Consider the following 72,089-nt stretch of genomic DNA (forward strand, 5'->3'; position numbering starts at 1 on the left):
TTGTCTAAACTCAGGAAACCAAGGGTAAGCCTTATCTAGACCTACGGGAAGAGTAGAAAAAACAGAGAGGGGTTCCCAAGGACAAACAGAACATTTGACATGGAAGTCCCTTTCATAATTTGCCAATGCAGCATAGCAAACCCTGAGAGGCAGTGCTAATTCCTTTTTCTTCATATAATTTTGAATACTTCACTAACACTGTAGAGTTACGTAGTCCTTCTTGCCAAGTACATTTAGTACAATGAAAAAGTGTCTTTTTTTTTTTTTTTTTCACAGAACAAGATAAGTCATTTAGGAATGTGGGCAAAATTATAAAATTGGAAACATTGGCTTTGGTTTCAATAATCTAGTCATATAGTTTCCTTGCTCCATCAAAGCTCCAGGACTTTCATGATAGTCCTCTTTCCTCATGCCATTGACTTCTATGACTATTTAAAAGATGATATGGCCCAGCCTAGTAATTTTCTTTCCCAAGCCAGTTTTTGGTTAGTAGAGATGATAATTTAAACTTACAAATCCTCACTCTATTGTATAAGTAGGTCATCAAGGCCTAATGAGGTCACCATGAGTCAGAATTAACTCGACGGCACCTAAAAACAACAATGCCTTTGCCTTAAATTTCAGAAAGCCAGGTAAGAAAGATAATGTTCAAATTTGGGAAAGTAAGGAGAAAAACATTATCATGAATAGGGCCCACTAAACCAGGACCTTTGTGGCAGTTATCAAATATTTATGGTTTTCTCTCTGGGCAATTGTACAATTTTATCTCCCTGCCCCTTATGGTTAGGTGGAAACCCTGGTGGCGACGTGCTTAAAAGCTACAAATGCTAACCAAAAGGTCAGCAGTTGAAATCCACCTTGGAAACTCTATGGGACAGTTCTACTCTGTCTTATGGGGTTGCTATGAGTCGGAATTGACTCGATGGCCATGGGTTTGGTTTTTGTGTATGTGTGTGTGTGGTTAGGTAAAGCCATGGGATTTTCTTTGGCCAGTGGTATGTGCCATTTCTCGGAGAACATTTCAAGATCCAGTGTATTATTCATAATGCTATTTCTCCCTGCCATAGGGCTGAGCAATGTTCCAGATAGTGGCTTTTCTGACAGCCCAAATCATTGAGTGAGTATAAATTGATAGGTATATGTCATCAGCAAGAAAATAAAATCTCAGCTGTTTTTGGATTCTGACATTTGGTGTTATTTGTTACCAAGGCATAACAGAACCTGTCCTGACTGGTACAATTCTAGGGAACTAACTTATACCACAAATATCTTGTTTCTATGCAGTGACACTGTGTTTTCCTCAAAACCTTGATTTGTCTTCTTTCTTTCTTTATTTTTTAAAGAGAAAGAATATACCAATGAGCTCATGCATTTTGTGGGTTGATGTATTTGGGAAATAGAGTTCAAGAAATTTTTGGGATATTAAATATACACACATATGTGAAAGGAGCCCTGGTGGCACAATGGTTAAAGTACTCAGCTGCTAACCAAAAGATCAGTGGTTTGAATCCACCAGCCACGGTGTAGGAGAAAGATGTCAAAATTGGCTTCCATAATGATTTATAGCCTTGGAAACCCTGTAGGGCAGTTCTACTCCGTCCTATAGGACTGCTGTGAATTGGAATTGACTCAAAGGCAATGAGGTTAGTTTGGTTTTGGGATATATAAGTGATAACTTTGTGTTTCATAAATCACAGCAGTTGGTATAAATCATACATAAAAGTGCATGTGAATAGTGTAGTTATACGAAGTTGCTGGTGCACTTTCAATGGAACACTCAAGTGACATTTCTAAGGTGTGCTTCTAGAAAAATGTCGTATAGCTCCTTTGAGGAATGTGGAAATACCCCCCTTCTGGAAAAGCAACCCCCTGAATTATGGGGCCAGAAGTTTACCTCTGATTTGCCCATACTGTTGGTTTCATGAATTCTATTTTTTTTTTTGGGGGGGGAGCTTTCTAAACCTTCTGAAGCATTTAAAGTTGAAGTTATGCCTTTTAGAAATACCATAAGGAAGAAAACAAGGAAATAAAAACCCTGAAAACAAAAGTAATTTACCTTTGGATATAATAACTAAAGAGACTTACATATCCCACAGAATGCTTTTCTGTTTCAGCCATGACTGCGCTATGGGGTGAGAGAAAAAACTAGGGATCCTATTAAAACAAACTTAATTGGCTGAAACCTACTGCATATGCCTCAATGATTAACAAGAATATTTTATTTCTATCAGTTGTGCAAATGAGAACAAGGCAGTTTAAGGTTTTCCCAGTTCACATATTAATTCAGAATGTATGAAACAATTTGAATGAAAATGACCTAGAGGCATACCTCAAAAAGCCTTGGATACATGCACAGCATTGTAAACTCACTGGCCTCTTTGTGGTGCATTAGCCCCTTCTCCCCATCAGGAAGTTTACATATTAAATTAACTTTCATTTAAATAAAGAAGTCCTTTGTTTAAATATATATATATATAAAACATCTACCACTTTGCTAATCTTGATGACATTTAGCTCACAGTTCGCTATCGATGTTCTTAAACTTCAGTGAATATCAGAATTACCTTGGGCAATTATTGAAAATGGGGATTATTGGGGACATGACTATAGAGAGTTTGCTTCAGAGTAGGAGGTCAAACCTCCTATGTTATTTCTGGTGCAGTTGGTCTAGGTACTGCCCATTGAGGGACACTGCCCAAGACAGGCACCTGACCATCTTAGAAGGGCACTGGCCATTGATTTTCTCCTTTTCCATCATGCACTTACAGTTAACCATGATTTTCATAAACATCCACTTCTCAACAACAAAGGAGAAAAGAACATATCTTATTGATTTGCTTTTCTTGATGAAGCGTAAACTGTTCTTCCGTTATTATTCAAGTCATTTGAGATTTAATGCAAGCAAGTAACTCTCAACAATTCTCTGTGGTTGTGAAATTAGACTGTTGAACCTTATTAGGAGTCTCCCACTGGCGCAAATGTTTAAGCTCTATACTACCAATTGACGGTTTGACAGTCAAACCACCCAGAGTCTTCCTCTGAAGACAGGCCTGGTGACCTGCTTCTGAAAGGTTACAGACTCAAAAACCCTATGGAGCAGTTCAACTTCACATACGTGGGGTTGCCACGAGTCACAACTGATTCCAGGGCAAGTAACAACAACATGATTTGTTGTATTGAAGATTGTGTTGATTGTTTCAGGCTTCTTTGAACTCAGACACCCCTAATTTCACCTGCTGCTTTCTACTGAGAATGCTCCTCAAACTTTACATCATTAGACTGTTAAGATTTTGTTACAAAATTTTTCTGTCACTGGCAATACATCGTAAGTGTATCTTTTTCTGTTTCTATTTGATTTGTTTGGATTATATAGGCTATCTCCTTTTCCCTGAATTCTCGGAGGGAGCTCCTGGACTTCCTCAGTAAAACGAAAATCTTGTTCAGCTTTACAGACTTTAAAAATAAATGGGTCCTACTAGTTTCTATTTTGTTAACTTAATTCACATTTCTCTATTTATTCTTAAAACCCCAAAAAACCAAATCCATTGCCATCGAGTCAATTTCGACTCATAGGGACACTATAGCGACCTATATTTTTAAAGGACGTAAATAAATAGCAAAATAATTAGGAAGTGATTGGTAAAAAAAGAAAATAAATGAATGAGTAAATGAATTATTTACTTCAGGACTTTTTATCCTAAGAACACATACACTTTTTTAAGGTAAAAAATTGACTAATGCTGTACACCTGTTTTTAATGTGCTTTTCCACCCTGTTTACCTATTTATTCACTATGACAGATCGAATTGTGTCCCCCCAAAAGATACGTTGATGATGTTCTAATGTCCAAACCCACGCATGTGACCTTGTTGGGAAATAGGTTTTTCTTCTGTATCAGTTAAATTAAATGAGGTAGGTTGGGCCTAATCCTAAGCCCTTCTGAGCTGCGTTCTATAAAAGGAGAGAATAGATACAGAAACAGAGTCTCAAAAACAGGGAGAAGACATTACATGACGACAGAGGCATAGGCATCTGTAAGCAGCAAGAGAATGCCAAGGATTGCTGGCTGCCACCAGAAACTAGGAGAGAGGCAGGGAACAGTTCCACTCTCAAACCCCTCAAAATAAATCAACAAGGCCAACACCCTTTGGACTTCTGGCCTCCAGAACTGTGAGAAAATATATTCTGTTATCTACAGCCTCCCACCTCGTAGTATTTTGCTATGGCAGCCACAGGAATCTAAGACACCACTTAATTCTTTGTTATGCTCCTTGTTTTTAAGGGCAAAGTAACAAATGTTTCGATTGGAAGTCTTCACATTCTTTCTGTTCTTTTAACATGTATTCCCTGCAAAGCAGCTAAGACATTATATTCGGGAGAGCCAGATTCTTCTGCTGGGTATTTAGGCCCGTCTGCATTTCTTTACAGTCTTGAGCACTCACTATCAGTGCTTATGTGCATGCCTGTGTCATGTATATATGTATATGTATTATATACATACATACATACATATATATGTGTGTGTGTGTGTATATATATATATATATACACCAAACCCATTGCCATCAAGTCGATTCCAACTCACAGTGACCCTATAGGACAGAGTAGAACTGCCCCATAGTTTCCAAGGAGCACCTGGTGGATTCAAACTGCTGTACTTTCGGTTAGCACTTAACTGCTACGCCACCAAGGTTTCTAAATATATATATACAGTGGTGTAATTTCTCTCTCCTTGCTTGCTGAAAGTGAAGAGGACTTGAAGTATTCACTGATGAAGATCAAAGACTACAGCCTTCAGTATGGATTACACCTTAACATAAAGAAAACAAAAATCCTCACAAATGAACCAATAAGCAACATCAGGATAAACAGAGACAAGATAGAAGTTGTCAAGGATCTCATTTTACTTGAATCCACAATCAACATGCATAGGAGCAGCAGTCAAGAAATCAAATGACATACTGCATCGGGCAAATTTGTTGCAAAAGACCTCTTTACAGTATTAGAAAGCAAAGACTTCACTTTGAGGACTAAGGTGCACCTGACTCAAGCCATAGTATTTTCTATCACCTCATATGCATACAAAAGCTGGACAATGAATAAGGTAGACTGAAGAATTCATGCCTTTGAATTATGGTGTTAACAAAGAGTATTGAATAGACCAAGGACTGCCAGAATAATGAACAAATCTGTCTTGGAAGAAGTACAGCCAGAATGCCCCTTAAAAGAGAAGATGGCAAGACTTCCTTTCACATACTTTGAACATGTTATCAGAAAGAACACATCATGCTTTGTAAAGTAGAGGGTCATGAAAAACAGGAAGACCCTCAATGGATGGATTGACACAGTGGCTGCAACAATGGGCTCAAACACAGCAACAACTGTGAGGATGGCGCAGGACTGAGTAGTGTTTCGTTCTTTTGTACCTAGGGTCACTATGAGTTGGAACTGACTTGATGGCATTTAACAACAACAGCCAAGGCTCCAGAGTTAGTAAATCATGGGGTCTTAGAGTTCTTAACCACTCCACCATGATAATGTTATCAATGATAATATTTGTTCTTAAAATGCTTCTTCTTAGCCTTTACTTTCAGAATTTATATTTAGTTCTTGATTCACTGGTGTCTGAGCACCTTGTAAATAAGGATGGGAGGCTTCTGTTCTAAACAATTTATTTCTTCTCCCTTGATGGTTGGTGTGTTCACCCGCTGCCCACCAGGGCTGAAGACACATAGTCCCTGCACCTCATCCTGACCGTACTGAGGATTGCAATTAGAGCCACAGAGCTGGCTCATCCTTCACAGATCCAGCAAAATCTGGCATAGCCTTGATTTGCTTCTGTTGGAAAAGAAACTGGACAAATAACTGTATGCATAGTGACGGGCTTGTGAAGGAGACAAAGCTATGCCATCATAGTTTTTTCTATTGCCATAGTTTTGTCTATACACGTTTAAAACCACTATACATATTATATTACTCCCTTTGTTTCATCCCAATAAATTGTGCAGTGTCCAGGGGCAATTACATATAAAAATATAACATGTTGCACAGGAAACAGTAGTCAGAGGTGTAGAAGGAACTTGAAATTATAGATTTTATAAGCAAATCCTAAAACTAACAAACAAAAACAAAGATATCCAAAACAACATTTTTAATTCTAATTCTTCCTAGAAGCAATGTCACCTCTTGGTGGTAATATTTTTTTTTTTAGAAGAAATTCTGTGGCTGTAATTCCTTTTGTGGCTTATTTCAACCCAGAAGGGAAAACACTATCATTTATGATCAGTACTACTTCATATTTCTGAGAATATTTGCATTCTACTTGATCTCAGATGTAATTAATTCTCCCAATCTATACAATGATTAGATACTGATTTGAGGAGACACAGCACAATTTTAGTATTATTAAATAAGACAGAGTGAGTTAGAACATTATACAGAAAACATATGATTTTATGATTTGGGCAATCAGTTTTTCTTTCATCCAAGGATCCCAGGGAATGTTTATGTTTCATTTTACATTGAGTAACCTCATTATGGTTATTATTGTTAGCACCAGGTTATAGGAAGAAATGAAAATGAAAGATACCCATATTTTGCACTTTCTCTAAAAAGTCCCCACAGCCAGTTCTGAATGATGAAACCTGGATCTGCTCCACGGTCCATTTTGCATTGCACATGTCTCTCCACTAGGTTGTCACACATGTCCAAGCACATACAGTTTATATTAGAGAATTTTAAAAACTCAAACGCTTGACCACTTTCAGCCGGGTTACAGAGGATCCTAATGTTAAGAGCACAAATTGTGAACAATTTCCAAATGCCTAACACTTACTAACTGTCCTTGGGCAACTATGGAATTAACATTCACCCAGTTGGACAAGGCTTGGCTTTTTGCTTTTTCTTACCAGCTCATTCAATCAATTGCTAAGTCATGCCAATTCTATTTCTTAAACTTCTCTTGACTTCATTCATTTGTCTCTATCCCTCATGTCATTAACTGCTCCAAGGCACTGTTATCTTTTTTCTTGACCCCTGTAAAAGCCTCCTAACTGGTATTCCCTCAACACTTGTGCTGTTCTTCAATCCATTCCCAACAGAGCAGCTAGAATGATCTTTTTACAGTGAAAATCTGATTATGTTTCACTCCAAATTAAAACAAACAGAATACAATCAAACAAATAAGTCTTCAGTCTTCCCTATCCCCTTTAGGCTAAAGTCTAAAATTAATAGGTGGCCTGTAGGGAAGGCCATGCATGATCTGAAGCCTCCCTTGTATGTGCCTTCTCACTGCCTGCGCTACAGTCACACTAGCTGCCTTTTTTTTTTTTTTTTTAAAGTTCCAGGTTCTTTCCTCATCTTTGTCCCTTGTACATGCTCCTTTCTGCCTGAAATTCTCCTCTACCCTCCTCATCCCATCCTACCTTCCCTGGTTGTCTAACTCTTATTCTTCAGGGTTCAGGTTAAATATCACTAACTCTGGTAAACCTTCCCTAACCCCCCAGACTAGATCAGGTTTATCTGTGATATTCTTACATCACTCTGGATTTCTCTGTAGGACTTTTCACAGTTGTAACCAACTGATCTGTCCTCTAACTAATTGCTTAGAATTTCTGTAATGAGATGATGAAAATTCTATCTCCCACTGAAACATAAATTATCTTCTACTATTTTGAAAGTATTAATAGGATCTCCTGTATCAGTACTGATGAACATCTAAATGCCTAGGTAACACTGGAACATGATATAAATTGCCAATAAATGTAAACTGGTTTACAACATAGAGCTTTCAGTTATTTGATTGAGTAGGAACTCACCTTTTTTTATTGTGATGGACTGTGCAACACAAAGGAAAAGTCAAACAGAGTTTATGTTAATTATAATAATTCACTGAAATGTCTCTCATGACATCTTTGTGGACAAGCTGAAGTATTATGGTCACGTTGGGAGATTTGTAATGTGCAGATCTCAACTTATGTCCATCAGAAGAGAATTCTCTATTCTTGACCCTGTCCTGTTAATTTTTACCTATGAATTGCTTAAAGACAGAAAAGCTATGCTTCTTCAATAAGCATATTATTCAAAGCTGGTAACAACGGCAATGGAGTGTGGAAAGAGGGGACAGCTAATCTATTTACTGGCAGAATTGATTAAGATGCTAAAAATATCTTGAAAGGGTAGAATAAAGCATATAAACTTAAAATGGTGTTAAAATGCTGCACGGGTTTGAAAATTGTACAAATATAAAACAGGGAATAACTGAATGAGTTAATAGAAGTTGGTATATAAAAAATCTGGACTTCAGTTCACTGATTTTTTTTTTTTTGTTATTAATGGCATGACCAGTAGTAAAAGGCAAATTATAGCAGTCTCATCAAATCATTAAAAATCTTCTAAAATGAAATTCTAGATTTCATTAACAGACAGGTAGAATCAGAAAGCATTTTGCCTGTTACATAAATTTCAAGTCTTACATTTCAGAGTCTTATTGATAAGCTAAAATGCATGAGGATGAGGACATCCATTAAAATATTACCTAATAACTACATGCATAAACCTACATGCTAAGGCAAATTCCAAGAAGAGAAAGACACACTTCTTGACCCCAAGGAACATACAGTTTCCAAAAAGGAATGATTCAATTGCAGATAACTATAGTAGAAATTAGAAAAGAGAAAAGGCCAAAAAGAAGATAACACTGAAGCATAGTGGAAATCAAAAAGAAAGAGAGTTACTTTCTTCTGATCATGAAGGACAGGGAGGAGTTCTGGGTGCAGGTGTCATTTAAGGTAGGCCTTGAGTGACTGGTAGGATTAGATATTTGAAGGAATGATCAGAACAGATAAAACAGTCTGAGAAAGATATAGCCACAACAATTCCTAGCATGAGTTTGGGAATCGTGAGTTGTCCAAACCAAACCCATTGCCATCGAAGTTGATTCCTACTAAAAACAGCCCTGTACGACAGAGTAGAACTGTCCCATAGGGTTTCAAAAGAGTGACTGGTGGACTAAAAATGCTGACCTTTTGGTTAGCAGCGGGACTTTTAAGCACTGCGCAACCAAGGCTCCCAGTGCGTTGTCCAGTTAGACTAAAGTGTAAGGTAAATCAAGGAAAGCGTTAAAAAAACAAAGGAAAAGTAGTATTGTTAAGTTAGGACCAGACAATGAAGAACGATAAATGGCATGGCAAGGGTCCAGGTTTTATTTCATGGGCACTGATAACGCACTATGTGTTTCTGAAAAACCAAAGCCTTGCTAAGAACTACATTTTTGAATTACAAGAGTGCGAGAAAAGAGGCCAGTTAGGATATGTTTAAAAAGCAGATCTGAAGTGTTGTGCTCATATCTTGTGCTTTAATTAATAGTTTCCATCTATATGGTTGGAGTCCCTGGATGGCGCAAATAGTTAACACACTCTGCTGCTAAGGTTGGAAATTTGAGTCTATCTAGAGGCACCTCAGACGAAAGGTCTGATGAAAAATCAGCAATTGAAAATCCTGTGTAGCAGAATTCTACTCTGACACACATGGTCACTGTGAGCCAGAGCCAACTCGATAGTAGCTGGTAGTGGTTACCTACAGACTGTCTAATCTAGTTTTTTAACCAATTCTGAGACTGACGCTATAGAAGTAATCTTAGTGACACCATCCAACGGTCATAAAATTAGGCCAAACTATCCACCAGTTTCTGCTTCAATCTTATAAAGTTAACTGTGGCTGAATCTCATTCTATTATCTTCTTGCCCTTGTGTCGAAGGAAGTAAAGAGGTAGAACCGTTTTTTATTTTTAGACACACAGGGAATACCATTCCACATTACATGCTCCCTATTGGTTACGCTTATCTTCTGGATTGTATCTCCTCATTTGCAGGACTGTCTGAAACATATATGAACTTGTTATACCCTTTAGACATTGTTTCTTGGACTTTTAACCATTCTCTCCTGCAGTGTTCCTGAAATGTGATCTGCGAACCACCTGTAACAGGTTGACCTAGGATGTTCCTTAAAATCAGATTCCTAAGTCCCACCCAACACCTATTGATCTGAATCTCTGGAATTGGGCCCCATATATCTGCAATATAACAGTTGCTTATATTCATTAATGTTTGAGTATCACTGCTTTATAGCATGTTGCCTCTTTCATGAATCATGATAGCTTTAAGGAAAATAAAAGGAAGTGGACAATGTTCAGTTGGAAAGAAGAATATTTGGAGTGGGTTTGGGGAAAGGCATGATTCTTGTTCTTAAACAGGTAGAGTGGTATAATTAACTTAGAAGTTAAATTAGATCACTATTCATTTTTGGAGCCTTGGTGGCACAGCGGTTAAGAGCTCAGCTGCTAATCAAAAGGTCAGCACTTAGAATTCACCAGCCACTCACTGGAAACCCTATTAAAAAAAAAAAAAATAGAGTAGTTCTATTCTGTCTTATTGGGTCACTATGAGTTAGAATTGACCCAACAGCTGTGGGCTTACAGGTTGATTCAAAGGATAATAATATTTAAGCACTGCATATTTAAGCACTGAAATCTGATAAGTTACATACTTATAAAATTGAACTAACCCAAGAGCATTATGTTTTTACTATCATCAATTCATGTATTAGGTGGATACAGCACAGTGTTCTTGACTATAGATTGGAATGATACTATAAAAATCACAACTTCTGCAATTCTATGAATGTGTTCATTAACTCTGCTGGAAGGTATTCCAGATATTTTTATTTTATATATTTTTGCTTACAAAAGAAAATTTTAAACCATACCAAAAATGAGTGATTAATATTTGTATTTAAATGGTCCACTCTATGAATTGATTTTATCACTTAATTCAGGTGAATAACATGAATGGGCTTGAGTCCTTTCCTTTGTGTTGAATAGAAACAGTCTTATAAAATTTTCATGCGTTGAATAAGGCATCGGCGAAGTGGATTAACAGGGAGCAACTCTATCCTCAAAGTAAAAGTAGAGGTAAAGTTTTGAACGGGGCTTGTGTCAAATTGCTTAATAAAAATACAGTTCCATATACTTAACTTGTAAGGGTCAGTTAGTTCCAAGTTTTCAGTGCTCCCGTGTTTCATAAAAATGTTACCTGGAAATGGAGTTTCAGTGATCTACTTACAATGTTACTTATGAATGCTGCTGATAAAATCATTTTCTCTCAAGATTGTAAAATGGTAAATCAAGGAAGAAAATAATCATATGATAAAGGGAAAAAACAGAGGAAGAGAAATGGTGGGATGCTTAACTGACCTCTCAGGGTATGGTCTAATACCAGGAAAATACTATTTAAAAGGAGGTGGGAAAGCATGTGCATACAAACCATTTTGTCAATTCTTCAGTAAAATAACGGGTTAAATTAAGTAAAACTAATTGTTCTTGTTGCTATTAGGTGCCTTCAATCAGTTCCGACTGACAGGGACCCTATGCACAACAGAATGAAACATTGCCCTGTCTTGGCACATCCTCATAATGGTTGCTATGTCTGAGCCCATTGTTGTAGCCACTCTGTCAATCCATCTCATTGAGGGTCATCCTCTTTTTGCCGACCCTTAACTTTAGCAAGCATCATGTCCTTCTTCAGGGACTGGTCCCTCCTAATAATATGTCCAAAGTGTGTAAAATGAAGTCTCCCCATCCTTCCTTCTAAGGCGCATTCTGGCTGTACTTCTTCCGAAAGAGATTTGATCATTCTCTGGCAGTCCATAATATGTTCAATATTCTTCACCAGCATCATAATTCAAATACATCAATTCTTCTTTGGTCTTTCTTATTCATTGTCTAATATTCACATGCATTTGAAGCAAATGAAAACACCCTGGCTTGGGTCATACGCACGTTAGTCCTCAAAGTGACGTCTTCACTTTTGAAGTCTTAAAAGAGGTCTTTGCAGCAGATTTGCCCAATCTAATACATTGTTTGATTTCTTGACTGCTACTTCCATGGGCATTGATTGTGGACCTAAGTAAAATGAAATCCTTGATGACTTCAATATTTTCTGTGTATCATGTTATTGCTTATTGGTCCAGTTGTGAGGATTTTTGTTTATTTTTTTTGTGCAATACATACTGAAGTCTGTAGTCTTTGATCTTCATCAGTGTTTCAAGTCCTCTTCACTTTCAGCAAGCAAGGTTGTGTCATCTGCATAATTCAGATTGTTAGTGAGCCTTCCTCCAATCCTGATACCATGTTCTTCACATAGTCCAGCTTCTCTGATTATTTGCTCAGCATACAGATTGAATAAGTGTGGTGAAAAGATACAACCCTGATGTACACCTTTCCTGAATTTAAGCCACAAAGTTTCTCTTTTCTCTGCTCGAATGACTGCCTCTTGGTCTATGTACAGGTTCCACATGAGCATAACTAAGTGTTCCGGAATTCCTAGGCTTCAAAAAATTATCCATTATTTGTTATCTTCCACACAGTTGAATGAATGTCTTTGCATAATCAATAAAACACAGGTAAACATATTTCTGGTATTCTCTGCTTTCAGTCAAGATCTATTTGACATAAGCAATGATATCCCTTGGTCCATATCCTCTTCTGAATCCAGTTTGAATTTCTGAAAGTTCCTTGTTGAAGTATTGCTGCAACTGCTTTTGAATGATCTTCAGCAAAATTTTACTTATATGTGATATTAACAATGTTGTTCAATAATTTCCACATTCTGTTGGATCACCTTTCTTTGGAATGGGCATAAATATAAATCTCTTCCAGTCTGTTGGCAGGTAGCTATCTTGCAAATTTCTTGGCATAGATGAGTGAGCATTTCCAGCATTGCACCTGTTTGCTGAAACATCTCAATTGGTATTCCACGAGTTCTTGAAGCCTTGTTTTTGCCAGTGCCTTCTGTGCAGTTTGGACTTCTTCCTTCAATACCATCAGTACTTGATTATATGCTGCCTCCTGAAATGGCTGAACATTGACTAATTCTTTTTGGTAAAGTGATTGTATATTCCTTTCATCTTGTTTTGATGCTTCCTGTGTCGTTTAATATTTTCCCCATAGAATCCTTCAATTTTACAGCTAGAAAGCTTGAATTTTTTCTTCAGTTCTTTCACCTTGAGAAATGCTCAGTGTGTTTTTCTGTTTTGGTTTTCTAACTCCCACTCTTTGCACATTTCATTAAATACTTTGTCTTCTCGAGCCACCCTTTAAAATCTTCTATTCAGCTCTTTTACTTTGTCATTTTTCAGTTCTCTTTAGCTACTCTACGTTCAAGAGCAAATTTCAGGGTCTCTTCTGACATATATTTTGGTCTTCTTTTTAATGATCTTTTATTTTCTTCATTTAAGATGCCCTTGATATCATCCCACTGCTCATCTGGTCTTCAGTCATAAGTGTTCAATGCATCAAGTCTATACTTGAGATAGTCCCTAATTTCAGGTGTGATATACTCAGGGTTGTATTTTGGCTCTTGTGTACATGTTTTAATTTTCTTCAGCTTCAACTCGAACTTGTATATGAGCAATTGATGGTCTGTTCTAAAGTCGGCCCCTGGCTTTGTTCTGACTGATGATATTGAACTTCTTCATTGTCTCTTTCCACAGATGTAGTCGATTTGATTCCTCTGCATTTCATTTGGTGATATCCATGTATGTAGTCACAATTTATGTTGTTGAAAAAAAGTATTTCCAATGAATAGGTCATTGGTCTTGCAAAATTCTGTCATGCGATCGCCGGCATCATTTCTGTCACCAAGGCCATATTTTCCATTACTCATCCTTCTTCTTTGTTTGGAACTTTCACATTCCAATCACCAGTCATTATCATGCATCTTGATTGCATGTTTGATTAGTTTGAGACCGTAGAAGTTGGCAATAATCTATGATTTCTTCATCTTTGGTTGTAGTGGTTGGGTATAAATTTGAATAATAATCATATTAACTGGTCTTCCTTATAGACATAGGGATATTATCCTGTCACTGACAGCCTTGTACTTCAGGATAGAAGTTACGGTGTTCTTTTTGACAATGAATGTGACGCTATTTCTCTTCAATTTGTCATTCCCAGCATAGCAGACCATATGATTGTCTGATTCAAAATGGCCAATAACAGTCCATTTCAGCTCACTAATGCCTCGAATATCTATCTTCCAGCATTTCATTTTTGACAACTTCCAATTTTCCTGGATTCATACTTTGTACATTCCACATTCCAATTATTGATGGATATTTGCAGTTGTTTCTACTCATTTTGAGTCACGGCACATCAGTGAATGAAAGTCCCGAAAACTTTACTCTGTCCATGTCATTAAGGTCAATTCTACTTTGAAGAGGTAGCCCTTTCCCAGTCATATTTTGAGTGCCTTCCAAACTGAGGGGCTCATCTTCTGGCACTATGAGACAATGTTCCAGTGCTATTCATAAGGTTTTCACTGGCCAATTTTTTTTTAGAAGTGATTTTCAGGTCCTTCTTCCTAGTCTTTATTAGTCTGGAAGTTCTGCTTAAAACTGTTCACCATGGGTGACCCTGCTGATATTTGAAATACCAGTGGCATAGCTTCCAGCATCATAGCAACAAGCAAGCCATCACAGTATGACAAACTGACAGAGGAGTGTTGGAAATCTAATTATTCTTCACAAAATATGCAAACTAATTTTGTTTTTATTAACATCATTACCTTGCTTCCAATCAATTTGGCAGTGAATAGAAATGGTCTTAGGGTTTTTTTTTTTTTAACCGATTATTCATTAAAATTTAGATAAGAACATACATTTATCAGAAATACAGAAAATCTACTCAGAGTGGAAGAGAACTGAATATAAATCTAAGTATGCTTGTGTGTTGGTAGTAGTTTGCTGCTAATCTGTATGAAAAATTGGTTGTTCTATCTTATAGTCTCCAGACATTTCTGTTACAGTGCAAATCCAGATACACTGATTTAACTTTAAAATGTTTTAAATACAGATTTTACTAAGGCTGAAATAATTTAGCCCTCTTATAAAACCCCCACTGAAATGTCCAAAATAATGACCAATACTAGATAATGATTACATTTTAAAAATCATAAAATTTCAGTGTATATTGCTCTACAGTTTTTCAATGATAAAATGTACTGCAATAGTTAAATTTAGCAAAAGAATAAAACTCTTAAACCTTAAAGGGTACAGACTACTTAAAAAATGAGTTTTCATTTATTTACATGTTTTACTTAATTACTAATTAATCCAATGTTCATATGAAAACTTCAAACTCAATCACAACAGATAAGACAGATGAAAAAGCTAACTTTTGTCTTATCTTTATATTGAAATATTATTTGGAATGTTTCTTTTTGTAAACTAAGTCTATTTTCAATCAATTATTCACATTTTACTTAACAAATATTACAAAATGATATATAAGGCACAGAACCTGATCTCAAGGAGCCCACAACCTCTAAAAAAAAATAATCATAAGAAGTAAAATAACAGAAGTGAGTTCTCACAAACTATGTAGAATGCTTATGTACCATGGAATGTTAAATGTGTGAGAAATTGGTTCCATATTTGGAAAACATGGTATATTACATAGTCTACTCTTAGAGAGTAACAATGAACATAAGAACTGAAGAGGTTATGACTATTCCTGGATTAAATTCACCTATTTAATTATATTCAATACAGAACGCCTTCAATTTTTTTGCCCCCCGTAGAACATTACCCACCCGTTTCCCCCTCTGCCTAATACATACTAGTACCCTCTGAACTAGTTTCCCTGGAACAAATTTTGGGGAGAATCTCAATAGAAGCATAAATTTTGCAAAGTTGTTGCATACAATGGGAAGTGGTTAAATCTGGGGGTCAAGGAAGCTTTCATAAACATGGGAATGCCTAGGGTGGGCCTTGAAAAATGAGTAGGGATTTGCTAGATCTGAGATATCCAAGCAGGAAAATCTAGGCAAAAGATAAGAACATGTGTAAACGATTAGAGGTCTTGAACAAAATGGAATGGGATGAGAGGAGGGACAGTTCTGGGAGTTGAAATTGGATGTGTAAGCATAAGACAAATAATCATAGTTCTTGCGGGTCTTGTTTTAGGAGTTTGGACTTTTGAATCTTATTGTGCAAAACTTGGAAAGATAGATATATAGAGAGAGCTATACAGCTATAGAGATATACCAAATTGATACAATCAGGGACAGTTTTGGATTTGCACTTAAAAATCAATGACTCTGATGGAAATATAGGGAATGGATTTGGGGGGTAGTACTGGAATAAGAAGTCAAAGACAATATATAACGTGCCATAAACTTTTACAAATGGTTGTTTTTAACAAATGTTTTTATGTATTCAACATTTTCTCAGTATCTTCTATGTTCCAAGCATCTAACACTCTGTACTGTATAATGGATATTCAATTAATATTTTTTTGAATGCATGAAATGGATGAATGAGTGCATGTTGGAGGCAATGGCGTGAGTTACTAAAATATAGAGGACAACAGTCATGCACCTTTTTGGCCTATTGGTTCTAAAAAAAAATTTGGTTCTGCTTGGTAGTAAATTCTTTAATATGATCTTTTAAATTGTGAAGTGAATGAAATATTCAGGTATTTTTTTTAGATAAGGCTAAAAGACTTCATAAAAATTTAATGATTGGGGTTGTGTCTCTGCATTATACCCACAGATATCTTGGGTGCTTATGGCCTCATACTGCCCATAGAGATATTTAAGTAGAAAAGTTTGAAAATCACTGCAGAGATGATAATAAATCTCTGAAAAATTTTTTTAAAAAGAGGAGTGAAATGGACTGATTCACATTTTTAGAAAATCATGCCAGATTGCTTACACTAGAATATATTTGTCCAAATGTCTGTTGAGCCCTTTATATCATTTATATAATCTCCTGTTGCTCCAGATATTTTGGAACTCCTCATTAGCAACCCCTTCCAGAGCCCATGGGACATTATTTAAAAAGCTTCCAAATTGTGTGCCAAGTGCCCGTCCCATTACAGTTGTTTTTTTTTTTTTTTTTGCTTGTTTGTTTGATTAGTGCCATCTTCTAATTTTTCAGATGGCTCTTCTAAACCATGTAGAAATTGAATATTGACTGGCAACTTTAATCTTTGCTATAACTGTCCTTGCAGCCTGTCTGAATTCACATTTGGATTGGTCAAATCAGAGCACTGACAATATGGAAATGGACGAGAACCCTTGGAAATGATTTCTTAAAGCAGTATGCCAAAATTGGTCTTGAGTAATGAGTGTCGCTGGAAGTAATGTACAACCTCCCCAAAAAGGATACTTAGAAGAGCAGTCATGATTGGAGGCAAGCACTCCTGTTAAGACATTAGCCTTATTGTTTTATTAACTCTTAGATTCAAAAACAACAAATCGTAGTGTATGTATATAAAAAAATCACTCTCCTTTTCCTTATATCTGACAGCTTCCTTTTGTAATGCTTTGTTAAAATTGTTTCTAACTTTAGCACTTAGTTTTAAACAGCATTTCTTGTAATCCCTCCACCACCCTCCACAAAAAGCATACAAACACACAGATACATACACATACACACTCACATATAAATACCACCTTCAAACAGTAAACTCAAATTTTCACAAGAATTAATATAACCCCTTCAGAATAATGGATTTAAAAGATTAGTAAGCAGGCAATGAGATAGACATGAGAGGACCAAGTAGAGATGAGGAGGTCTACAACAAAAGTAGGTGCTCAAATGTGGAATTTTTAACAGATTTTTATATTCAGATTTTTACATGCACACATACACACACATATACATGTGTACAAACACACATATAAGTTTGTATAGATTTTGATCACAAAACTGCAAGTTAAGGATACTTGAAATGAATGAAATAAAATGAAAGTGTGGGAAGCAGTATTGCAAAAGGAACCAATTCAAAGCAGTGAATTATCACAGCTAATTCTTTTAAACAGGTTTTTGCACTTGACAGAAATCACAGAAAATGGATTTTTTCCCCAAAGTAAAGGATCACAAACATTTCTGACACTTCTCTTTTCCTTTGGGACAATTTTAATATAGATGAAAAAGCTTTATACGAATGAGTTAATAATACCACAAAAAAACACTACTTAACCATCTGCTAAAATATAACGTGAAACATTTTCCATACCTCTCAGCTTCCTTAGTTGAATTTCAGAATGCAACCATTAGTATTAAATACAAGTACTAAGGATTTCCCCAAGTCATTTTGTTCTTCTTGATGTTTCTAATATACTTTCAGATACCTTCAATAACTTTCTCTATTGCTTTTCTATTTCTTGAAGCTTAAAATTAAATTTCCTTTCTGTCTGGTTCATAGGAAATCTTCATGCCTGCCACATAGAGATAAAGCAAGTTATAGGAGCAGAATCTTTTGTCTCTAACCCAATGTCTCCCACCATTTCATTTGAAGTGTTACTGAGTTTACAATCTTTTCCAGAATACTAGTATCACATGTCTACTAATTGTATCTTAAATTATTAAAGTAGTTGTATCTTTTTCCTACCTGATAAACACTATTGGTAAAAGTGAATACATCTTAAAATATAAATCCAGTGTATTTCGTAAGAGAGATTTGATTTACAAAGCAATCTGAGCTTTAGTATGATTTCCTATCTAAATGCTCCTGTGATCATAATCAAGACAAATTTACCCTTCTTCTAATGTGTTCCTAGGAAAATTACACTCATTTAATAAGCAACCAAAACATGTTTGTTCTTAAAGGGCAGACAACCAAGACAGAATCAAAACCAATGCATAAGTACAGGATGCAATTAAAGTCAGGAGCAGATAAGGGCAAAAGACGGGTGTAAATACCAAAGTTGATACAGAAGAATAGCACAAATACAGGTGATTTGAGAAAAGACTACACAAGAATAATGTATTTATTATATAGATCTTTGCTCTCCTGAAAATCTGGGAGAACTGACTATATCATTCTCTTGTTTACAACCCTTCAACGGCATTCTACTATCTATCCAAAACCCAAAACCACTGACTCTGAGTTTATTCTGATTCATGGCGACCCTATAGGATAGAGTAGAACTGCCCCATAGGTTTCCAAGGCTGCAAATCTCTATGGAAGCAGACTGCCACATCTTTTCCCTGCGGAGCAGCTAGTGGGTTCGAACAACAGACCTTTTGGTTAGCAGCTGAGTGCTTTAACCATTATACCACCTGGGCTCTTTCTGCTGTCCACAGGGACAGATAAAACTATTTACATAAAATATTACAGGCTCCATGAGACGGCTTCTACCTAGTTCTGAGATTATATCTCCCACCTCCTTCTGCCTAGCAGAGCACAGTCCTACACTAACCATGCAGTAGTTGTCTACTTAAACCACGGTATTTTTTTACTCATGTGCTATTCTCTCTGCTCATACTGCCCCATCTATCTGTAAGTCTCTGTATACTTATCTGCCAGACAGAGGCAGTCATCATTAAAGACTCAGCTCAGCATATCAACAATTCCACATTCCACTTACTCCCTACGTTTTCTTCCCTCTTGTTTTTGTCCTCAGGCTTTATTGTTTGTTTCTCCAATAATAACTACCATTTGCTAATCTATTTCATTTTTCTGATAAAAGCTACTAATTTTTGAGTGTTGATTTTATGCTAGGTGCAATGTTAAATGTTTTACAAACATTATCCTATCTAATCACCACCTCAATTTCATTAAGAACTTTTATTATTGCCATTTTATGGACCAGCAATCTGAAATAAGTTGTTTAATTCACACGCTAATAAAAATTTAGATCAAGCAAGAGCCAAAACAAACAGGATTTCAGAGGCTGACCTGACTCCTCACCCTGTTCAGACGCTTGTACCTCTAAATCAAGAGTGGTTTCTATACTGGGTTGCCTCACTTATAGCCTCATTAGACTTTCCTGGGAGTCTCCATTTTCTCCATGTCTTCGACCCTGGAGGCTTAATAGGACATTTCTTCCAAGTACATAAAGAATTTCAAAAGGACGAAGAGGAATACATTTTTTTTTTTTTTTAAATGTGGAAAGAGTACCAAAAGATTAATTTGGGGTTGCTAAAGTCTCGACAGCACTGGGGTGGGTAAAGTTCCTTTGGAAACCCTGGTGGCATAGTGGTTAAGAGCTACAGGCAGCTAACCAAAATATCAGCAGTCCAAATCCACCAGGTGCACCTTGGAAACTCTATGGGGCAGTTCTACTCTGTCCTATAGGGTCTCTATGAGTCGGAATTGACTCGACAGCAACGGGTTTTTTCTAAGTCTCTATATTTCAGAGATTTGCTCCCTTGTGACTGCTGACTTTCTAAAGCACAGACAAGTGATTATTTTTAAAAGTTCCATGATAAAATGCCCAGGGGTATACACATTGGAACCAGTGCCATCTTTCTCTCCCCATCACAAATTATGACAACGGAGGTTCCTTGAAGATTCTTTTGCTGACATGTCTGACACAAACTGGACATTTAAACATATGAAATGTTTGTTAATCTAAGACTTTGAATTTAATAAATGCCTGTATAAATATAAGACATGATTTGGAATAAAGAACTATTTTTTTTTTTTTTTGGCGGGAGGCATTTCTTCCATAATAAAGGATCACTGGACTTATCACACAGCTACGCTATCTAACTGAAAGGTCAGCGGGGTTCAAAACCACCAGCGCATCCGCAGGAGAAAGATGTGGCAGTCTGCTTTCGTAGAGATTTGGAAACCCTGTGGGGTCACTATGAGTCAAAATCATCTCGATGGCAGTGGGGTGTGTTTATACCTCTTAGGCATTTATTCAAAATAATGCTTGACTCTTTCTACTCTAAATGTTATCTTTTCCTCACCTTTTCGTCAGCTTTGGAGCTTCTAGGAAAATGGAAGGAAGAACTATTTTCAACAACCTCTGAGGAGAAAGCACTTCCCTGAAATTGCTGAGGTGCTGTTAAATAACCACTTAAATCACAAGTACATATGATATATTGTAGAACAAATTCCAGAAGCAACATGGCCAAGTAGGGCATTATGGAAACATGTAAAGCTAGGGCAATGATGGAGAAACCCTGACCTGTCACAAGGGTTAAAAAATATGCTCATAGGCTCTGTGTATGACTGTCTTCTTCTATGTGTAAAAATTAAACACTGCTTTATCTAGCAGAGGACTAATTACATATCTTAGCACATAGCAAAATAAAAGGAAGGCTTTACAAGAGGTCTGAAATGCTGTCAAAGTACACACTCAAACATTAAGGTATATTCATGAGATTAATTATACTCCAGAATGTTAAATCCCTAATATTATCACCAAGTCTCAAGGAAAGTTTTAATGTACATACTGGTTCCAGAAATATAAAACTACCTTTCCCACCAGGGACAAAACAGCAACCCTATACATGGATTTCATATTTATGGTTTCCTTTTCTCTTGTGTCATTAGTACTTTCTTTGTCCCTCATAGAAAAAGCTGTTGGTAGGCATAAATTTTGATTAACCACATAACTCAGCCAAAGCAGTCACATTGAAAAGAGTTAGCAACTCAGGCAGGGTACCACAACGTGAATTTCAATGAGAATATTTTACAAGGCAAATTACAAAGGAGACTATAATTATCAATTTCTCTCAATGCTGTTCAGATTTATGGTATGTAAGGAAAAAATTGTTGAGGAAATTTACTTGATGTGAATTTATGAATTGGTAGGACTACTTTTAAGAGAAGACCAAATGATAGCTAGACTTAGTTTCCAACATGTACTATATGTTATATGTCTCAGGAGTACACAAATAATTTGTCACAAATAGCTCTCTGAAGATTTTTTAAAAATTTATTTCACAATAATAAAAATTATATTTCTGCAATGGGATTATAAATTTTCTGAAGGTAAATTAATGTTCTTTTACATTGTTTTATTTCTGTGTGCCTAACATAGTGTTCAGAGCTTAAAAACTACTTGCTGATTAACTGGATTTTCTACTGTTTTCATTTCAGTCTTCTTAGTTGTCCTATGACAATTTTCACCTCTGTTCACCTAAACAGATCCTTGTTTTACTCACCATGACAAATGACATGCATATCAGCTATGTTAACTGGTAATATAGCTGGGTCTCTTTTTTCATACCTAGAAATATTGTGAAGAATTCAAGAGGTCTTGGAACTAAAGGTCTGTCTTCCTCCCACTGATCTCTTTGGAACTTGAAGTTGCCTCTTCAAAACCCATTTCCCATTGGGTGGGTTCTTGTTACCTGATGCCAGACCCTCTCAGTACCTGTCTGATGCCCAAGGTAAGCCCACTTAACTTTTCATTGATAAACCTTCATATTCTCCTCCAGATTACTCCTGAACATCCTGGATCAATTCCCCACTCCTTATGGTCTTCCCTGGCTACATAACATTGCATACCTTGAACTCTGCCCCCAAAATTAGATACTCTAAAAACTGATAAGGATAGTACACGGTTTAAAATCAGGAAAGGTGTGTCAGGGTTCTATCATTTCACCACACTTATTCAATCTGTATGCTAAGCAAATAATCTGAACAGCTGGACTATGTGAAGAAGAACGTGGCATCAGGAAGACTGGAGGAATGGAGTGGCATCAGGAAGAATGGAGGAAGACTCATTAGCAACCTGCAGTATGCAGATTACATAACGTTGCTTACGGAAAGCCAAGAGGACTTGAAGGACTTTTAGATGAAGACCAAAGCCTACAGTATGGATTACACATCAACATAAGGAAAACAAAAATCCTCACAGCTGGACCAATAAGCAACATCTTGACAAATGGAGAAAACGTTGAAGTTGTCAAGGATTTCATTTTACTTGGATCCACAATCAATGCTCATGAAAGGAGCAGTCAAGAAATCAAATGATATATTGCATTGGGAAAATCTGCAAAAGACCTGTTTAAAGTGTTCAGAAGCAGGTATCACTTTGAGGACTAAGGTGCGCCTGACCCAAGCCATGGTATTTTCAATTCTCTTATATTCATGTGAAGGCCGGACAATGAATAAGGAAGACAAAAGAAGAACTGATGCATTTGAATTATGGTGTTGGTAAAGAATATTGAATATACCATGGACTGCCAGAAGAACGAACAAATCTGTCTTGGAAGAAGTACAGCCAGAATGCGCCTTAGAAGGGAGATTCACCTCATGCACTTTGGATGTTATCAGGATCGAGCAGTTTCCTGGTTAAGAACATCATGCTTGCTAAAGTAGAGGGTCAGCAAAAAAGAGAAAGACCCTATGAGATGGACTGACACAGTGGCTACAACAATGGGCTTAAACATAACAACAATTGTGAGGATGGTGCAGGATAGGGTAGTGTTTAGTTCTGTTGTATGTAGGGTTGCCATGAGTTGGAACCTGCTCGATGTTGCCCTCACAACAGCATTATTAAGAGCAATGAACGCCAGAGTCATTAGGGTGTTATTCTTCTTTTAGTATAAATAATATAGTTTAAACTTATTATTTATTTAGTATAAATAAAATAATATTTTAGAGATGAATTTTAAAAAGTGTCCTTATTTTCATTCCATAATCAACAAAAGGGATCGCATACTGCACCAATGTCCATTTCGCTCTAACCAAAATATTATACCACATTTTTTAATGGTATCTCACTTTTATCAGAGACCAAGTGACTTTGTGAATGAAAGGTTGTAAAATATGGGGAAACTGGAGTTCCAGGTTTCTGTGAGATTTCTCTTCTACCGTTATTTTAGAGAGCTCTAAAACTTCACATTGATTATATGTAAATTGCTTTTTAAGCTTGTACTATTTTTTACTGGAATCATGAAAGCTCATCGTAACTACTGCTAAAAACTACTGCTAAGACTCAGAATATTAGTGCCAGAAAGATGTTTGGGCAGCCTCCAGTCTAATTACACTCCCTGCTCCACCCTCAATTCTACAGATGAGGGAATAGAAGCTCAGTGAAGTGATCTGGATTCACAATGGCAGTGCATTTTTTCCAAGAAACCACATATTCTGTGCTAAAAATTGGAAAATTCCCTATCCTAGGATTTTTTTTGTGTGTGTGTGTGCTTTAAATGGTTTACAGAGCAAATTAGTTTCTCATTAAAAAAAACAATACACATATAGTTTTGTGACATTGGTTTCCAACCCTACAACATGTCAATATTCTCCCCTACTTGACCTTGGGTTGTCCATTTCCATTCATTCAGCTCTCCTGTCCCCTCCTGCCTTATCGTCCTTGCCTCTGGGCTGGTGCACCCATTTAGCCTCATATACATGGTAGAGCTACATGTATTATTGTTTATTTTATGGGTCTGTTTAATCTTTGGCTGAAGGGTGAATCTCAGAAGTGACTTAAATACTGAGTTAAAAGAGTGTCCGGGGGCCATACTCTCGAGGTTTCTCCAGTCTCTGTCAGACCAGTAAGTATGGTCTTTTTCTGTGAGTTAGAATATTCTATGTTTTTCTCCAGTTCTGTCCAGGACCCTCTTTTTTGATCCCTGTCAGAGCAGTCAGTGGTGGTAGCCAGGTACCATCTAATTGTGCTGGACTCAGTCTAGTGGAGGCTGATAGTTGTGGGTTCATTACTTCTTTGGACTAATCTTTCCCCAGTGTCTTTTGTTTTCTTTGTTATTACTTGCTCCAGATGGGGTGGGACCAGTGGAGTTTCTTAGATGGCTGCCCATAAGCTTTTAAGACCCCAGACTCTAGTCACCAAAGTAGGATGTAGAACATATTCTTTATAAGCTACGCTATGCCAATTAAGCTAAATGTCCCTCAAGATCATGGTCCCCAGCATCCAGCCCAGTAATTTGGCCCTTTGGGGAGTTTGGATGTGTCAATGAAGCTTCCATGACCTTGCCTTGGTCAAACTTTGCTGACTTCCCCAGTGTAGTGTACTTGTCTTACTCTTCACCAAAGTTACCATTTATCTATTGTCTAGTTAGTGTTTTTCTCTCCCTACTCCTCCCCTCCCACAAAACCATCAAAGATTATTTTTTTCTGTGTATAAATCTTTTCACCAGTTTTTATAATAGTGGTCTCATACAGTATTTGTCTTTTGGTGATTGACTTATTTCACTCAGCAAAATGCCCTCCAGATTCATCGTGGTGTGAGATTTTTCACAGATTCATCATTGTTCTTTATTGTTGCATAGTATTCCACTGTGTCTATGTACCATAGTTTATCCATTTGCTACAGATTGAATTGTGTCCCCCCAAAACATATATCAACTTGGCGAGGCCATAACTGGCAGTATTGTGTGATTGTCCACCATTTTGTCAACTGATGTGATTTTCTTATGTGTTGCAAAACCCTGGTGGCGTAGTGGTTAAGAGCTCAGCTGCTAACCAAAAGATCACAGTTTAAAACCATCAGCCCCTCCTTGGAAACCCAATGAGGCAGTTCTACTTTGTCCTATAGGATCACTGAGTTGGAATCTACTCTATGGCAAGGAGTTTTATGATGTTAATGAGGTGGGATTAGTGGCAGTTATGTTAATGAGGCAGGACACAATCTACAAAATTAGGTTATATCTTGAGTCAGTCTCTTTTGAGATGTAAAAGAGAAGTGAGCAAAGAGACAAGGGATCTCATACCACCAAGAAAAAAGCACCGGTGGCCTTGAACTGAGAGGCTTCTAGACCAGGGGAAGATTGATGTCAAGGACCTTCTGCTAGAGCTGACAAAGAGTGAAAGCCTTGCCCTTGAGCTGGCATCCTGAATTTGGACTTCTAGCCTCCTAAACTGTGAGAGAATAAACTTTTGCTTGTTAAAGCCATCCACTTGTGGTATTTCTGTGATAGCAGCACTAGATGAAACCATTCATCTGTTGACAGGCACTTAGGTTGTTTCCATCCTTTTGCTATTGCGAATAATGCTACAATAAACAGGGGTGTACGTATGCCTATTCATGTGACAGCTATTATTTCTCTAGAATATATTCCTAGGAGTAGAATTGCTGGATCATATGGTACTTCTATTTCTAGCTTTTTAATGAAGCACAATATCATTTTCCAAAATGGTTGTGCCATTTTGCATTCCCACCAGCAGCGCATAAAAGTTCCAATCTCCCTGCAGCCTCTCCAACATTTGTTACATTTTATCTGAGGATTTTTAAACCATCTCAGGGACACATTAAATAGCAGTAACATTAATGTGTTTTGACCTTAAGCTTTGCAAGACAGCCATATACCTTCAAACCGTGTGGAACACACAGAGGGTTAGATACCCTCAACAGAGAAGCCCAGAGCCAAAGGACAGTTGTAATTTACAGTCATCTCCCTGCAATTGCTAACAGGGCCCTTTTCGCTATCAAGAGGTTCTTGATTTGGCCAACAAATTAAATGATCACAAAAATTTTAAAGTAAATATCTACCTCTAGTTTTTCCATCAGTGCCTATAATTTCTTGCTTAGGTATGCAATAAAGGAGAGCATATTCATTGCTTTCAATTTAGTGTGAAGTAATTTATTAAATCACTTTTGTCTGACACTTAAAATGTAACTGATTTATTAAGGGAGCAGGATGGCAGAGCAAGAGGACACTGGATCACAAGGCAAAAAGAACATTGAAAAAAATGAATAAAAGGGTAAAATGGGGAAAAAATTCAACTCTCTTCCAATTTTGCTTACAGGTAGTCTGGATTATGGGTAGATGTGCTTTAATTTCCTTTGAGACAAAAAGCAAGCTACATGAATCAAATAGAAGGAATTCCGCCTTTGATTTTAGGAGACAATGGTCTGTAGAAAGATTATTTGCATTGTGACTGCAAAGAAAAAATCATGGACTTTTACATGGAACTCCAAAGACAAATATATGTGCCTGTGTGTACATATGTATATATTTTCATGGAAAACACTACCTTGAGATGGCTTCTGTGAAGGGGAAGAAGCCAAGATGAGCTATCAGAGAGTTATATTATTCAGTCATTAAAATGAAGCAAAGAAAATACAGAGTGATTTCATATTAGAGTAAGCCTATGGCAGCTGTTTTAATTTAATGCATTTGGTAGGAAAAAAAAAATTCTTCAATGAAACTAATAAATTTATAGTACCTATATTCACTCTTTCCTGTCATAAGAAATTTTTAGGGTTTTTTGGGGTAATAATATGTTATAGGAAACAAGTCTGTTTTCATCTCAATGTACTTCACATTGTTCCTCTTTAAGGAGAAAATTCATCAATGGTATTATATCAGGAATGCTGCTATGAATTCTTGTAATCAATATCATGGAGACAAATCATTTCCCTTACATTTAGAGTTGGGAGGGACATTCCATTCTTCATAGAGAAATGTATTTCTACCTCACAGTCTAGCAGTCTATGCTCTGAACTCATATTTTAAAACACACCATATAGATATTTTCCTCGTAAGTGAAAAAATCTATATGCAACAGAATCTACACTGTAGAGTAACTGACATCAATTGTATTCCAATGTTATAACTACTTCTCTACTTTTATTTTTTTTTAATCAGGAAAATGATAATAATATAATCAGAAATATTTATGCATGTTGAGTTTCTTAAAGAATAAGGATAAACATAGATTAATATAAAATAAAACTAAATTTTATTTTATAGTGGCTTGAATGAATGGGCATTCAAAGCTTCTCTTCTTAATAACTTCTATAACCCCCCCAATGTATTGTTCATTTCCTTTACATAACTGTCATCTCCAGTGATTTTTGCTTCTGAAGCATACGTTAAACATACAGTTCCTTCTATGCAAAACTAAGTACAAGTGTTCCTGTTTTGAAAGCCATGTTTGTGGAAGAAATCTGTGAATGCCATCTGAGGTATAATCTCGGAGAAAATAAACATGCCTTAATAAATGGATCATAATAGGCATAGTTCCTCTCAACTTTTTATTGCTCTCTTGTTAAATAAGTTTTTTTTTTTAGAAATTCTTGGTTAAGACCACTAGTAGCTTTTTATTTTAGGACAAGGGACTTAGCTATAGAGAAATAATTAAGAGATTTTTTTTCACTACCTTAAGGTTTTCAAGAGACCATTCATTTCACTAAAAGTGTTACTGGAATTCCAAGGTTTTTTTTCGTTTGTTTTTGCTTTTTTTTTTTTAATCTAGCAGAAGTAATAGGTAAAATTACTCAACTACCTCTATAACGCACCCAAATTTCCACTATAACATTTTTGCTTATACAGAATAAATCCCAGACTAACTCTGCTAAGATACAGAGAGTAGGTGAACTTCATCTACCAAAGAGAAGAACCTCAAATTAGTTGGCTTTTAACCTCAGCTATTTCCCCCTCTAAATTGTATATTAGAGTAGTAAACAATGTAGTAGGGACAACATTTACATGAGGGCCTTTACTAACCCCATGTTTTTCAATCACTGGAGTTCTACTATGTCAATGCTGAAATCATATATCCAAAAGAAAACACAATTCCTTAAATATCATAATGTTTACTCTCCCGTGCAAAATGCAGTTATAACACTGCTTCCTATATGAACAAAGAATGAACTGATTAAAACTAGAAAAGAAGTCAATAAATTTTAAAAATAGTGCCCAATTCAGTAAGTAATTAGTAAAATACAAAGTATTATTATAATTTTTAATAAGTAGAAGCTAGCTGATGTACTTGAATTACAAAAAAAAAAAAAAAACCTGATTCAACAGAGTGTTTACAGGAATCGTATATTACAAATAAAATCCACATAGTAAATTTGTCTTTTCCTTTGAAATGGCAGTATCAGATTATATTCAAAATAATAACTGATAATATAGCTTCAGAAAAAGCATGTCATTTGACAACATAGCATCAAATTACGTACTTCCAAATTGTCTCAACAATGTATCAGCCAAGCTTTAACACTGTTTGGAAACTAATAGTACTGGAAGAAAATGAACCATCACACAGCCCACCAATGGAACAGCCTGGGAAAGTGATGGAGCTGTCACACTTCCTGCATGGGGGGAGACCTAGGCCCTATGTCAAAATCACATTGCCTTCCTGGATCGCTTTCATGCTATTGCCCATGTGCCATTCCTAGTTTCAAATCACTGGACAAATAATTTGTTTTCCCAACGCAAAAATGGAGTGTGCAATCACTCTTCTGCATCGAACTTTCGTCATCACCATTCAGCTGCAGTTCTATTGTCATAAGATTGGTTGGTACCCAATGAAACAAGGCAAAAATGGACAGATTATAACATGCTAATTGGCTAATAGGAAAGCACAACTTGAACAAAATCGGTAAGTTCAGATTGAAGTTCAAGTTGAATAAGAATGCCAGGCCCCCACACAGTTAATGACATGCATTTTTATATAATTTTACATTTCCCTGTGTAATGGAAAAATTTGGGTTTCTTCAAACTGGGTACTCACTCAGGGGAAATGAATAAAGCTACTACCCTTTTCAAGACCTCTTCTGAATTTCCATGTGCCTTTTCATTTTTTTTTTTTTTTTTCATTTAGGGGTAGCTTAGGGAGTGTTGATCTTGGTAGAAATATTAACCTTCTATCAGTCATCATGGAAATGCTAATTAAAACTGTAATGGGATATCACACCATACCCATCAGAAAGGCTAAAATAAAATTTCTAATAATTACCATGTGTTGGTGAAGAGGTAGGACAACAAGTTCTCTTATGCTCTGCCAGGGGGAATGTAAATTTGCACAACCATTTTAGCAAAGTAGTAGCATCTTCTAAAGGTAAACATATGAACTACATATAAATGACTGTACAGAAATGTGTGTATGAGTGCCGCAAAACGATGCGTAAGATTGTAAGAGCCACAAAACTGGTCATGATGGAATACTACAAAGAATTGTGAAAATTAGCAAACTGTTGCTACATGTAAGAATTTCACATACATAATATTGAAAACAAAAAGCCATTTACAAAATAAGTGCATACTTTATGATTCCATTTATATAAAAATAAAAAATTGGTAAAATATTTCATGGTATTAGAATTCAGGACAGCAGTTACGTTATGGAAGAATGGGACTTACGATTTGGAAAGATCATAAAATACTTTCAATGTTGTTGATTATGCTCTAATTCCTGATTTGAGTGGTTGTTATGTAGGCTTTTGGACTTGTAATAAGTCATTGAACTGTCTTCTTGTGATTTGTGTACTGTTCTTACACATATTTAAATAGATAATGAAAAGTATATACAGTTAATTAATCCATCAGAAAATAGAGAAGAGACTAAGGTAGAACAATAAAAATCACTAATATTCCATGGGTGTACGGACCGCAAGACTCTTTTGTATATGTATGTTCAAATACAGAAAATTGGTCAGCATAACAATTTTTCTATATTAACATCATTTATCAAAATTCAGTGAAAGAAAGCAAGAAAACCTGAATATATCAATAACCATGGAAGCATAGAAGCATTAAGAAAAAAAAAAAAAAACTAGCAAACTGTTACTTCTAAACTTTTTTAGGCTAGATTTAGCGTTGCTGTTATGGAGTTGATTCCGACTCATAGCAACCCTATAGGATAGAATAAAACTGCCCCATAGGGTTTCCTAGGCTGCTAGTGGGTTTGAACCAGCAACCTCTCAGCTAATACCCAAGTGTTTAACTATTGTGCTTTTAAGGAATAGATATTTTTTATGTAATACAGAACATCCAAGACCATAGAAAATAATTTCTAGAGTAATAAAAACCCTTTCCCTTTCTTCTCGAGCAAGATTTTTTCCCTTGTGATTTTTCATCCTTTATCCTTGTCCTCTGTATTCTTCCGGGAGGCAACGCATTGCTCTAAGTCCTTCTTTCTTGCTGCCCTTTTCAGAGGGATCAGGGGAGATAGCCTCCAAATCAATATAGATAAAAAGGTAATGATTGAAGGGAGCTGTCCAGTCCACCTATGACTGCCTACCTTTCTCAAATCTTGGGTCTCTGAGTCAGAGAATAGAAAATTAGTGAGGAGCACAGACTTTCTCCACATTTTCGAATGCCATGGGTTCGCTCTACTTCACACATCTGATTGTGAATCCAATTTAGCAATTTGGAGTCTTTCCAGAAACCAAGAATAGATTGACTAACAGTCTCAGTTTTGAATGTCATGAATTTTCATTTTTTCTGTGCCCTTATAATCATTTTAAGCTGCATTAAGCATTGTCAAACTGGCATAAAAAAAAAAAAAAAACTTATTTCTGACATCTTAAACTATGGTAAAAGTCTATCTATCAGCATCATTTGGAGAAAAAGTCAGTCTTGCTCTAATATTTACTCACAACCAAAAGCTGTTCCTGAACATCTGTGCAATATTACTTCGACACAGATGGTAAAATAGTTACTAATAAAATAGCTCATATAAATATTTGGATCTATTTCAGTAGTACTGAGAAAGCCTCAAAACCACCTTACAAAGTAAATTTTCATTGCTGACTCAACGGCTGTTTTACATTGCACCAAAAGTGCTGCAATTTTCTTTGGTAGTTTTTGAAATAAACAAGTCACATTTATTTTCAGACCCCTTCAATGTGGAAAGTTCATTTTCATTTCATAGTTGGCCAAGAGCCACTTTTATCTCTTAGAATTACACATAGGTCTGTAGACTGCTTGGGAACTGACAAGGCTCAGTCTTCTAAATACAACTTAACTTCCCTTTTCAAAGAATAAACAAAATGAAGAGAAGAGGGGGAAAAAAAAGACATCTTGAGAAATACTTTCAACCAAATATCACATATCAAATTCCTTAGAAGTCCTGATGTCTTATGAATAAATTTAGAAGAAATCATTCCTATAGACTTCCAACTGTGTGTTTTCACTTTTTGCATGTCAATTGTTTTACATGACTCGTTTAGATGTTTTATCACTGTCATTTTCCTTGCACTAATGTCACTTTAACAATTTGGAATTCGATCTTCTTGTCTCTTAGACCAGAAAACAGGTTTCTTGTTGTACGTTGAGGCAGTCTGGAATAATATAAAGAGATCTGGACTAGAATCCGGAAGGCCTGGGATCTAGTGTTTGATTTTCCTCATACCAGCTCTATCATAGCTATGTGGTTACCACCTCCTGGTCTGCAGGCCAGTGTCAGTCTACAAATGGTTACTGGTCTGCACTATGAGGAATACAGAAATTGAGAGAAAGCATTTAGAAAATTTTGTAGCAACTTAGTAGAGTATGTCTAGAATAACAAATAATAATAAAAATATAGTTGAGTATTTTGTGTCTTTTTTACTCAGTTTTTCCAAAAAATTGATTTTATAACAATTTTATAAAAATTTCAACCTGCAATATATTAAAAAACAAAACAAAACTGACCCTTCACCACAGAGCATCTGAAAAACACTGAGCTATAAGATGTCCCATGAGCCAATTACTCTTTAAAGACCTCAGTTTCCCCATCTGTAAAAATACAAGTAATAATCCTTACCTTGTCTTCATTACAGAATATATAAATATTAATAAAGTTATGTTTTTTTTTTTTATGTATAGAAGACTCTAAAGTCTCATATAAATGTAGATTTATTTTCTAAGCAAATAATCATTCACAAAGTAGCACGGCATCTTGGTGAAGAGAAGCTTGACATATATTAGAGAACCAATCAATGTTGACTTTATGAATAAATGAAAGAACAGAAACTCTGGCATCAGACAGAACTGTGCTGAAAAACCTGTCTAAGGGAGTGGTGTGTTAAATCACATAATGTGTCCGTAGCACAGTTTCTTCAGCAATGAAACCAAACCAAACCCGTTGGCCTCAAGTCAATTCCAACTTTTAGTGACCCTACAGGGCAGAGTAGAACTACCCCATAGGGTTTTCAAGGAGCGGCTGGTGATTCAAACTGCCGACCTTTTGGTTAGCAGGTCAGCTCTTAACCACTGCCTCACCAGGGCTCCCCATCAATAAAAGGAGGGTAATATCAGTTTCTAAATTTTAGGGTTGTTGCAAAAATTAAATAAAATAATACAGCAAAATGTTTAGTATTTAGTACTTGGCACATTGGAAGTATTTAATAGATTATTAATCATGTCTTTAAGGAGCCCTGGTGGCACAACAGTTAAAGTTAACCCAAAGGTCAGCAGTTTGAAACCACCAGCAGCTACATGGGGGAAAGATATGGCAGCTGATTCCACAGAGATTTACAGCCTTGGAAACTCTCTGGGTCACTGTTGGCTCTATGGCAGTGGGTTTGGTTTTGGTTTTTAGTGGTATCTTTAAGGTTCTTATGCCAAGGAATTGACTAGATTCTCCATATGTAATTTCTTACTTAATTCTTAGGAAAACCTAACAAGATAACTATGATAATCTCCATTTTTCCAATAAGAAAACAAAGACTAAAGTAATTAAACAATTTCACAAAAGGCATATAGCTACTTTAAATCTGTGTCTATCTATAATAAAGTCGGTGACTTTCTCTACAGAATATCACCTAAGGTCTTTTATGAGTCAGAATCGACTTGAAGGCAATAGGGTTTTTTTTTTTTTTCTTTTTTTTTGGTAAGGTCTTCCAGGAGCCCTGGTGGTGGTGCAGTGGTTAAGAACTCAGCTGCTAATGGTCAGCAGTTTGAATCCAGCCACTCCTTGGAAACCCTATGGGGCAGATCTACTTTGTCCTATAGGGTCACTATGAGTCAGAATAGGCTCAAAGGCAATGGGTAAGGTCTGCTGAATGAGCCCTGGTGGCCCAGTAGTTAAGAGCTTGGCTACCAATCAAAAGGCCAGTAGTTTGAACCCATCAGCTACTCTGTGAGAGAAAGATGTGGCAGTCTGCTTCCATAAAGATTTATATCCTTGTAAATCCTATAGGGCAGCTCTACTCTGTCTTATAGGGTCACTGTGAGTTGGAATCACTGAACAGCAATGGGTTTGGTTTCTTTTGGTGAGGTCTTCTAATAGAGCCCTGGTGGAGCAGTGGCTAAGCCTTTGGCTGCCACTCGAAAGGTTGGCTGTTCGAACCCACCATCTCCTTCAAGGGAGAAAGATATGGCAGTCTGCTTCTGTAAAGATTATAGCCTTAGAAGCTCTATAGGGCAGTTCTACTCTGTTGTATTAAGTCACTATGAGTTGGAATCAGCTCAACAGCAATGGAAGGTCTTCTAAGAGTCTTTCTGATTGTAATATCCTATGATGGTTGCTCTCTACTTGCCTAAATCAAGGTGCTGAATAAGTAATGGTGAGAGGTAATGTTGGCTGAGAGTTATTAATGTTGCCCGGGATGTTATACCATGCCACTCCATGATTTATTCAAAAGGTTATTCTAATTCATTTTACTGTTCCAGGCAATATGCTTTATGGGTACTTTACAGAAATTTGTTATTTCTATTTTTATAAATAAAGTAAGTGTGAGGGTACATCTGCTTAAAAAAATTATTGTAACCATAACCTATGGTATAGAACATGGTTCTTAACTTTTTTAAACCATATCCTCCTTTGAGAAAAATAAAAATTTCCTTCTCTCCTTTTTTATCATGGACTACATTCAAAGAAGTTGAATATTATGACCAAATTTCTGTGAAAAATAGTTACATCAAATATTATTTCCCTAACTATATATATTACTCTTTCCTGTGCCCCTCTCCCCATGATAATAAACGCACAAAAAGAATGTAATAACCATTGCAGGTTAGAAAGCATAACCCTCAGGGAATGCCAAACTCTGAGATCTGATTGATTTTTTATTTGGACAGTAGACAAAATTCCATCTCAAGTTTTCTCTCGACCCTACTGAAGGTGATTCCTCAGTCCCCATCTATGTGGAGGTTGAGTGGCCATCTATTCAGACTATTCAATGTTCATGAAAGTGTGACAGTGCAACCCCAGCATAACTGACTGTTACAACATGAGAGGCCCTGTAGAATGGCTGAAGTTTAAGAATATTTTTAAACAACAGCATTACATATATTTATCCCAAGTTCATTTACCAGAAACAATGTGTATGAAGCATTGCCTGAAGCATATGAAGTTCATCTGTTCTTGCGAATAAGTTAAAATACAAATGCAGATATATTCATAACCACAGAATTTTGTCTACTTGGAACATACTATTTCAATGCCTCTGCAGAATGGCTTTTAGTAATTATACATTGCTAATAATCCCCTTTGACCACATTGAAATATTAGAATGTGACTGAGGACATTGACCAACATATTACATGGAGTCAGTCTTATTACGGAAGCCACAAGAGGAAACTCACTATGATTTTGGAATGAGGAATGAAATCTCACATTACTGACTAATAGTCCCTTTGTACATTGGGTGCTGGAGCCCTGGTGGCACAGTGGTTAAGAGCTCAGCTGCTAATGAAAATGTCAGTGGTTCAAGTCCACCAGCCACTTCTTGGAAACCCTATGTGGCAGTTGGGCAAGACAGCAACTGGTTTGGTTTTTGGTTTCCACTGGGTGCCACAAATCCCTGAAATAAATTTTGGTCCAACCTTAGAAACAGTACAGGGCCTCTTGGTATAATTCTGTGAACTACTTTTTGTATTATCTTTTCCCTTTGCTGTCATCATACTCCTATTTTTCTCTTTATTTTGCATTGCCTCAAAAAGGAGCCCTGGTGGTGCAGTGGGTAAGCACTCGGCTAATACGAAAAGGTTGGCAGTTTGAACCCATCAGCTGGTCTGCAGGAGAAAGATGTAGCAATCTGCTTCTGTAAAGACTAAACCCATTGCTGTCGAGTTGATTCTGACTTATAGCAACCCTATAAACCATTGGGTTTATAGCCTTGGAAACTCTATGAAGGGCTGTTCTACTCTGTCCCATAGGTTCACTATGACTTGTTGGCAATGGGGTTCATTGCCTTGATTTATGTAGCTTCTTGAGCCAATTCACTTTCCTTTTAAAGCAGCAAAATAAATATACATATAAAAATGAGCTTATGAAATAAACTGAAGTATGCTTCTTCACAAATGACTTGAACATATATTTATAATACATGGAGATAAATGTCACATGAATACTCTGTAATGTTATGGACAATCATATAGTTTGTACTTGTTTCCCTTTTTTCTTCCTTTTTTTTGGATAACACTCTTTTTATCAGATACTATACTAAAAGAAGTAAACTCAACTTACGTCTATGAGCTCTGATAACTTTTTTTTTTTAATTGAAGAGGAGTTAGAAATCAATGGCCAGGGATTAATTGTTGGCATTACCTTAAATATTCCCTTCTTTTATATCATTTAACATTCCTATTTGATGCCTGGTTTTACATGTGGCCTTCTACAGGAGGGAGTCATTAAAACTAGCAGGAATCATGTTGGATTGTAGGGGATACAAAAAAAAAATAAACCAAACCCAGTGCTGTCGAGTCGATTCTGACTCATAGCGACCCTACAGGACAGAGCAGAACTGCCCCATAGAGTTTCCAAGGAGCGCCTGGCAGATTCATACTGCCGTCCCTTTGGTTAGCAGCCATAGCACTTAACCACTACGTCACCAGGGTTTCCACAGGGGATACACCAGAAGGAAAACCTGCTGTTAACAAATTATGTGACTATAAGTAAAGGGAACAAATTGCATAGGTTACATTTTAAGAGCATTCTCATTTTTCTTTATAAACACTGAAGATTTTTTGCATAAGAAACAGGATCAACAGATTTAATGATACGTAGAAAAGGAGACTTTTTCCACTTACCAGTTTGAATTGCTGGGCTCCTCATGCTGGTGATGGCCACTTTCACTGTCCCGCTCTGAGCCTCTTCTTGTAACTTTTCAAGGTTGCCAAATGAAAATAAAATAAAAACAATGACACTTGCAACATGAAGGAAAAGCTCCAGATATTATATGATCTGAATAGTAATATTCCATATTTAGATAGCACCTGTTTTATGAAGCTTTTAAATAAGCACAGTAGGGATTAATCTACTTCACATGTTTGGGGTTTTGTGGTGCAAAAGCAAGTATATTGTCTTAGTTATTTTGGAACTTTCAAAACATGATAAAGTAGCTATCGCCTAGCCATCCATCAAATTATTTCCTTTTTTATTAACTAAGGGAATGAATGACTCATGTTCAAATCCATCTATATCTTTCAAGATCTATGTATTTCAACTACAGAAGGTAAGATGATATTTTGTTATAATGTAGTTTTGCAGAGAAGAAAACAGGCCTGGAGGAGAAGGTCCTTTTACTATGTCAATAAACCCGCCATTTCAAACGTTAAAAATTTGACAATAATGCCAGCATGCAAGTCACAACTTATCCCTTGAGACTTCAGTTTTTGATAATTACTGGATGAATCTGAAAATCTATTATAAAAAATAGCAATCATTTATTTACGGAAGAAAGTTGCAACAGCATAAAAGCTGGAATATACTTTTGGAGTAGTTGCAGAATTGGAAAAGGAAATTACATGTTCTTTTTCTTCCTCTTTTCCATCACCCTGATCACTATTTTCCTTCTTACCCTGCTTCCCAACTCCCCCCCAATTCTCACCTCCAGTCTACAAAAAGAATGAAAGGTAAAAGAGAGTAAGATAAATTCATGGAAAATGTTGTTGTTGTTGTTAGGTGCCGTAGAGTTGGTTCCGACTCATAGCGGCCCTATGCACAACAGAACGAAACACTGCCCGGTCCTGTGCCATTCTCACAATTGTTGTTATGTTTGAGCTCATTGTTGCAGCCACTGTGTCAATCCACCTCGTTGAGGGTCTTCCACTTTTCTGCTGACCCTGTACTCTGCCAAGCATGATGTCCTTCTCCATGAACTGATCCCTCCTGACAACATGTCCAAAGTATGTAAGACACAGTCTCGCCATCCTTGCCTCTAAGGAGCATTCTGGCTGCACTTTTTCCAAGAGAGACTTGTTCGTTCTTCTGGCAGTCCATGGTATATTCAATATTCTTCGCCAACACCACAATTCAAAGGCATCAACTCTTCTTCGGTCTTCCTTATTCATTGTCCAGCTTTCACATGCATATGATGTGATTGAAAATACCATGGCTTGGGTCAGGCGCACCTTAGTCTTCAGGGTGACATCTTTGCTCTTCAACACTTTGAAGAGGTCCTTTGCAGCAGATTTGCCCAATGCAATGTGTCTTTTGATTTCTTGACTGCTGCTTCCACGGCTGTAGATTATGGATCCGAGTAAAATGAAATCCTTGACAACTTCAATCTTTTCTCCCTTTATCATGATGTTGCTCATTTGTCCAGTTGCGAGGATTTTTGTTTTCTTTATGTTGAGGTGTAATCCATACTGAAGGCTGTGGTCTTTGATCTTCATTAGTAAGTGTTTCAAGTCCTCTTCACTTTCAGCAAGCAAGGTTGTGTCATATGCATAAATGCAGGTTGTTAATGAGTCTTCCTCCAATCCTGATGCCCCAGTCTTCTTCATATAGTCCAGCTTCTCGTATTATTTGTTCAGTATATAGATTAAATAGGTATGGTGAAAGAATACAACCCTGATGCACACCTTTCCTGACTTTAAACCGATCAATATCCCCTTGTTGTGTCTGAACAACTGCCTCTTGATCTAAGTAAAGGTTCCTCAGGAGCACAATTAAGTGTTCTGGAATTCCCATTCTTTGCAGTGTTATCCATAGTTTGTTATGATCCACACAGTCGAATGCCTTTGCATAATCAATAAAACACAGGTAAATATCCTTCTGGTATTCTCTGCTTTCAGCCAGGATCCATCTGACATCAGCAATGATAGATATCCCTGGTTCCACGTCCTCTTTCTGAAACCAGCCTGAATTTCTGGCAGTTTCCTGTTGATATACTGCTGCAGCCGTTTTTGAACGATCTTCAGCGAAATTTTGCTTGCATGTGATATTAATGATATTGTCCTATAATTTCCACATTTGGTTGGATCACCTTTCTTGGGAATAGGCATAAATATGGATCTCTTCCAGTCGGTTGGCCAGGAAGCTGTCTTCCATATTTCTTGGCATAGATGAGTGAGCACCTCCAGCGCTGCATCTGTTTGTTGAAACGTCTCAATTCATATTCCATAAATTTCTGGAGCCTTGTTTTTCGCCAATGCCTTCAGAGCAGCTTGGACTTCTTCCTTCAGCACATCATATGCCATATGCCATATGAACATCGACTAATTCTTTTGGGTATAATGACTGTGTGTATTCCTTCCATCTTCTTTTGATGTTTCCTGCATCATTTAATGTTTTACCCATGGAATCCTTCACTATTGCAACTTGAGGCTTGAATTTTTTCTTCAGTTCTTTCAGCTTGAGAAACGCCGAGCGTGCTCTTCCCTTTTGGTTTTCCATCTCCAGCTCTTTTCACGTGTCATTATAATACTTTACTTTGTCTTCTAGAGAGGCCCTTTGAAATCTTCTGTTCAGTTCTTTTACTTCATCAATTCTTGCTTTTGCTTTAGCTGCTTGACACTCAAGAGCAAGTTTCAGAGTCTCCTCTGACATCCATCTTGGTCTTTTCTTTCTTTCCTGTCTTTTCAGTGACCTCTTGCTTTCTTCATGGACGATGTCCTTGATGTCATTCCACAACTCGTCTGGTTGGCGGTCACTGGTGTTCAATGCGTCAAATTTATTCTTGAGATGGTTTCTAAATTCAGGTGGGATAAACTCAAGGTCATATTTTGGCTCTTGTGGACTTGCTCTGATTTTCTTCAGTTTCAGCTTAAAGTTGCATATGAGCAATTGACGGTCTGTTCCACAGTCGGCCCCTGGCCTTGTTCTGACTGATGATATTGAGCTTTTCCGTCGTCTCTTTCCACAGATGTAGTCAACTTGATTCCTGTGTGTTCCATTTGGCAAGGGCCATGTGTACAGTTGCTATTTATGTTGGTGAAAGAAGGTATGTGCAATGAAGAAGTCGTTAGTCTTGCAAAATTCTATCATTTGATCTCCAACATTTTTTCTATCACCAAGGCCATATTTTCCAACTACTGGATCCTTCTTCTTTGTTTCCCACTTTTGCATTCCAATCACCAGTAATTATCAATGCGTCTTGATTGCATGTTTGATCAGTTTCAGACTGCAGCAGCTGATAAAAATCTTCTGTTTCTTCATCTTTGGCCCTAGTGGTTGGTGTGTAAATTTGAGTAATAGTCGTATTAACTGGTCTTCCTTGTAGGCATATGGATATTATCCTATCACTGACAGCGTTGTACTTCAGGATCGATCTTGAAATGTTCTTGATCTTGAAATGTTCTTTTTGATGATGAATGCAACACCATTCCTCTTCAAGTTGTCATTCCCAGCATAGTAGACTATATGATTGACCAATTCAAAATGGCCAATACCAGTCCATTTCAGCTCACTAATGCCTAGAATATTGATGTTTATGTGTTCCATTTCATTTTTGATGGTTTCCAATTTTCCTAGATTCATACTTCATACATTCCAGGTTCCAATTATTAATGGATGTTCGCAGCTATTTCTTCTCACTTTGAGTCATGCCACATCAGCAAATGAAGGTCCCGAAAGCTTTACTCCATCCACGTCATTAAGGTTGACTCTACTTTGAGGAGGCAGCTCTTCCCCAGTCATCTTTTGAGTGCCTTCTAACCTGGGGGGCTCATCTTCCAGCACTATATCAGACAATGTTCCACTGCTATTCATAGGGTTTTCACTGGCTAATGCTTTTCAGAAGTAGACTGCCAGGTCCTTCTTCCTATTCTGTCTTAGTCTGGAAGCTCAGGTGAAACCTGTCCTCCATGGGTGACCCTGCTGGTATCTGAATACCGGTGGCATAGCTTCCAGCATCATAGCAACACACAAGCCCCCACAGTAAGACAAACTGACAGACATGTGGGGGTTATGGAAAATAGCTTCTGCTACTTATTTTTTTTATTATGGAAAATAGCAGAAGCTATTTTTGTTTTCGGAAACCCTGGTGATGTAGTGGTTAAGTGCTACGGCTGCTAACCAAGAGGTCGGCAGTTCAAATCCACCAAGTGCTCCTTGGAAAATCTATGGGGCAGTTCTACTCTGTCCTATAGGGTCGCTACGAGTCAGAAACAACAGAATCAACTGGACAGCAGTGGGTTTTTTTTTTTTTGGTTTATTTTATTTTTCATTGTTTCATAAGAAGTGTAATGAGGTGAAATACTTTCTTAAAATAAGAACATCAATCACTTTCCTTCAAACCTCATTTGTATATCTCATTTTCTACTTGACATTGACACTTGTGTGATCAATAATATCAGTAATAATTATTATTATGTGTTGTTATAATGTATCAGGAACTGTTTTTAGCATTTTATAGGGATCATCTGCTTTAATAATCATAACAACCCCATAAGGCAGGCATCATCATCATCCTTATTTTTTTAAAGAAAGAAAAACTGAGGCACAGATTAATTAAGTGATTCAAGGCCCACTAACAGTAAGCAACAGAGTAGGATTTGAACCTTCTCTGGAGGGTATTATGTCAATCTTAGAGGTAATTATGCTACATTTACAACTTAACCCAACATGGCACTCTTGATTTTCCTCATGTACCATCCTAGGTCTTTCCCCATTTCTCAGGAAATTGACCCAACTACTTAGGACTCAAAGGAGCCCTGGTAATGGAACACTTTGCTCTTGGCTGCTAACCAAAAAGTTGATGGTTAGAACTCACCCACTGGCTCCACAAGAGAAAGACCTGAAAAATTTGCTCTCCTAAAGATTATAGCCTAAAAAACTCTGGGCAGTTTTACTCTGTCACATGAGATCACTATCTGTCAAAAATCAACTCAACAGCACCTAACAACTTAGTACTTAAGTCAGAAATGTGGGGATTTTCCTTGATAACCTTCCTTTTCCATGCTGTTTCTACATATTGCTTGAATCCATACAGCTCTCTCCTCTTACTCCAATATCCCATTTGAAGCCTGCATCATCAACCCACATCTACAGCAGGAGCCTTTTAGCTAGTCTCACTCATCCCACAATAGATTCCTTCTATGATCTCATATTTTAGCTAGGATGGGCTTTTTTATAACACAAATCTTCATTTTACTTCCCCGCTTAAAACCTTCAACGGCTTTCTATTGCATTTGGAATAACATCCAATCATCTTATCATGGCCTACAAGCTCTGACATGAGCTGGCTGCAGCCTATCTCTCAAACATTATCTTACCCAATTACCTCCCAATTTAGTGGACTCCAGAATACTCTTCCATTAATAAGCAATGGATTTCATCACCTAAAGACCTTGCTGTTTAGGAAATCAGGTCTGCAATTCTTTGTCACTGCTTCCCTTTCATCCTTCAGGTCTCAGCTCAAAAGTCACTCTTCCAAGAAGATGCCACTAAGTGTCCTCATTTCAATAACAACCTATATTTATATTTTTTTATTTCTTTAATTGCCTATTATCTCTCTTCCCCAGTGGAATGTCAGATCCATGTGGACAGAACCCCAGCACAGAGTAACACTAAAAAAATTTATTCTTAACGAAGGTATGAATAAATGGGTTGATGTTAAAGTACATTCTAGCAAATTATTCTTTCTTATTTTTGTTCATTCTCAAAAGGAAGACTAGAGAATTTTACATTTAAAGAATCAGAATATAGATAATCATAGAAAAAATTATTTTTCATACCACTTCATGTATGCCTGCTCTATTGAGATATTGAAACAATTACCATTAGGGAAAAAATTAATTAGCATGTTAAAAACCACATTGTTTTTGTTGTTAGCTTACAGAGAGTCAGTCCCTGACATATGACTGCCTGGTCCTGTGCCATCTCCATGACAGGCTGTGGCTTGGACTGTTGTGATCCACAGGGCTTTTGTTGGGTGATTTTTTGGAAGTAGATTGCTATGTCTTTCTTCCTGGCCTGAAGTTGTCTAGAAGCTCTGTTGAAACCTGTTCAGCATCATAGAAACACGGAAGCCACAACTGACAGATGGGTTGTGGCTGGGCGTGAGGTAGATTGGCCAGGAATCAAACTTGGGTCTCTACAGGGTTTTCAAGGCTGTGACATTTTGAGAGCAGATTGCTAGGCCTTTCCTCCAAGGTGGCACCTCTGGGTGGGTTCAAACTGCCAAACTTTCAGTTAGTAGTTGAATGCATAACCATTTGCACCACTCAGGGACTTCTAAAAGCCTTATGAAACCCAAAAATTTGAGTCCACTCTGACTCATAGCGACTCTACAGGACAAGAGTATAACTGCTCTGTAGAGTTTCCAAGTCTGTAAATCTTTATGAAAGCATCTTTCTTTGCTGTTCCAACCACCAACCTTTCAGTTAGCAGCTGAGCGCTTAACCACTGCACCACCAGGACTTATAGATTTCTTTTATCTATTTTTTTTTTAATAAGAAGTAAGGTGAAGATCATAACTCTTTGTATCAGATTGCATTGTTTTCTGAAAGTGTCTCAGCTATAACACTCACTTAGTGGGCAATAGCTGATATACATGTACTATTACTTATGGATTTGTGTATGAAATTTAGCAAGTACGCTAAGGCCAGGGTAAAGTTTTTAAAGACCCTGTATCTAACAGTTTAGTACAGCTCCTTTCTGAAAGGACAGTTAGGAGCTGGCTGGTTTTCATTTTCTTTATTACTTCTGAGAGCTGCCTATCATGTTCTTTATGCATCTTCAAATGCTACCTTCAACTACTTCTTTGTAAGGAAACACTCAAGTAGCTCCCTAATACAAGGCATTTTCTTAACTCTGATTACATTTGAAAAACAATTATTCAGAAAAGTTTATTCTTTTAAAAAGCAGATTAAAAAATATTCAGGGAATTCATGATGCAGACAAGTATAGGGTAAAAATGACAATTGTTTAGGTAAACTCAGAAGCAAAGAGAAAAATAAATTATACATAGACATGTGTTGGAAAAAAAAAAAAGAGGCTCCACATTGAGGGGGAAAGTATTGCCAGGAGGTAGAATCCAATCATTTTAATACCCCTGGGTTAATGTCTTGCTGGGATGAGTGGCCATCTCCTAAATTCTTCTTACATTCCAGCCACTTTCTTATTCAATCTACTTCTAAGATGTTTTCTAAGCAATTTTCTTACACCCACTTTTTTTTTTTTTTTTTTAGTAAAATCTAGGTATTGATATCCTTCTATAATCTACAATTCAGAACAGAGTTGATGAACTTTCTTGGAGAACCAAGGGACATTGTTACCTCTCTATTTTTAAGTCTGCCACTACCTCTTACTCCTTCTACTGCACCAGATTCCTAACTGAATCACCTGTCTCAACGATATCAGTCCTGCTTCCTTTCCCTACACCAAGTCCTCACTCCAATTTCACAAGATTAAATTTTCAAACTATGTTAGAGTCTTGTCAAACGTTTTCCAAAAACTTCTTCAGGCTCTTCATTCCCTACAGAACAGAATTTTATCTCCTTACCCTATTGTTCAGAAACCCGGGTGGCGCAATGGTTAAGTGCTACAGCTGGTAACCAACGGGTGGGCAGTTCAAATCCACCAGGTGCTCCTTGGAAACTCTATGGGGCAGTTCTACTCTGTCCTATAGGGTCACTATGAGTCGGAATCGACTCGATGGCACTGGGTTTGGTTTGGTTTTGGACCTTATCGTTCAAAGACTTCAAGTGCCTTTAATCTACTTTTTTCAGACTTATTTCCTATGTGTAAATGCAAATTGCAAAAGTGCATTGCAAAGTGTGGATTTTACTAACTGTAACCTCATTCTCAGAATAAATCTGTAAAATAAATAGTATTACTATCATATGTTTTACAGAGACAATTGAAACTTGGAGGTGTTATTACCACCCTAAACTTTTAGTTAAACTAACAAATGGTAGAAACCAGGCTGCAATCTTCTATCTCCAGGGCCCAAATACCCCAAAACTTGTTTTGCCTCCACATTGCATAATTGGCCACACTTTGAATACTTTTTTTCTTTCTTTGAGTACAGACTTGTGTCTTTATTTCTACTCAGAACATTTCCTTCACACTCTTTATTTCCAAGTATTTATCATCTTCCGTTGCCCAGATCAAATGCTAACTCCCTCTGTTATCTTCAGTTGGGAATGCCCTGTCCATTCTCTGTATAAGTTTGTATTGTATTTTCTTGAGACATTTCTTAATTACAGCCATTTTTAAGTTACTTGTGTACCAAATATTTGTCTTGTTTATTTATAAGCTCTTATTGATTCAGAGTCATATCTGGGTTTATCTTTGTAGCTACTTCATCTGACTCAATGCATTTTGTATGGTGGGTGTGACATATATAAAAGAGATGCCTTCTATTTTTTTTTTCCCTGAAAACATTGTGAGGTGTCGTTGGACTGAGGGCACCAGTCCATCAGGGGTTATGAAGCTCAGTTAGACACAAGTTAGGACACATTTCCTGCCCATATTGTTCTACCCCAAGATCACTCTATCACCTGGTGGTAGCCATCTATATTAAAGACTTACTATTTAGGAAGAATTAACAGGCCTCAAATATTGGCTTTGCATTTCAAAACCCAAAAGTTGCAAAATATGAAAATCCCATTTTAGCCATCCAAGGTTAGGACAAGTTTAATACAAAACAACTTTTCTTAGAATTCAGATTATTTCTCCTTAAACCTATTTATCTTCATTTATCTAGATCTCTACTACCACAGAAAATCATGCTGATATTCCTGTCTCCAAAGCAATGGACTATCAGTTGGTAAAGGGTGTTTTTTGTGTACTGCAGGCATTTTGGAAATAGCTCTTGGATCAAACTAAACGAGTTCCAGTATAAATAAAAAACCTGAGACATCGCAGACAGCACTCAGCAAGATATTGGTGTGACAGTTACAAAGAAGCAGTGTGACCCTCTGCAACTGATGTTTTGTACTGAGTACAGGGTCTAATAAAATGAGTTCCATTATGGAACTTGTGTGCTCAGTAAAACCTGAATTAAACCTAAAAAAAAAAAAAAAAAAAGGTAAAAAACAAACTGTAACTAGAATGGTAGTTTGAGTCACATTCAGGCTTCAAAATAAATTCTTTTAAATATGTACCTTCTAGCCTTCTGTTGTGCATAGGGTCGCTATGAGTCAGAACTGACTTGACGGCACCTAACAACAACAACAACCATCCTAATCAAGGTGAGAGGTGAAAAACTATTTCTATTATATATGTTGCCTCTCTGTGAGCATTATTTCACAGTACACTGAAACATGACTAATTTTATTTATTTTAAAACCTCTGGCGCATGTTACAGTTTTTTTTGTTGTTGTTCTAACAACACTTTCAAAGCTGTAGTTCATTAAATGATACCTTTTTCATATATATCTACTGTTAACTTAAAAAAATTGGGGTGGGGGTAAAGGACTATTTTAAATGCATTTTATTTCCCTCTTGTAGATCAATGCAGGCTGCCTCCTCCTAAATGACTGTATTTTTTCATAGTTGTAGGAAAAACTTCAGATTCTGGCTAGATAGGCAAGGTGGAAGAGAAATCATCTCAAGATAATAGGCTAAGCTCTATCTACAGCCTGGACATTTAATCAAGGGGTTCTAGTATCAGCAAAAACCAAAAACCAAACCCATTGCCATTGAGTCTATTCTGACCCATAAAGACCCTATAAGATGGAGTAGAACTGCCCCATAGGGTTTCCAAGGAGTGGCTGGTGGATTTGAATAGCCAAGCTCTTAGCCACTGTGCAACCAGGCTACTCTAGTATCAGCAGTGGCTTCCAATTGTGTGGTCTTTCCTAAAATGCTCTTCAGCATAAACCTGAGAATTCCTGGGTGAGGAATTTGGATATAGTTTAACAACTCAAGTGATCACACAATTTGCAAGTCATAAGAGAGTCTGAGGCCATCCAATCTATCATCCACTCAATGTGGAGATACTGGTATTTGTTGACAAGGGCACCCACAATGAGTTCCACTGGCACCAAAAAGAAAGTTGAAACAATAGCTCCAACTATCAGATAAGGATGTTTATATAGAGCGGTAGTCAACCTCCTTGTACCTGTCACCATTGGCCTATATTTTGCCCTCTAGAGATATTTAGAATATATTAGAATATATTTTGCCCTCTAGAGATATTTAGAATATTAGAATATATTTTGCCCTCTAGAGATATTTAGAGTATATGGAATTCCAGTTTCATATGGCAGCTGTTCAAATAATTGAAAAAAAGTTATCATTGCCCTGCAGGGATATGAAACATCTTTTAGACTCAACATCACCACTTTCTTGAACACAAAATGACAGCCACATTCCTCAAATGACATATTTCTAGACACTTTACTATCTTGGTCAACTTCTTTTGGATGCAGTTCAATTTGTCAATGTCTCTTTTTAAAATATATTGAACATCCTATGACATTTCTGATGCTTCTAGCTGAAATGGAACACCCTGAGAATAACAGTATATTTCTCCGGTTTGTGAAGGATGACGAGGCCTAAACTTAAATAAAATTTCAATTTACCAAAAGTGGCCATAGAAAGAATTAACCACTAGGATATGAATGAATCAAAAATTCAACTCTCAGCCTAATGGTATTATAGAGTGGTGTCTGAGAGACAGAAAATGTGTGTGCTGTCTGCAACACATAGACAATACTTAAATCAGTCGTCTGCATTGTCTGCAAAACTTCTAAAATATTGGACTGTTTGTGAGGGATGGGAAGCACATCAGAGAAAAGACATCTGGGTTTTGACTCTCCCCTCCCCCATCAGCTGAGTAACCTTGGACAAGTCATCAACATCTGCAGCTCACAGTTTCATTAGCAAAGGGAAACTTTTGACTGGATAGTCTCTAAGATCTAGTGTAGTCTAATTTGTCCTTATGTGGAATTTCAATGTTTCAAAAATTCATATTTATCAGGAATTATCTTGAAATTCTATTTTTGATTATAACTTAACCTAGATTTAAATTGTTTTATCCTCAGTCGAATCTGAGAAAAGTAGTTCACCAGTTTCCACAGTGATCTTATTATCTTGTTCATTTCTTGGTTTACCCAGAAACTTAGTTTTTTTGGATAGTATGAGCATAGCACAGTCTTTGGCAACATTGCTGATACATGGGAATATAATTATAGCCCTTACCCTTGAAGAACTTACAGTTTAGTTAAGTAAGACACTACAATTCAAAACTGTCAAAATAGGAGTGTCAAATTAATGGTGGTGTTATTGTTGTTAGGTGCCGCAAGTTGGTTCCAACTCATGGTGACCCTATGTACAAAAGAACGAAACACTGCCCAGTCCTGCACCATCCTCACGATCTTTGTTAGACTTGAAACCGTTGTTGCAGCCACTATGTCAATCCACCTCGTTGAGGGTCTTCCTCTTTTTTCACTGACCTTGTACAAACAAATGATAATGATAGTAAATGAAAAAGAAATTCAGGGGATGGAAAGATCACTGTGACCTAACAAAATTCAAAATACTTCATGAAGGAGATGAAGAGAAACAGGGGCATTTGATAAGGTATGATTTTGATACTGAAGGCAGGTAATAGCGATCAAGCTTTTAGATAAAGAGTACTATGTTGCTCTAAAAGCTATTCTAAGCAGTAACTGCCCCCAGCAACACTGAAACATTTAATCACTGGACAAGGATAAAAATGTAAATATGGGATGTCAGCAGCCCCTTGTACACACAACATTCCACTCTGCTTAGCTAACATGATATGCCCATCAGCTAAGAGGCTTTACATCCCCCTCGTGGCCTATATAGCCTTGCAAATATACATATCAGGAGACTGAGAACAAAAGGAGACCTTATATTTACTTTTGGGACTTGAAATATACTCATGAGATATAAAGACAAACATTTTGTCAACTAGCTTTGGAGGTGGTGATACTGAGTTCAACTGCTGCTGGATCACTGTTTTTGGTACCTCCATCCAACTTGTAAGACAGAGGTTTCATGATTGTAATTATGGGACCATGTGACACAGCTCTCAATGACTAACTTTTGTTGTAGAACAAAGGGACAAGCCTTTGGAATAATTCCTGTTTGTCTGGAAAGACATTTATTTAATATGGATGAGGAGAGCATAGGATATGCTTCTGATGCCTAGAATTAGATACTAATTATATACTAATTTCTTATATGTGTGTGTTCGTTTGGCTTTATTTATTCCTATGGTATGTATGTAGTATGTATTATTATTTATACGAAAGCATTTCCTAAATATAAATTTATATTGTTTCCTACTGCTCAGATTTCCTTTTTCAAAGGGTGTCTCTTCATCCACAGGGAACATTTCATCCTTCTATATTGAACAGTGCAATGGTGATATTAGGCTTCCAACCAAATAGTCCTTTAATATCACAAAAACATCTTGGGTTGACTCTCCTTTATATCATGGAGCACAACTGCAAATTCCAGAGAAACAAAATACTAAATGGAATTTTAAAAGCAATAAAAATAATAATGTAAAATAATAATCTGTGGCCCGTGATAGAAAAAAACAATGAGTAAATGCAGAGAGTAAGTTATTCCAACTGAAGGGCTTACAAACTAATGATCTCTCAAGGCAGAGAAAAGATACTTTTTCATGGTATGGATCCGAAATCTGCTACAAGGATGTCTGAGAAGAGTCCCCTTGTTCTTAAAAAGAATAGCAAGGGGGAAAACAGCCCCTTATTCCCTTTGGATGGGGTTATATGAAGATGTGATCTTGGGAACAGTAGCTGCCATTTTGTGATCATGCAGGGACAAGCCTAGAGACTAAAGCCAGAATGTTGACTATGGAAAAATAATGTAATTAACCAGGACCAGACTTACATTATTGATACACTGAATTGCCAAGCTAGGATTAAACCAACACCTGGATTTCCTGATACATACAAATGTATATATTTGTTTAGAGTTCTGGTGGCACAGTGGTTAAGAGCTAGAGTTGCTAACCAAAAGGTTGGTAGTTCAAATCTACCAGCTGCTCCTTGGAAACCTTATGGGGCAATTCTACTCCATCCTATAGGGTTTCTATGAGTTGGAATCGACTCAGCTGCAACAGGTATGTATTTGTTATTTAGGTCAGGATTTTCTGCTCTTTGAAACCTAATGCATCCTAACAGAATATGTTCAGGAGTTAGGTTGTACAAAGATGCAATGGGACCACAACCAAATTGTCTAGGCAGTCTACCTGCTTACCCACAAGAGAACATAACAGAAATTGGGAATGCAACTACACAAATCCAGGTAGGAAGCAAGATGACCAACATGTCTCCACAATTTATTTCTGGGCTTGTGCAGTAATATCAGAGAAACATGTTCCCAAATCTCCCAGCCAGAAAAGATTCAATGATACAGGGTTAGAAATAGGAAAGGAGAAATGTAGAAATAGTCCTGAGCCATGAACTCAAGGAGAAGATAAGTTAGTCAGAAGAAAGAAAAGCATTAAGAACCAGAAACGTCTGAAAGTTCACCTCTTATCTCACTAGTAATCTAGGAAAACAAATTGAACCACAGTGGGATTCCATTTTCACTTGATTAAATTAAATGTAAGCATTTTACAATATCAAGTGTTGACAATATACAGGAATATGAGTATTTTTCCATGATGCTGTAAACCTAAAGACAGCTTGAATGAAATTTGTGTGTTAAACTGAGAAATCACATATTTTATGCCTCAAAATATTCATTCAGTTTTTAGTTATTTACAGCAGACTGGGGAGTGTTTCATTCTGTTATACACAGAGTCGCTATGAGTCGGAACCAATTCAACGGCACCTAACAACAACAACTGTAGAAAATCACTGCACACCTGAGCATTGTTTACAACATTCAGATATTGGAAACAGCCTAAATGCTCATCAATAGGCAAATCAATAAATGGTTCAGAGTATAACTGATACAATAGAAAACAATTTAAAAATAATAAACTTTATATACATCAACAAGATAGGTCACTAGTATCATTCTTATCACCAAAAAATATGAATATGTATATTTGATGAAATAACAACAACAAAAGAAGTGAATTGGATGAAATGAACTTATACCAAATTTAAAATTTCAGGTTATCCAGAAAAAAATTGGGAGGGGTATCATTAGGGAATCAGGATGGGGGTGTGGAACAACAAAAATTCTAGCTTTACTCTTTCAATGTTCTAATTAAAACAAGTGAGAAAATATGTTTTCATATACTATTTATGCAAATAAATTAAGATACAGGTTAATTCTAGATGTGGGACAACAGCCAGTTGTCAGTTTCTTCTTTGGGCTTTTCTCCATGTTCTAAAAGTTTCACCTAATTAAAAGTAGGTTGGGCAAAATGATAAAAATGGAGCCTGAGTCAAAGGAGTGAGCAACTGGGAATAAAAAGATATAGTGAGTAGGCTTGAGAAGGTGGGCAGAAGGAAGAGCTTACAGTCAGTCCTGAGGAATTAGAACACAGAGCCACATTCTTTTTGTCGAGTGTATGTATTCTCTCTATTGAAGGCACTCAAAATTGGGACAAGTAGAGAAGCCATTCAACATGCTCAATGCCAAGCAGAGAAGGCAGCAGCAGTATTAGAGCAAAGAAGTATATTATCTATTTTTTTATAACCCTGGTGGCGCAGTGGCTAACCAAATGTTGGCAGTTCGAATCCACCAGGCGCTCCGTGGAAACTCTAGGGGGCAGTTGTACTCTGTCCTATAGGGTCGCTGTGAGTCGGAATTGACTCTATGGCACTGTGTTTGTTTTTTTTTATATCTATATAACATAGAAAGAAAAAGTAGAGCTCTGCTTAGGAATAAAGAAAGCCACGCAAAGACAAAGTTAAAGCTGCTCAGTGACCCATCAGATAACACTGAGGAGACAGACTGGTCCCTTAGGTGCAGGAAACTACCTTTTTTTCATCCTCTGAGTCTTTCCAATAGCAGGCTGTCTTCTAAGCATCCATAGAACATTGGGATCTTTTGATAAATATTCCTTTAGTATGCTTCTCCCACCACTGTGATTTGGGGAATACATGAAAAACAAATTGATGTTTTCAGTTTCTACCTACCAGGTATTTCTAGAATGCAGGTAAGGTGGTTTAGCATAAACTAATCCTACCTGAACAAGCCCACGATTATTATTTTAGAAACCATTGAATATACATGATAATATCTACTGCGAAAATCTTAAGAAAATTTGTATAAAAATATGTGAAAGCCAAATTTATGAGAGCCAATTCAATAAAATGAATTTCCCACGAACCACCCTCTTCTGCTCCTTCGCCACTCACAGAAAACATGTGACGAATGTCAAACCGCCCAGGAGAAGACTGAATAAAGTATACACAAATATGCACAATACGGTAACAAGAAAGACTAATATGAATGGCAACATAAACCTTAGTCTTTTCTATACTGTGACAGCCCAGACTGGGAATGCATTAAGCAGAATTCAGACTTAATCCTGGTTTCGTGCTGATGTGGCATAAATGTTAAATACTGCTGTGGCAGCCATGAACCCAAACTTGTTCATTAGGGAGAAAAATTGTAGAATTTTGTTTTCAGCTTAATTTAGCAAGCTATCTCAGTCAGTACAGGTTAGCTATTTGATGAGGCTTCCCAGTTGTTAATATGACCCACAGTGTATAGATTTAAAAAAAAAAGAGAAAAAAAATTGATTACTAAGCCTACTGAAGAGGCTCCAAAGTATACTCAAATGCATGCAGTGAAGTTTATGCCCTTACCCTGCACATATCTATTTTGCATATGTACATAGTCTCTTACCAGCCCAAATGACAGTCATTTCACTAGAAGAACAATTTCTTCCACCCGATTTTGTGATTATACCACCTTTTCCAAGTGGGTGATTTTGAGTCAAACATGACTATGACCATTATGCTTTAAGATGTCATATTTGTAGGAGTGGATCTCTTCCATAAAATTCATCTTCCTTACAATACTGTAGGTAAGTTGTTAAAAGACTTGCTCTTTGAAGGTTTTGACTTTTTTCTCTTTTCTTGTGTTTTATTGTGAGCTCTCTTTTTAAGTACATAGGCTAGCTGGTAAGGAGTCCTGGTGGTGCAGTGGCTAAAGTGCTCAGCTGCTAACCAAAATGTCAGCAGTTTGAACCCACCAGCTGCTCCATGGAAGAAAGATGTGCCAATCTGCTTCCATAAAGATTATAGCCTTGGAAATGCTATGGAGAAGTTCTACTCTGTCCTACAGGGTCACTATGAGTCGAAATGGATGGCAACGGGTTAGCTAGCTCATAAAGTCATAATTTAAGGAAGTAAGTAAAGGCTTGTAGGTGTGGTTTATATAAGAACGAAAGCTTGGTCCTCCAAGTAACAGAATAATATTAATAGAAATGGATTTAATTCTATACTCAAATGTTGAAAAATGAATAGACATTTATATAAGAAATTATAAGAATAATTTACATTTATATAGTTTTCCAAAACATTCAACTTAGTTTTAATATTCACAGTTTTCTTTATTTTCCCACGCACATTTCATTTACTTAAACAATGTTTAAGTAAATTATGTAATTATGTAATTTCAGTAATGTGAACTTCCAGCATATAAAGATTTTTGAACAAAACTGACTGAATGGGAGTAGAAATGTTTGCAGTTTTAGAGTGATTTCTGGCTGAAGGTACCCTGTCTGTGAGCATACTTTACTAAGGAAATAGACACTTTGACAATTCTGCTGAATATGTTAGACAGTCATCAGGTCATCTGTTAACAGAGTTTATCTTGTGTATAGGCCCAAAATTAATACAGTGGAATAACTGCTTTTCTATTTAACATCACCCTTTTTGTGTTTACCTCCCTCAGGAATCCCAAGGATAAAAAGCATAATGGGTCCATTGAGTTTGGGCATTCTGGAATTCCCAAATACCACCCCCGCACACACACCCATAACATTTACGAATAGAACAAGATAACGAATGGAAATAATATTAAACAGCAAGACACTGCTGAATTCAGGCTTGGCATCAAAGTAGCCAGCAAAGTTCCAGATTGGTACACTGGGATACAGTGTGTGCTGTTTTCAAATCCTTTCCCAGTAAGATGGTTAAATACTCTATACTGAGCCAAAAAAGAAGGCCCAGGGAACAAGTAACTCTTGACTGCCAATATAACCTGTGGGGCAGAGAAGCTTATGTTACAGGCATTTAACAAAAGAAAAAAAAAAAAATGCTCACGTTCAAAAAGCTTAGTCACCGGCTCCCAAGTGCTAGTCCACAGACTGTTCCTTATTGGTTTTATGAGAATCAGCTCAAGTGAATATTAAAAAGCAGACTTTCCAGTCTTACCCCAAGAAATTCTGATTAAGTAAATGTGGGGGGCACCTAGGAGTGTGCATTTTAAAAGCTTCCCTTGCAAATCTGATAGGATGTTAGGTTTGTGAGCAATGGGTTAAGTGATTTTCCCAAAGGCATATACCCAGTGAGCAATAATGCCAGAAGTAGAACCCAAACACTTTTTTTTAAGAGTTTCTTCCATCATAACATATTCCTTAAAGGAAACCTTGGATTAATTCATACACTTTATGTATATGCAAATAGATGACAAAGAAATACTCTTACGCTAAGTAAAGAATTCTGTGATCAATAGAAGACCTAGCTCTTAAAGGTCAATACCTTAATGGTGTTGACAAGGGTATAGGGAAAGGCATTCTCACAGACTACTGTGGCTGTGTAAATTAGTTCAAACTTCCTGGAGCACAATTTGTTCTACAAAACTACTACTGTTCATAACCTATCATCCAATAATTACACCTCAATAAAATTATTCTGCAGATATGCTTCTCAAATACCTTCAAACATGTATATACAAAAATGTTTATTGCAAAATTGTTTGTAATTGCAAAATCTGGAAAAAACATACAAGTCCGTTCTAAAACAAATAGGACTTTGTTTATGACATAAGTGTTACTGTTCATGCATAGAAAATTCCTTGAAGGATACAGGAGAAATTCTTAACCATGGTTAACTTCAGGGAAGTGAGATAGGGTACTGGAATGTGTATTAGTTTTCTGTTGCCACTGTAACAAATTACCATAAACTTACTGGCTTAAAACAACACAAATTTATTCTCTTACATGCCTGGAGATGCGATGTCTGAAATGAGTCTTACAGAACTAAAAATCAGAGTGTCAACAGGGCTGATCCTTCTGGAGCCCACAAGAAAGAATTCCTTTTTTTCTCCAGCTTCTAGAGTCTACTGGCATTCATTGGCTTGTGGCTGCATCATTCCAATCTCTGCTTCCATCGTCATATTGGCCTCTTGTCGGTCTAATCTTCCTTCATCCCTCTCATAAGAACCCTTGTGATTGCATTGGGCCCACATGAATTATCCAGGATGATCTCACCATCAAAAAATCCTTAATCACAACTTCAAAGTCCTTTTTGCCATGAAAGGTAACATGCACCATAAGAGTTTCTGTGGACTAGGACTTGACCATTTTTGAGGGACCATTATTCAGCCCCCCACAGGATGGACACAAAAGTACTTTTTATTATGCATTCTTTTATATTGTTCAATTTCTTTGTTTTAACCATGTTCATGTATTAATTTTTAAATAAAATGAAAGCTGGTTAAAAGTTTAAAATCAAATAGAGTCCTATGCCTTTTTCAGGTGGCTGTGATACATTTCAACAAGCTGAAAGAGTAATACCTCATTTTTTTTTTAAGTTTCTTTTATTTATACCCCCACTTCATTCCTAAGCTGGGGACCTGGTGGCATTGTGGTTAAAGTGCTCCACTGCTAACCAAAAGCATGGCTGTTCAAACCCACCAGCCGCTCCACGGGAGAAAGATGTGGCAGTCTGTTTCCTTAAATATTTACAGCCTTAGAAGCCCTATGGGGCAGTTCTACTCTGTCCTGTAGAGTAGCTATGAGTTGGAATTGACTTGATGGCAATAGATTTGGGTCATTCCTAAGATGATTTAAGAAGTTTATGTAACAGGCATCTACAGTAAAATAAATTAAATAAAATTTTAAATGGGATAAGAACCGTAATAGTGAGAGGAAGCAAATACTGCAATCTTATGGAATAAAATACCTGCTTTGATTAGGCATAAATCTTGGCTCTGGGGTTCCTGACAGCTAAAGAAACCAAAAAAAAAAAAAAGGAAACTGGAGGAGAAAGTTTCATTATTTTTAGTGTTGGCAAATGAGCAAATATATCAAATCTTCAAGAGGAGACAATATTTTCTGGTATTAAGCTCTATAGGTGATGCCTATGTTGTTGTAAATAATATCCTTAAAAACAATATTACATCGGATTTCAAAATTTCAAGTTTGGCTCTCTCTGATACAATTCCTAGTGGAAACAGAGGTAGACAGGAATTCTTGACACAGAGATTAATTCCATTAGGTGCTATATATCTTAGATATGCCAGTGAGACAATGTGGGTAAGGGAAGAATGTCTGATCAATCTCTCTGAACTATCCAGTCTTCCAGTTCTAGTGTCTTGGGGGAAAAAACACTATGCCAAACAAATAAAGCATTAACAACCACATACAACATTAATTCACAAGCTGAGAACTTAAAAGCTTTGTGCTAGCCTGAAGCACATTTTTTAGAAAAACCCACAACTATGACAAAGCCAGGGTGTGATATAAATGTTGTCACTGGTGTAATAAAGGATATGCTATTGGCAAACTAGAACTACATAATGTACCTTCAGGTTACAAGAAAACAACATACAGGCCTGTCAAACTTAATATTGTTGTTTGTCTAAAAAGCAGGGCTTTAAAATTCATTTTGGGTCTATTCCACAGCTCTACTAATTCCTAAAATACTGACAGCTGTTAATTATCCCCTCCACTGGAGAAGACACAGGGAATGGCTTCAACTAAAGAGACCTCTAACCATCAATGAGTCTCTGAATTCCAACCATCACCTGGAGGAACTGTTAAACACTGCCACCAAAATGTTATTGTTGTTAGGTGCCATCAAGTCAGTTCCGACTCATACCAACCCTATGTAAAACAGTAGGAATCATTGTCCTGCCCTGCACCATCCTCAGAATCATTGTTATGCTTGAGCCCATTGTTGCAGACACTGTGTCAATCCATCTCTTTGAGGGTCTGACTCTCTACCAAGCATAATATCCTTCTCCAGGGACTGGTCCCTCCTGATAACATGTCCAAAGTACATGAGAGGAAGTCTCACATTGTTGCTTCTAATACGCATTCTGGCTGTACTTCTACCAAGACAGATTTGTTCATTCTTTTGGCAGTTCATGGTATATTCAATATTCTTTGCCAACAGCATAATTCAAAGGCATCCATTCTTCTTCAGTCTTCCTTATTCATTGTTCAGATTCCACATGCATATGAGGCGATTGACAACGCCATGGCTTGAGTCAGGTGCACCTTAGTCATCAATGTGACATCTTTGCTTTTTAGCACTGTAAAGAGGTCTTTTGCAGCAGATTTGCCCAATGAAATGCATCATTTGATTTCTTGACTGCTGCTTCCATTGGTGTTGATTGCGGATCTAAGTAAAATGAAATCCTTGACAACTTCTATCTTTTCTCTGTTTACCATGATGTTGCTGGTTGGTCCACTTGTCAGAAATTTTGTCTTTGATCTTTATCAACAAGTGCCTCAAGTACCCTTCACTTTCTGCAAGCAAGGTTGTGTCATCTGCATAATGCAGGTTGTTGATGAGTCTTCACACAATCCTAATGCTGCTTTCTTTAATGTAGTCCAGTGTCTTAGTCATCTAGTGCTGCTATAATAGAAATACCACAAGTGGATGGCTTTAACAAAGAGAAATTTATTTTCTCACCGTCTGGTAGGCTGTAAGTCCAAATCCAGGGCATCGGCTCCAGGGGAAGGCTTTCTCTCTCTGTTGGCCTTCTTATCACTCTTTCCCCTCAATTAGGAGCTTCTCCAAGCAGGGACTCCAGGTCCAAAGGATGTGCTCTGCTCCCAGCACTGCTTTCTTGGTGGTATGGGGTCCCCCTGTCTCTCTGCTCTATTTTCTCTTTTGTATCTCAAGAGATTGCATCAAGGCACAATCCAGTCTTGTAGACTGGGTCCTTCCTCACTAACACAACTGCCACTCATCCTCACTCATTAACATCACAGGATTTACAACATATAGGAAAATCACACAATACCAGGAATCATGGCCCAGCCACATTGATACACACATTTTTGGGGGCACATAATTCAATCCATGACATCTAGCTTCTTGGATTATTTGCTAAGCGTACAGATTGAAGAAGTATGATGAAAGGATGCAACCATGACTCACTTTTCTTGACTTTAAACCACTCAGTATCCCCTTGTTCTTTTCGAAAGACTGCCTCTTGGTCTAAGTACAGGCTCCTCATGAGCACAATTAAGTGTTCTGGAATTTCCATTCTTCGCAATATTATCCATAATTTGTTATGATCAACACAGTCCAATGCCTTTGCATAATCAATAAAACACAGGTAAATATCTCTCTGGTGTTCTCTGTTTCAGCCATGATCCGTTTTAGATCAGCAATGATATCCCATGATCCATGTCCTCTTCTGAATCTGGCTTGGATTTCTGATAGTTCCCTATCTATGTACTGCTGCAAACACTTTTGAATGATCTTCAGCAAAATTTTTCTTGCATGTGATATTATGATATTGTTTGGTAATCTTCACATTCTGATGGAATTCCTTTCTTTGGAATGGGTACAAAAATGGATCTCTTCCAGTCAGTTGGCCAGGTAGTTATCTTCCAAATTTCTTGGCATAGACCAGTCAGTACTTCCAGCATTGCATCCGTTTGTTGAAACATCTCAATTGCTGTTCCATCAATTCCTGGAGGCTTGTTTTTCGCCAATGCCTTCAGTGCAGCTTGAACTTCTTCCTTCAGTACAATTGGTTCTTAATCATATGTTACCTTCTGAAATGGTTGAACGCCTACCAATTCTTTTTGTACAGTGAATCTGTGTATTCCTCCCATTGTCTTTTGATGCCCCTGGCGTAGTTCAATTCTTCCCCATAGAATGCTTCAATAGTGCAACTTGAAGCTTGAATTTTCTTTTCAGTTCTTTCAGCTTGAGAAATGCCCAGCGTGTTCTTTACTTTTGGTTTTCTAACTCTAGGTCTCTGCATATTTCATTATAAGACTTTGTCTTCTTGAGATGCCCTTTGAAATCTTCTGTTCAGCATTTTCACTTCATCATTTCTTCTGTTTGCTTTAGCTACTTTATGTTCAAAAGCAACTTTCAGAGTCTCTTCTAACATCCATTTTGGTCTTTTCTTTCTTTCCCGTCTTTTTAATGATCTCTTGCTTTCTTCATGTATGTCCCTGATGTTATTCCATAACTTCTCTGGTCTTATGTCATTAGTGTTCAATTCATCAAATCTACTCTTGAGATGGTCTCTAAATTCAGGTAGGATATACTCCAGGTCGTACTTTGGCTGTCATGGACTTGTTCTAATTTTCCCCAACTTGAATTTGCATACGAGCAATTCATGGTCTGTTCTACAGTTGGCCCCCAGCCTTGTTTTAACTGATGATATTGAGCTTTTCCATCATCTCTTTCCACAGATGTCAGCAATCTGATTCCTGTATTCCTGTGTATTCCACCTGGCGAGGTCCATATGCACAGTAGCCACTTATGTTGGTGAAAAAAGGTATTTGCAACTGAAGAAGTCGTTGGTCTTGCAAAATCCTATCATTCTATCTCTGGCATCATTTCTACCACCAAAGCCATATTTTCTAACTACCAATACTACTGTATTCCAATCATCAGTAATTATCAGTGCATCTTGTTTGCATTTTCAAATAATTTCAGGCTGCAAAAGTTGATAAAAATCTTTAATTTCTTCCTCTTTGTCCTTAGTGGTTGGTGCATAAATTTGAATAATAGTCATATTAACTGGTCTTCCTTGTGGACGAATGGATATTATCCTATCACTGACAATGTTGTGCTTCAGGATAGGTCATGAAATGTTCTCTTTGACCATGAACATGACACCATTTGTCTTCTTGTCATTCTCAGCATAGTAGACCATGTGTGGTTCAAAATGGCCAATACCAGTCCATTTTAGTCAGTAATGCCTAGGACGTTGATGTTCCTGTGTTCTATTTCATTATGCCTCCAAATAGAACACTAGAACGACCCTCCATCTGTCCTAAAGGGAAGAAGGTAATAAATGCTAAACTGCAAAAAAAAAAAAAAAACTGCAAGAGACTATTAAAAGAAAAAAGTGGTGGGCTACCTCAACGCTGAATAATTATCCTAAAAATAACTGCAGTTTGCCTGGTTCTATCAATTTGCATAACCATTAGCCTGTTGCTAGCTACAAATAACAGGAAATGCAAATAACTGACTTAAATAGATAAGGACTTATTTTTCTCAAGTTCGTGGGTTGATTGAATGGTTCTAAGATGTACGTCTTTAAGGATCCAAGCTTCTTCTACCCTCCTGAATCCACAGTCCCTAATTTGTAGCTTTTGTTCATATTTCCAGGCTGTAATTTGCATTGCCAGACAGAAAGGGAAAGATCAAAGGGAGAAGAGCAAAGGTCTTCTCATAAGACTTTGGCTTTTATTCTCGAAAGGGATTCCCTTTTTTTAGTACTTCCACCTACATTTCTTTCACCAGAAATCAAACACACACGGCAAGCTCTCATTGTCAGGGGATCCAGGGAAAAAGTATTTATAGTTGAAACAATACTGCCAAATTCAATATTGGAGTTCTGGTAGTAAAGATGAAAAATGAGGATAGATATAGAGTAGGCAACCAGCTGAGCATACCACAGTCATCTAAAGAAGATATGGTAATAAATTATTGGATATATAACAGTAAAGGTATTACCTATTCTCTACTCCTCTCTCCAAGATTTTGCTAGCTGTTTCAGAAAAGGTAAAGTTAGTAAGATAAACACTTTAGATGTGACTTGCTTTAAAAATCATTCAACCAACAATTAGTTAAGGAAATTTATTAGAATCCTGGAATTATAGATTCCTGGGTTATCAGATTTGAAATGAATCTTAATAGATATTTATGCTAACTTGATCAGGAAGTGCCTAGTACATTGGAGATGTAAGATCATAGAGATGTCAGTGCTGAAAATCTCATACTCTATTAGGAGTGAAAGAAAATAATTTTATTGAGGAATAATACCGCTCGAGCTGGGCAGCATAAAGTAAAAATTATAAAGTGCTCCACTGTTCAAGTGGAAAAACAAACAAAAGAACAAAACAAATCCATTGCTATCAAGTAGATTCTGACTCATAGTGACCCTATAGGAAAGAATAAAGCTGCCCCACAGGGCTTCCAAGGAGAGGCTGGTAGATTTGAACAGCCAACCTTTTGGTTAGCAGCTGAGCTCTTAGCCACTGTACCACCAGGGTTCCATGCAATTGGAAGGAGGGGTCTATGTACATAGAGAACAAAGCAAAGGTAGGGGTTAATGGCTGATAAGATCAGTTTGAAGTCCTTTAAAATGTAAAGATCAGTCACTTGGCTAGGGAGGGGTGGGTTATACCCTGGGTGAGCGGTGTCAGCTGCTTTGGTTACATACATTCTTCCTAGGAACTTTTCATTTGTATCCTAATGCATTCTTTCTGTGAACAAATTATTCATAGCCTGATCTTCGGTTTCCTGGGAATGCATGTTGATCCCATCATTCTTGTCCTGAGGCAAGTGCCTCCATGTTTGAAAATTTCCATCTACTTTTTCCTCTTTTGATCAAGCCAACACTAGGGACACTGATCACCCAGAGTCGAGAATCCTTTCCTCTGTAAGGACTTTGTTTTCTTGAGGAGCTTTGGTTGATAAAAATTATTTTCCTCATAAACCAAAGACACAAGGGAAAGATTAGTCCAAAAGACTAATGGACCACAACTACCACAGCCTCCATCAGACTGAGTCCAACACAACTAGATGGTGCCTGGCTACTACCACTGACTACTACCAGGACCACAATAGAGGGTCCTGGATAGAGCTGGAGAAAAATGTAGAAAATTCTAACTCACAAAAAAAGACCAGACTTACTGGCCTGACAGAGACTGGAGAAACTCTGAGAGTATAGCAACTGGACACCCTTTTAGCTCAGTAATGAAATCACTCCTGAGGTTCACCCTTCAGCCAAAGATTAGACAGGCCCATAAAACAAAATGAGACTAAAAGGGCACACCAGCTCAGAAGTAAGGACTAGAATGTAGGAGGGGACAGGAAAGCTGGTAATAGGGAACCTAAGGTCAAGAAGGGAGAGAGTTGACATGTCACGGGGTTGGTAAACAATGTGACAAAATAATACATGTACTAATTGTTTAATGAGAAGCTAGTTTGCTCTACAAACCTTCATCTAAAGTACAATAGAATATATATATATTCACTTTGCTGAGCCAATAGGCCTTATCTTCAGGGTGACAGATAAGGCCACATTTGAGAAACATTTCTCAGTCAGGACAGAATGATAGAGATCAAGATGAAACAAGAGGTAGGGGATTAAACTACACGGTCATTGGTGAAAGCTTGTGAAACCAACATGATTTTATGTGAATACGGTTTTGACATTTTATGTCAGGTGGTTTTGAAGTACGCATTTCATGAATAGAATGTGTTGAACTGAACTAAAATAAAATAAAACCAAGTAAACCAAACTGATTGGCATCAAGTCGATTCTGACTCATAGCAACCCCATAGGATAGAGTAGAACTGCCCCATGTGGTTTCTAAGGATTGGATTTGCACTGCTCACCTTTTTGGTTAACAGACAAGCTCTGAACCACTGTGCCACCAGGGCTTCAAAGCAAAACAGCATTTTATAATTATAATAATAGAAATGAGGAGGACTATAAAGATTCCAAAATAAAGTAGCATTTTTTTTTTTTCCCCACCATCCACCCCAAGAAGAAAACTAATTACTTAAAATGGTAGTTAAGGAAGAAACAGAATCACTGAGATTAAACACTATGCATTCCATATGGGAAACATTGTGAGTGACATTAGAACTATTATCAGGTATATAAATATAACAAACAGTTTTAATAATAGCCTAGGGGCTTTCTTGGGCTGGACTCTCTAAAGGGGCAAAACCAGGGAAGTATGTGTATATAAATATAGAGATACTTATTTCAAGGAAATGGCTCACATAGTTGTGGAGGTTGGCAAGTCCCAATTACATGGGTCAGGTATCAGGTTGGAAGCTTCTCCTGACTCACATAGTTGTAGGGGCTCATGAACCCAAAATCAGCAGGTCAGACTGCAGGCTGCTGGCTCACATCCTCAGATCACAAAATGGAGGATGATTACCTAATATCTGTCAAACCACTGAGAATCATGGCCTAGCCAAGTATACATATAACCTTAACCATCACAGGTGCCACTTTGTGCAGTAGTAAGGATGCTGAGGGCCATTCAGTTTTGAAGAACTACTTGTCTCATCATAGTCATTTCAGTATTCATTTCTCGGAGTCCACGGGTGGAAGGATGTAAAACACTCTGAATATATTTAGTCAGCACTTTGATATGAGCCATAACATCTAATTCTATTTGGGGTACAAAAATAGAAGCCAAGTGAGTATATCTTTGAAATACAGGTCTGTACTAACAAGATCTTAAAAAGGTGGATGTCAGCTGGAAGAGGTAAGTCACTTAATATTCAACCTTGGATCCAGCACAATCCCATCATATATCTGTTAATCCATCCAGGTGGGAGCTAAGGTCAAAGGTTAGAGCATCATAGCCAAGATGTGTTGTTTGATCTAGTCAAATAGCAAGAATCAGGACATGAGAAAAATTCTTACCATAGGATATTCTGTAGCCAGCAAAGAATTATTAGTCACTGAAATAGCTGATTCTTATATTAAAAAGGGAAACATTTTTTAATGCTTTCTTACATCTAGAAATAAAACACTGAACATCAGCAATACTCTCATATAAAATGTGCATTATCATATTTTTTATGCAAGTAAGGCACACCCTCTATGTTTGTTTGCTAACCACTCCTTTCACCTGCAAGATATTTTTCTAAGCACACTATGCTATTTTTTTTGTTTGTTTTTTACAGCAACAACAAAAAAAAAAAACACTGCTGTTGAGTTGATTCCAACTCATAGTGACCCTACAGGACAGAATAGAACTGCCCCATAGAGTTTCCAAGGAGCACCTAGTGAATTCAAACTGCTGGCCTTTTGGTTAGCAGCCATAGCACCTAACCATTATGGCACCAGGGTTTCCACCAGGTTTACAGCAGCATGTAAAAAAAATTGGCATAGTGATGCTTAGGAAAATACCTTGTGGGGGGAGGGGAGGGAGCACTTACCAAACAAACATAGAAGGTGTGTGTTATTTGCATAAAAATATGATAATTCTTTTAGTTTACTGAGTCCTAGGTAGTTAATTTTGGTTCTATGTAATTCTGGATCACCAGCAGTCTGAAAATGCTGTCAGCTGCTACATGAGAGTTCCAGAACTCTCTGTTTGGCCCAATGGTATCCATATTTGAAATATAGTCCTCTTTAAAAATCTGATATAGTCCATTTTTGTTGAAATAGTTTGGTCAAGCATTTTCAGTGAATTAGCAAAGTAAAACTTATCTATGCATGACAACTTAGAAACATTCATGGTTAACTTATAATAATAATTTTTAAAAGTAAAAAAGTAATGCAAAGCCAAATAAAGTCAATTAAAAAGAAAATGTAGACAAAATATCTCTAAAACATAATGATTAGTCTTATTTTAAAGAGCTTCAGATGTAATACATAATAATCCTGAGACATAATACTAAATACTAAGGCTATGCCAAGCATTTTCCAAGATTATCAGGTCTCTAAATATCTGAACAGTAATAAAAACTCCACGGGTAACAATGTGAATTCCCCAGTTAAAACTAATGGCTAGATTCAAGGGAAACAAAGTTGCAACCAAGTTAGCAATTGAAATAATAAAATTATGACATAAAATTAGGTACTTGTTTAATATCAGGCAAATATTACTGCCACTTAAGTTTTAACTCAAAGAAAATTCGGTAGTTCTGATTTTACAACATGTTTCATGTAACTCATAACATATTAAATAGACCTTTTTAATTTTTCAGCACTTTTCTTTTTATTAAACAGAAACAGATCTTTTGTTTTGGCTTTTCATGAGATTTTAAAGTTGACAGGAGTTTACCATACATTACCAAGGAACAATACTTGAGTCATTTAGCCAAAGATATTAAAGGTAAAAGTCTTAGTTTATTCCAAAGCCAAGAAACTTGGTTCTTGACTCAAGAATTTATCTGAATTCTTGTCTTTGAGGCAGATTGCACAGAGAATAAAATTAACCCTTCAACCCAGTAATCAAAGAAAATTTTGTTCTCTTAACAGCAATAAAGCTAATTCTTTGTTATGTGACAATAAACCTCTAAAAAAATTCTTGTTAATTAACCCATCAATCTTATAGCTGCAGTAAATAAGAATTTTGACCATATCAAACAAATTTCCTTTTAATAAACCTTTTAAATTTCCTGTCTTGCTTACATATTTCATATAGCACAATGCTTTAAGTGGTAAAAATGAACACACTCACTACCAGACGCCCCCCCCAAATAATATATATATATATATATAAAATACATATATATAAATATATTCTCTGTGGCTTAAAAGGTAATAGTCTATAAACTTCAATTATAATGAATATCCATTAACTCAATTTCATATCAAGTTACCTAGAAATCTTGTAAATTAATTTAAGCATATATGCTAGAAAACATAATTACTGTTGAAGTAAAATTTATCTAAATAATTTATATTTCAACTCAAGTTTTTACCACTTCCTATTTGTCCATGGGTTTTTTTTTTTATGTTGATGACCTGTCCAACTTCCTGTAACTGTATTAAAACAGCATTTTCGTTATTTCAGACCTCATTAATGTCCACATTATTTATCTTATTTATTTAATTTTTGTCTTAAAAAGGTTTTCAGCTGGTTGGAAGTGGTCTTTTCAAAACCTTCTCTGGTGCAGTGTGGGTCTCAGATTTTCATTATCAAGAAAGAATCAGTTAATCTCAATTTGTTTACATATGTTTAAGTTGACCTAGATATTTTAAGATAAAACTATTTTCCTTCTAATTTTTATTATTCTCTTGGTAAGGAGTTTATAGCTTTCTTTCATCTGAATAATAAAAACTACTCCCTTTCTTTAAATAAAGCACACTTTCTATAATATCTAGTTTAAGTTACTTAGAAAGGTTTTGCTTTTATAATTTTGCTTCGAAAGTTCACATAAACATAAAAATCTTTGTCGGAAGAAACTTATTTTTGTTAGTTCCTAGGAATATTAAGATTAATTAATTTATATAAGTGTTTATTTATTATTAGACCAATCAGAGTAAGTTCTTTGAAGGAATATTATAATCTAATAATATAATCCTGAGGTAGGAAATTATTACATTTTCATAACCCTGTCTTTTGCATGTTTGATAGGATCCTTCAGAGAAACAATGTAGAATAATTTGCCTTTTTTTAGGTCTTCTTATACCAATCAAAATAAACAACCCATCCTTTTTTGGTGCACTTTTCAAATAGACCAATTTATATCAAAGTTTCTCAGAGTAGCTTTTATATCTAAAAGGCTAGATCATAAGACAGATGCAAGAAGAAGATTTTTCTTGGAAGAGAAAAAAACTGGAATTTAAGACAGTCTCATGAAAAACATCAGCTGCCAGTGATGGCCTTCAATCCAATACAAGACAGAAACTCAGACACAAAGCTCTAGACCAGAGGCAAGCTCTCAGAACAAAATGAATCAGAAAAACCACACAAACTCACCTGTCTGTAAGGCCAGCTCAAAGCCAGGCTTATATTATACCACACAACACAAGCAACCTACTATCTTAAAATGTATACAGCAATTCTTTGGTAAGATCAACCCAGATCAAAAGAAAAAAAAAAAAAAAAAAAAGATTGACTCAGAAAAACAGGTCCTACATAAACTAATTAATTTGCCAGAGTCTCAGGTGGAGGGATTTTATTCACTCTTTGACTAAATCTTGAGCATTAAGCAAAGTTTTTTAAGGACAATGCAAATGAAAACTCATTTTCCCAAAATGATCATTGATATTTCAAATTACTTCAAGCATATTTAGCCTGTAGTGTTTTTGAATTGTACCGTAAACCAGTGTCCTGGAAAGGGGGAAATTCAGAGTCATTTATAAAGGATGCGAAGCTTTGGTTTCCCAGAGTCAAATAAAATTCCTAGCAGGGAGTCAGCTGTGGGGTTTGCTCACTGTTTTGTTTCACAGAATGCCTACGATGCATGAGAGTTGTCTTGTGACTGGTGGGTAGCATAATGCTCTGGCCCAACTCATGTTCCAGTTTATCCTTTCATGGGTCTCTTTCTGTTAGTGGTGAGTGCCCCGGAGGCTTTTAAGATGCTTGAACCTATGCCCACATATTTTTGCAGCTTAAAACACTCAGAGATTCCTTTGTAACAACTGTGCGAAACCTGGTTTCATTCTTCTTGACCTAATTCATTCTGTTGGCTAGAGAACTAGTCTCTTGTTTTAGACCTTAAACATACTAGCATCTTCAAATCGAAAGTATCCAAAATTGGTCACTGAGTTTCCAAACTGTCCTGAATGTGGTTATGCCAAACAAACAATAAACATGCACATTAAGGGATCAAAATACTTGTTCATGTAGTGAGCAGGAGTCCCAGAAGGTGGTTCCAAATCTCTTTTAGACATGGCATTCCCCATTTTTAATGACAGTTATAGCAAAACAAACTTTTACTTGCAAGAACTAAAACAAATTCCACAATAAAACTTGAAGAACTACCAACTCAAGGGAACAGAGTTCAGATTCGAGAGGTCTTTCACCTTAAATTATTCCTGAGAATTAGCAGAGGCAGAAAGCCCAAAGCAGCTCAGCTGTACCATGCCTCTATCTGGAAATAGTTTGTGGATAGTCAAAAATAACGTACCTTCAAAAATCCCACTTCTGAGAGCAGAAATGTCAATGTTAAAAATCTCATACTCTGCTAGAAGTGGGGGAAAAAAAGGTTTATTTAGGAATAATGTAGCTTGAGATGGGCAGTAAAAAGTAAAAATTACAAGTGCTCCACTGTTCAAGTGGAGACCAAACCCACTGCCTTAGAGTCGATTCTGACTCATAGCGAACCTATAGGACAGAGTAGAACAGCCCCATAGAGTTTCCAAGGAGCGCCTGGTGGATTGGAACTGCTGACCTCTTGGTTAGCAGTCGTAGCACTTAATCACTACGCCACCAGAGTTTCCTCAAGTGGAGTTTTTTTTTTTTTTTAAGAAGAAATTATTCACATCCTGATCTGTGGTTTCCTGGGAAGGCATTTTGATCCCACCATTCCTGTCCTGAATGCCTCCATGTTTGAAAATTTCCATCTTCACAGATATAAGATAATCACAGGATAAAAAGGATACTAAATTTTCAGGAAAAGATAAAGGTAAACATTGAGGAGTATCCAAGAACTCAGTATCTTCAAAAAACTAGACAAATCGATCTAAAACTTGTTCTAATTTATGCCAAATTAAAGTCAACAGCAACCAGAATTGACTTCCCTCCAAGATCAAGTACAACATAATCATTAACATATTATAGAGTCATCTCAGCAAGAAGGGTTTAGTTATTCTGGACACACCAATCCAAGAATGGCATAAATGCCCAAATCTGTCTAGAGCTGAGACTATGAGAGTCAGAGCAGGCATTTCTAAGTGGATCAAGTATGGTAGATAAGCATACAAGCATTTTATCATTAATGCCAAGATAAGAAAGAAATCAAGCAGATTTTTTTTCACTAGAGGACTCTGTGTGTGTGTGTATGATTGTCTTTAAATCTCAGAAAGAAGTCTGGGGATTTTACTTACATCCATAACGTTTGTGTGCATTTTTCACAACCTTTTGACTCATTTATCCGTACTCTGAAGAGGAACACGTTCATCTCCAACATTTTACAACAGCTATAATTTTCACCTTCTTTTCAAAAGCAAAGCTAAGAAATAGAAGTTTAGTTGGAAATGCAGAAGAGGAATGAGAATACTATTTTCTTACCCTTTTGTGAATAATGGAGATATTTTGCTTTTGCTTTTCAGACAGACTACGTGCCTTTTTTTTTTTTTTCTGGTGCACTCAGAGTGGGAATAAGGAAGCAGAAACCTCAGTCAAACCTACCTGAGGATTCTGAATATCACTTTTATCTTATTATTTGTTATGTATAGAAGGTAGTATCTGCAAAATTCCTAGGTGATCGTAGTTCTAGGGAAAACCTGCCAGTCAATGAAGATTATGTAAGTCAACATGTTCCCCAAGCTTATTTATTTTTTTCTCATTAGTAAATGAGAAACAAATTTCTTGTTCTATGCTCCTTGGAAACTCTGCGGTGAAGTTCTAATCTGTCCTATAGGGTTGCTATGAGTCAGAATCGACTCGACGGCACTGGGTTCTGGGTATTGCAATGATTAGTTCAATTTGAATGCCTGGTAAAAAGTTTTTTTTTTTTTTTCTTTTAATTCTGACATATAAGGGTTCATATCCTGGCTTATCACTTGCCAGAGTAATTTATTTAGTTTTACTAATCCTGGTTGCTTTACATGTAAAGCGTGTAAGATAAGGATATACTCCTGAAAATTAAGTGGCATAACATATATAAAAGTACCTAGCACAGTACATGGCAACAGCAGGTGTTAAACAAACAGTATTCCCTCAAGAGCTATCGCTCTACAGGCAGGACATCTTCACTGAAGCTAGCAGTGGATTTTCTCCTACATTGCATCTCTTTCTTGAAGCCTTTCTAGATTGATCAGAGAATAGTTACAGATTTCCATATGTTCCCACTGGATTCCATAGCTGCACCGACACAAAGTGACGCAAAGTATGTAAGGCCCCTAGAATCTTCTCTTTGTTGACAGTAAATAAAAATCCCAAACTTGAGGGAAAAATGTGATACCACAAACTTTTCTTGGCATTTTTTTCCCATTAAGTGAAATCCTCTCTCTCCAATTCTAGCCATGCAGGAGCCATCTGCTCCACTTCCTGTTTTGTTCTTACACAGTCCTTATTCTTGTTGCCTGAACAAAACCCTGATTGAAGCTGTCACATGGGCCTTCTGACTTCGGAGACTTCCAAAATGGGAGCTAGGTCTGAAGAAGCAGAGATATGCCCCAGCTAGCTCATGGATTCAAAGGAGAAGGGAGCAGGGACTCTACATGAACCAAATATACTAGCAATATGTCTTATTACACACCCTGCTCCTCCTTCCTAATCACTGATAACAGGCTTCCATAATCAGAACCTGCCTCTCTTTATAGGCAGATAAAGATGAATCCCCATATATCTGTAGAAATCCAACATCATTTGGTTTGACTAGAATCTCCACAGATTAAAAATGTGATCATATTCATAAAATAATGTTTAAAATTTTGAAAAAATTGAATGCTAAAATTTCAAAAATGAGCCAACAGAAGATTAGATATAACTGAAGACAAATCGGCTGGAAGACTGAGACAAGATATTTTCTCAGATTGCACTACAAAAAGACAAAGTAAGGAGAAGTAAAAACAGAAGAGTTAGGAGGTATGAAGAATAGACTTCAGTGTTCCAACACTCACCTAGTACAATTTCCAGAGTAGTATAATAGAGATAATGGAGGAGATATTATTTTTTAATTAAAAGGAAAACCTGTTGTTGTCGAGTCAATTCCAACTAACTGAATTAAAAAGAAGAAATAAAATATTGCCAATTTTTTTAAAAAAAACAAATAGGGAACCACTGAGTACTGAGCAGAAAGAATAAGGAAAGTAAAAATGTGGTCATATTTAAGAAACTGCAGTATAAAAAGGCAAAAGAAAAAAACTTCAAAGAAATGAGAATAGATTACTCTGAGATTTTTACAGTTATAATGAAAGACAGAAGATAATAGTGTAATATTTTCAAAACCTTCATCCTATATATGGAAAAATAGCACATAAGTAGTATAGCAAAATATATTTTATAATATTTCTATCTATCAATGGCAGGTCTTTTCTGGAAAAAAAAAGCTAAGAAATACACAGTAGCAGAATTAAAAACATATATATTACTTCAAAATAGGGAAACATGTAGGATCCAAACAATATCAGTGAGCAAATTAGCCATCTGGTGGCATAGTGGTTAAGTGTTACAGTTGCTAACTAAAAAGTTGGCAGCTCGAATCCACCAGGTGCTTCTCAGAAACTCTATGGGGCAGTTCTACTCTGTTCTATAAGGTCACTATGAGTCAGAATTGACTCAATGGCAATGGTTTTTTTTGTTTATACTTATATAAAAATATACTTGAAGTATCATACATAAATTATTAGCAATCAGACACTCTTTATTTCAACTAGGGATAAGACAGGGAGGGGCAGATGAAAGACAAAGCATTGCTAACTTTCTTATATTATTTGAATGTGGATATACATAGTAAGTAGTTCCAAATGAAAAATAAAGCTTTTCAACGTTTGGTGAAATTTTATGAATTGCCATTACCTAAGAGTTTTTTTTTTTTTAAGAGTAGAAAGGGAAAGAAATTATGAATCAATAAATAAAAATAAATGGAGCAAAGAACATTTCATTAATAAAACCATGTGTGGGGGAGAAAAATTAAAAAGAGGCATGTGAAGTAAAAAAAAAACTAAGCTACGGTGTCAAAATAAGTCTAAAAATATCAGTGACCACTTTACTATGAACGTAAATTTGTTAAATTTTTCAACTAAAAGCCAGAGACTCTCAGTATGAGGGACAGAAGGTAGAGAGAAAAAAAATCCAGCTGTCTGCCTATGTCCTGTTTTCCAGAGACACACTTGATAATACACATGAACACTCATAAAGGCATACAGATGGTACTTGTATTAGCTGACACTTAGTAAACTTATTTACCAGAAGTTTATACATTTTTCAGCTAATATTCTGCTTTATGATTCATAACTTTTGTCTTTTTTCTAGAAATGTAAAATGTAATTGGTTTAGAATTCATAGAAATTCATAGAAGAACATATATTGCTAAGAAATACCTAAGAAATGGTCAACCTTGTAAGCAACTGCAGAAATGCAAATTAAAGTGAGATACATTTTTTTCCCCACAACTGGCAAAATCAAAAGAAAGAGAGAGCAAGCAAACACGCAAGCAAGAAGGGAGAAGGAAAGGGGGAAAAGGGTGGGGAAGGAAGAGAAAGGAAAGTAAGAAATGAAGAAAAGGAGGGAAAGAGGAAGGGAGAAAAGAAAGAAGGAAAAGGAGAACGGAAGAGAAAGGAAGACGGAAAAAAGAAAAACATTGATAAAACACATACCAGGTCCCAAGATGAAAGGAGCATCAAAAATCATTTTTGTGGCATCTTACACAAACTTTCCATGAATTTCCTTCTCAGATGTCCACGATACCACCCTCTGCTGATCTGTATCCTTCCTCTCTGGCTATCTGGTATCAGAGTCTTGTTTATCTGCTACCTCTTAAATTTCAGTATGTTCAATAGTCCACCTTTGACTTCTTCTTTTATGCCATACCATTTTCTA

Source organism: Elephas maximus, chromosome 9, assembly GCF_024166365.1.
Source record: "Elephas maximus indicus isolate mEleMax1 chromosome 9, mEleMax1 primary haplotype, whole genome shotgun sequence".
In the NCBI taxonomy this organism is placed as follows: domain Eukaryota; kingdom Metazoa; phylum Chordata; class Mammalia; order Proboscidea; family Elephantidae; genus Elephas; species Elephas maximus.